Below are 72089 nucleotides of genomic sequence, written 5' to 3' on the forward strand. Positions count from 1 at the left end.
TGATTCCACTGCTTACACTATATATATTTGTATGCTGTATGGTGGGGGTCACATTTTATTCTTTTTCCATGTGCGTATCCCATTACTGCAACACCACTTGCTGAATATTTGTTTGTTTGTTTTTTCTTTCTTTCTTTATTTGGTTGTTTGTTTTGGGAAGTGCATGGTCTCTCACATGGCAAGCGAGAATTCTACCACTCAACTACCCTTGCACATCCCCTTGGACTATATTTTGAATAGCAAGTACCCAGGCAGGATATGCTGGTAGGAGAAGTCTGACCTGGGGTTGATTCAGTTGTTTATTGTTTGCTTGATTAAATTAAATAGCTTTCTTTGAGCAATAATTTTGAGACAATTAAAAAGTTTACCAAAATATTCCAACCCCTTGTCCCATATTATCAACAGACCCTTCCAACGTGAAAAAGTTAGAATGAGAATAGCCCAAATACAAATGCAATCAGCTATGGATGCAGCCAACATGATCGTAATTAAGTCCATGAAATGTCCTCATAGCAACAGACAGGCCAGTACGTGCCTATCTAGACCACCAGGCACCACCACCTGGCCAAGTTGATACATGAACCTGACCATGACAACCTCCAGTGTCTTGAGCAGCTAGAAGAAAAAATGAAAAATCATGGAACTGTAACCCATACCAAACTTTAAAATCTGTTCTATAACTTCTTATTAAAATGTACTTGGAAATTTATTGCTTTTTTATATGTGTGTTATATTTCACAATAAAAAAAGTTTACCAAAATATTTCAAAATGGCAGAAATTGAAAGTAGGAGTATAAGTTCTGCTTCCAGATACAGTAGAGTAACTTGCATTGGCCCACCTGTATCACAGATAACAATAAAAAATGCCAGATAAACTATATATTTTTTAAAACAGCTAAATGAAGTTACTAGAGAGTGACTAATAGAAAGCAGAAGTGGGAAGTCAAGAAATGGAAGGGAAAAACACTTGGTGAGTTAGTTATTTTTATGGTTTTTCATCTGGAATAAATTTTAGTTGGTACCTCATTGTTAGCTAAAGTCAAATAGAAACAGCAGTCATACTGGCTGAGAAATCAAAAGAGAGAATTTTGTCAGCCTCTACTTCTGACAGTAGGAGAGGGGACCTGGGGAGAATGTCAGAAAGGATGGGAACCAGGGAGGAATAACTTCAAATCCTGCACATAAACTCTGACCAAATATCTGGATGACTACTTAACTATGCATGCATGGGGCAGACTCTAAGCATCTCATTTAAGGCTAAAATAATGGTTAAGAATTTCAGCCCACAGTGGGCAGTCAGAATTTTGAGATTAAGTTCAGCCAAGTTAACTTCTTGCTAAAACAAACCCCCCAAAATCAATATTCTTCAAGGAAATATAACAGAATACAGAATCACTACAATGTGTCATTATAGATGTCAGGACATAATCCAAAATTCATTTGACATAACAAGAAACAGAAAAATATGAACTATATTAAAGATATAATGCAATCAATATAAGAAAACAATTTTAAAATAAAAAATACTTTTTAAAATGTAATTAATCAATCAATAACATTCTTATGCTGGACCATAAATCAAGTCTCAATACATTTCAAAAGATTGAAACCGTACATAGTGTGTTCTCTGACCACAGTACGTTTGCTTTATAATAATTCATTAAGTCATACATTTGATTCAAATGGTTCTCTTTATTTGTGTTTTATTTTAGAATAGAGTTTCTTAAAAATAAATTGTATAGGGTGGTGCAATGGTGGCTCAGTGGCAAGAATTCTCACCTGCCACGCTGAAGACCCAGGTTCAATTCCCAGAGCCTGCCCATGCAAAACTACTACTAATAATAAATTGTATAAGAAGAGTAAGCTTTCTATAAAAAATAAGGAAATATTTTAAAGAACTATTCATAAAATATATCACCATTGAGTTCTCATCCAGAAGGGAAATATTAGAATGTGGGTGGATTCAGAAATCCCAGTTTGACTAATCAAAGGGAATTGAAACATCAAAGTTTGAGTTCACGATTTCCCAAGAATCCTATTGGCATTTGATTTTTGGAGTGGATATTACCACTAGATGTTGAAGAAAAAAAGAGTATCACAGCCACCTACATGGCCACACACAGCCAGACATACAACATGTTCATGGATGTATAGTTAGAGCTATGCACATGGATAGACACAGAGAAGATCATTAAAACATGTTAGTCTCCAGAGTTAAGAACAAAACTAGACATCTCAGGAGACAAAACTTTTAAAGTTCAGAGGCAGGAGGATGTTGTGGGGAGGCATTGACAGGGAGGTGACCTTTTGCCAATCCAAGGGTGATCTCTAACCCATTGATGGGAATTTGTTTTTAAGAGCAGGCAGTAGTGGGAATGTTACGCATACTTCAGGGTTCACATCTGAAGGATTGATATATAAAAGAAGAAGCAACTGCGTCCTGCATGTCCCCCAAAGGCTAAGTTAGGGTGGAGCTACAGAGAGTCAAGCAGTCTTCAGTCCAGAATGAGGAAAAACTTTTTGACCACCATTGTCCTCAATAGGGAAGGCTTTGAGGGAAGTAGAGGGCTCCTCTTCACTGGACCATTTATTCTGGATATGCTATCCCTTCCTTTACTCGGCTTTTTCCTTATAGCTCATAGCCATGCATTGATTATCTATTGCTGAACAACAAATTACTCTAAAACTTAGTAACAGCATACATTTTTTATCTCACAATATCTGTGGGCCAAGAATCTCAGCACAGCTTAGCTGGGTCATCTATTTCAGGGTCTCTAAGAGGCTACAATCAAGATATTGGCTAGGGCTGAGATCTCATCTGAAAGTTTAACTAGGGACAGATTTATTTCCAAGCTCATTTATATGGCTGTTGCCAAGATTCAGTGCCCTGAGGATCGTTGAACTGGAGATCTCAGTTTTTCCATCTGCTGGCCAGAAACTTCCGTAAGTTTCTTGTGGCAACTTTTACAACTTGGTAACTTGCTTCAGAAAAGTCAAGAGAGGATGTTCTTTGGATTAGCAGAAACTCAAGAGGGAAACACACAAGGCCATGAATACCAGGAGGGATTTTTGGTCCTCATTTTCAGGAGGAAAGAGTCACTGGAGGCCATCACAGAGGCTGCCTACCACACTCCAGATTCCACCAACATAGAACATCTCTGGACTTTATGCCATACCACCTGTTCCATAATGCTTGTCAAGAAAATAAAGAGACTTCCGGAGAAGATGGCGGCTTAGTAAGACGCGCGGGTCTTAGTTCCTCCTCCAGAAAAGCAACTAAAGAAACAGAAACGAAACAGCTCCCGGAGTCACGACAGAGACCAAAAAGACAGCGTACCCCATTCTGGAACAGCTGAACGGGCAGGGAGAATCTGCTGCGGTGAGATACCCGAGGGGCGCGCGTTTTCCCGGCCGGGGCGGCTGGCGACTGGGGTCCCCTCCACGCACGTGGCTCCCCGGTCTGACTGGGAACGTTGGATAGCGGGGCCCTCCTGTCACGCTTGGCGTTTCGGGCCAGCTGGGTAATTAGGACCGGCACTCTCCCAAGCCGCAGCGGCCAGCGACCCCCGCCTCCACGCGCGGTTTCCCGGGCCGACTGCCGTGCAGACAGACGAGCGCCACGAGCGCCACCTACTGGGCAGGAAAAGAAAAACAGAGCCCAGAGATTTCACAGAAAAACCTTTCAAACAGCTGGGTCCCACACCCAGGGAAATCTGATCAAATGCCCAGACACCAGCAGAAAATAATGGATGACGCTCGGAAAATTGAAGATATGGCCCAGTCAAAGGAACAAACCAATAGTTCAAATGAGATACAGGAGCTGAGACAACTAATGCTGAATATACGAACAGAAATGGAAAAACTCTTCAAAAACCAAATCAATAAATTGAGGGAGGACATGAAGAAGACATGGGCTGAACAAAAAGAAGAAATAGAAAATCTGAAAAAACAAATCACAGAACTTATGGGAGTGAAGGACAAAGAAGAAAAAATGGAAAAAACAATGGATACCTACAATGGTAGATCTGAAGAGACAGAAGCTACAATTAGTGAACTGGAGGATGGAACATCTGAATTCCAAAAAGAAACAGAAACTATAGGGAAAAGAATGGAAAAACTTGAGCAGGGGATCAGGGAACTGAATGACAATATGAAGCGCACAAATATACGTGTTGTGGGTGTCCCAGAAGGAGAAGAGAAGGGAAAAGGAGGAGAAAAACTAATGGAAGAAATTATCACTGAAAATTTCCCAACTCTTATGAAAGACCTAAATTTGCAGATCCAAGAAGTGCAGCGCACCCCAAAGAGATTAGACCCAAATAGGCGTTCTCCAAGACACTTACTAGTTAGAATGTCAGAGGTCAAAGAGAAAGAGAGGATCTTGAAAGCAGCAAGAGAAAAACAATCTGTCACATACAAGGGAAACCCAATAAGACTATGTGTAGATTTCTCAGCAGAAACCATGGAAGCTAGAAGACAGTGGGATGATATATTTAAATTACTAAAAGAGAAAAACTGCCAACCAAGACTCCTATATCCAGCAAAATTGTCCTTCAAAAATGAAGGAGAAATTAAAACATTTATAGACAAAAAGTCACTGAGAGAATTTGTGACCAAGAGACCAGCTCTGCAAGAAATACTAAAGGGAGCACTAGAGTCAGATACAAAAAGACAGAAGAGAGAGGTATGGAGTAAAGTGTAGAAAGAAGGAAAATCAGATATGATATATATAATACAAAAGCCAAAATGGTAGAGGAAAATATTATCCAAACAGTAATAATACTAAAAGTTAATGGACTGAATTTCCCAATCAAAAGACATAGAATGGCAGAATGGATTACGACCCAGCAATACCACTGCTAGGTATCTACTCAAGGGACTTAAGGGCAAAGACACAGACGGACATTTGCACACCAGTGTTTATAGCAGCATTATCTACAATTGCAAAGAGATGGAAACAGCCAAAATGTTCATCAACAGACGAGTGGCTAAACAAATTCCGTGGCGTATACCTACGATGGAATATTATGCAGCTTTAAGACAGACTAAACTTATGATGCATGTAATAACATGGATGGACCTAGAGAACATTATACTGAGTGAGTCTAGCCCAAAACTAAAGGACAAATACTGTAAGGTCCCACTGATGTGAACCGACATTCGAGAATCAGCTTGGAATATATCATTGGTAACAGAGACCAGCAGGAGTTAGAAACAGGGTAAGATAATGGGTAATTGGAGCTGAAGGGATACAGACTGTGCAACAGGACTAGATACAAAAACTCAAAAATGGACAGCACAATAATACCTAAGTGTAATGTAACTATGTTGGAACACTGAATGAAGCTGCACCTGAAATATGGTTTTTGTTTGTTTGTTTGTGTGTTTGTATCGTTTGTTTTGTTTTTTTCTTTTTCCTTTTTATATATATATATATTATTAGTATTATTATTTTAATTCTCTTCTCTATATTAACATTCTATATCTTTTTCTGCTGTTTTGCTAGTTCTTTTCCTAAATCGATGCAAATATACTAAGAAATGATGATCATACATCTATGTGATGATACTAAGAATTACTGAGTGCATTTGTAGAATGGAATGATTTCTAAATGTCGTGTTAATTTCTTTTCTTTTTTTTTGAGTAATAAAAAAATTAAAAAAAAAAAAAAAAAAGAAAAGAAAGAAAAAAAAGTCGTGGAAGAAATACTTGTTTTGGTTTGCTAAAGTTGCTGAAATGCAATATACCAGAAAATGTATTGGCTTTTACGAAGGGGATTTATTAAGTAACAAGCTACAATTCTAAGGCCATGAAAATGTCCAAATTTAGATACCAAGAAGAGTACACCTTGGAGGAAAGGTGGCTGGCATCCGGAGTTCCTTTGTCACATGGGAAGGCACAGGGTAACACCTGTCAGTCCTTCTCTCAAAAATGTCTCTGTGGGTGTTTTCTTTCTCTCTTAACTCCTCTTGGCTCTGAGTTCTCTCCAACAATGTCTCTCGCTTAAAGGACCCCAGCAAGTGGATTGAGACCAACCTTGAATGAGCAGGGTCACATCCCCATGGAAACAACCTAATCAAAAGATCCCACCCAACAATAGGTCTGTCCCCACGAGACAGGATTAAAAGAGCACTGGCTTTTCTGGGGTACATTACAAATTCTTACCAGCAAAATACTCAGGCCCAAGAGTTGTACCAAGCTCTCTCCCCAAAAAAGAGCTTCTCCTTTCTCCCATCCCTTGCCTATCTCTTCATATGTTAATTCTCCCCATCGTTCAAGGTCTGGCCAGAGGCTGCCTCTTCCTTGAAAGTAGAAACACCCCAAACTGCCCACAGATATGTCCCTGCGTTTTAGGTTTAGAAAAATTTTGCTCACAACTACTGATTCTCTAATGCCACAGGTAGAAAATGTTCCCACGTGATTCTTATCTCCCCAGCTGCTCTTCAAGATTTTAAGCATTGTGAAGTTTGTAGAAACTCAAGAAGGAAATGGAAATGCTTCTCCTGATGTCTTTGAGTGGCCTAAGAGCAGAAAGTTGCAGCAGAAATAGAGGAAGGACGAAAGCAACTCCTGGAGTGCTTTCAGCATAATTAATCTTGGGGAAATCATCCCAGAAGTATAAAAAGTTTCCTGAATTTATACAATTCCATTCTGAAACACAGAATGGAAAGTGGGAAGAACTGGTTTTCACTCCTTTAAATCAGAGATGGACAACTCAGCCTGGGTTTTTCAGAGTAGTGTTGCTGTTTCTGGCCCAAGATGTAGGGGCCCTTTCTCAGTAGGTGCTTGAAAAAGGTAAGTGAGGTTCTTATTAGAGTAATCCTTAAACTTTTTGTTTTAGCCAAGTAACATTCCCAGCTTCTCACTTGATTGTTCAAAGGGATTGGGGCTTGAGAAGGGGGAGGATGAAGCAATTTCAGTAGTACTGCTGAGATTGAGGGCTGTGCAAGGACCCATTCTTCCTGGAATAGAAACATCTAAAAGCTCTGAAGCTTTTAATCTCAGGTCATGGACTCACCAAACTAAAGAGACACTCCGGAAATGATATAGATCCCATGGTTTTGGAGATTCTTATTGCATAACTCCAGGGTCACCATTCACATCATGGCCATGGAGATGGCTAAAGTCCTGGAGTTATTCTCCAGAGAGTACCATTTGTATTAGCTGCAGTGTAAATGGACTTGTGCATCACTGTGTCCTGACCTCATAGGGGCTCAACGTTTGAGCAACATACTTTCTGGGCTTTCCTTCCCCACTTCAGCAAAAGCATCTCTGATTTATATTTAGAGGTTCTGAATTTAAGAAAAAATATAATTCTCTTTCTTAAAGGGTTTGAATATCATTAACCTCTTACAATCACAGCACAGACTAGGGTAACCTGAGGCTCTGAAAGGGAAAAGGAGGTACTGAGTTTTACACCAAAGGTTTGAAGTTCAATCAGAATACAGCTCCTATCTCTGGGCTCACCTTTCCACAAACTCAATCATCATGTGAATGATATAAAATCAGAAGGCTGCATGCTTCACTCAGAAGAATTTTCATATTCCATGGTTCTACAAATAAATATGGAGTAGGCTGTTTGGGAATGTAATGAACCCTTCATCACTGGAAAACATCAAGCTGAAACTGAAAGGCTATGCATCAGAGTTGTGCAGAAGAATATCTAGAATGAAAGACAGGGTTAGACTACATTGTTTGCTGAACATAATCAGTGACAGGGTCTAAGTCTGGGGGACATACCTAGAAGTGAATCAAAAGGCTCAAGGACTGTTACTGTCCACTGATTCCAGAGTGGACACTCACCCAGAACTAAGGTCACCCAGTAAGAAAAAAAAGCACTGCTTTAATTACCTAGAGAACTAGATTTCTAGAACCCAGGATCCCTGCAGGTTTCTGGGGCCAGCCCACCTGCATATCTTCCTGGTGGGGCATCATAATTTAAACTATTAAGGGCAGCATCAGAATTTCCAGATGATGAAATTATCTTGGAAACCTCCCCTGATCTTTCTTGCATCTCTATATGTCAAAACACTTCTTGCCCTTAAAGGCCCAGCTGGATTCTATATTGCAAAGGAAACCTTCTGTGATATCTATTCCCACCAATACCCAGAGTGCCCTTTCTGAGCTCTGGCCTGCTTTGGAACATGCTGCTTCCCCTTTCTGCCAGCTGTGGGCCCCTCCTCAGTCTGAACCGTGAGTCATCCTTTGCCTGCATGGGAATTGTTAAACCCACAAACTGGATGACCAACAGGTGTTTTGGTGGATGGATGTTCAAATAGATGAATGGGTGGATGGATGCATGGTATACGCGTGGGGCTGGAGTCTCCCATGAGGAAGGAGACCTTAGGAACAACAGGGGTATATTTCCTGTGAAAATTATCTGGAAACAAGAAATAGTTAAAAGGTAAGTGTACTGGTTTGAAAGTATTACGTACCCCAGAAAAATTATGTTTTAATACTGATTCAGTTTTGTGGGGGGGCAGCCGTTCTTTTCTTTCTTTCTTTTTTTTTATTTATATTTCTCTGACTTTTTTGTTGAACTTTCTTTTTTGTATAATATAACATATATACAAAGCAAAGAAAGAAAAAAGCAGCAGTCTTCAAAGCACTCTTCAACAAATATTCACAGGACAGATCCTAGAGTTTGTCACAGGCTACCATGCCATCATTTTTTCCTTCCAGCTGCTCCAGAACATCGGAGGCTAGAAGGAATAAATATTTTTTTATCATCACAATTGACTTTTTTTTTCTTGTTTGTAAAAAATAGTATATGTACAAAAAAGCAATAAATTTCAAAGCAACAATTAGCTGTAAAACAGATTTCAGAGTTTGGTATGGGTTACAATTCTGCAATTTTAGGTTTTTACTTCTAGCTACTCCAAGACACTGTAGACTAAAAGAAATATCAATATAAAGATATAGCAATCATACTCATTTGTTAAACCCTACCCTCTCTGTATAACTCTACTATTACCTTTGATATTTTTGTCCCACTCTGTAGGGGTATTTGGGTTATGGCCATCATAACTTTTTCATGTTGGAAGAGGCTGTCAATAATATAGAGTAGAGAGATGGAACTAGCTGATGTTCTGGAGAGGCTGGCCCCTCTACGTTTCAGGACTTATCTGGTCCAGGGACCCATCTGGAGGTTGTAATTATCTGGGAAGTTACCCTAGTACAAGGAACCTTTGTAGAATCTTATATATCACCCTAGGTGTGCAACCATTTCTTTTAATCCTGATTCAATTAGATTTTCTCCACAGAGATGTGAAGCACCCAATTGTGGGTGCAACCTTTTGATTAGTTGGAGATGTGACTCCCATCCCAGGTGGTCTAGATTCGTTTACTAGAATTTTTAAAAGGGGAAACATTTTTGAGAAACCTCAGAAATGAGAGTCGACAGAGAGAGCAGATGTACATGCTTGGAGAATGGTTGCTTCAGAGAAAAGAGATATGGCTGTTTGGAGATGCTTGTTGCCCAGAAGATGTTTCCGTGTGCCTTCTTATGAAATGTTAAGCAAGCCAGAACCTGGAGACAGCCAAGGGAAGAAAGAGATGAAAGTGAGGAACCCCCACAGGAACAGAGGAGCAGTGGTAGTTAGATTCAGTTGTCAACTTGGTCAGGTGAAGGCACCTAGATCTATTGCTGTGGACATAAGCCAATGGTATGTGAACCTCATCTGTTGCTCATTACATCTGCAGTCGGTAGGGAGGCGTGCCTGCTGCAATGAATAATGTTTGACTTAATTGGCTGGTGCTTAAATGAGAGAGCTCAACATGGCACAGCCCAAGCAGCTCAGCCTACCTCATCTCAGCATTTGCAGCTCAGCCCAGGCCTTTGGAGATGGAGAAAGAAATCACCCCGGGGAAAGTTGTTGGAATCCAGAGGCCTGGAGAGAAGGCCGGCAGAGACCATCCTGTGGCTTCCCACATAAGAAAGAACCTCAATTGAAAGTTAGCTGCCTTTCCTTGAAGAACTAACAAAATAAATCCCCTTTTATTAAAAGCCAGTCTGTCTCTGGTGTGTTGCATTCCGGCAGCTAGCAAACTAGAACAGGAGCCCAGGAGCAAGGGACCAGGACATATCAGCCAAGTGACTTCCCAGCTGACAGAGGTGTTCCAGACCCATCAGCCTTTCTTGAATTAAGGTATCTTTTCCCGAGTGCTCTAGTTTGGACATTTTCATAGGCTCAAGACTGTAAACTTACAACTTATTAAATTTCCTTTTTAAAAGCATTCCATTTCTGCTATGTTGCATTCTGGAAGTTTACAAACTAAAACAGTGAGGGTTCACAGCTAATCATTTCACTAGTTCTTGGCACGAAGTAAGGAGAACATGGAGTAAAGTCACTTATCTGATCGAAGTTGAGATGAATTGCTGTATAGGATCTAGCACCACAAGAATGAATGTGTAAACGTCTTGTCTCTGATCAAATGCATTAAATCAACAGACACATCACTCTTTAAGTTTCATAAATTTGGCTTCCTGTAGCCCCGAGTAATTTCTGATTTTATTGCTCTTTTTTGTGTAATGAAATAGACTCCGTGGACGTATAGACCCTGTTTTTCAATCTGGCAGCCAAATTGGAACTCCAGACCATATACCCTGGCCCTAAGTGAGGCAAAAAATGTTGAGTTTGGACCTCTGAGTATTTTCTTCAGTTGGCAGAAGAGACTTAGCATGGAAAATTCCAATAAGACTTCCTCTGTGGCAGAGTTTATCTTGCTGAGGCTGTCAGACTACACAAGGTTGGAGAAAACATTCTTTGTGCTCATTCTGTTGATGTACCTGGTGTTCCTGCTGGACAACGGGGTCCTCATCCTGGTCACCATCCTTGACTCCCACCTGCACACACCCATGTACTTCTTCCTGGGGAACCTCTCCTTCCTGGACATCTGATTCACAACCTCCTCAGTCTCCCTCATTCTTGACAACTTCCTGACTCCCAGGAAAACCATCCCCTTCTCAGCCTGTGCTATGCAAATGTTCCTCTCTTTGGGCATGGGAGCCACAGAGTGTGTGCTCCTGAGCATGATGGCGTTTGATCACTACATGGCCATCTGCAACCTCCTTAGATACCCTGTGGTCATGAGCAAGGCTGCCTACGTGCCCATGGCAGCTGGCTCCTGGGTACTGGAAGTGCTGCCTCCATAGCTCAAACATTCTTGGCAATGAGGCTTCACTTCTGCGGGGACAATGTCATCAACCACTTCACCTGTGAGATCCTGGCTATCCTCAAAATGGCCTGTGCTGACATCTCCACCAATGTGATCAGCATGAGGGTGACAAATGTGATATTTCTGGCAGTCCCAGTTCTCTTCATCACTGTCTCATATGTCTTCATCATCACCACCATCCTGAGGATCCCTTCAGCTGAGGGCAGGAGAAAGGCCTTCTCCACCTGCTCTGCCCACCTCACTGTGGTGATTGTCTTCTACGGGACCTTATTCTTCATGTATGGGAAGCCCAAGTCGAAGGACCCATTAGGGGCAGACAAACAGGACCTGTCAGACAAGCTCATCTCGCTCTTCTATGGGGTGCTGACCCCCATGCTCAATCCCATCATCTACAGCCTGAGGAACAAGGACGTGAAGGCGGCTGTGAGGAACCTGGGAGCTCAGAAACGCTTCACGCCATGACGGCGGGAGGGTCCTGGTGTTCTGTGATCCCTGGCTGCTCTTTTCTAAGGGTCCCAGAAGAGGAGACCATCAGATGAGGGCCAACTTCATTAAAGGTCATGTGGGTCAATCTAATGAGACAGAAGAGCTCCGTGTAAACAGGGAGCTTTTTTTCTTTTGCATGGACAGGCTCCAGGACTCAAACCCAGGTCTCTGGCACAGCAGGCAAGAATTCTGCCACTGAGCCACCACCACACCACCCAACAGGAAACTTTTAATAGGAATTTTTCCACCTCATTCTATAGCAATACAGCAAAGGAAATTCTCATTTGTCTAGTCTTGTAGTCCTCATTGTGTTGGATTCTGAACAATCAAGTTGAAGGAAAGGTGATTCTTTGTATTTTTACTGTTTAGTTAATGAATCCAAAGGTTTTATGGCAACATGGGGAGAGAACAATCAGGAAACATTTCTAAAAACGCATATGAAAATAAACAATAAGGAGAAAGAAAATATATTATTGGACTGTATTTAATATGAAGTAGTACACAAATTGGGTGGTAATATAAAAGAAAGCAATCATTCAAATATGTTCAAAGAAAAAGTAAAAAAAAACTTGAATGAAAAAGGAAAAGACTAGAGATTTGTTAGCTTTTCTTCTGTGGAAAAAATCTATAGAAATATCCTACTACCTGAAGAAATCAAAACTTAAACAAGAATCTAGGCAATTTATGTCTTTTCTCACAGTTCTTCCATCGTAATTAGCAAACTATTTTTGACAAAAGCCCCTAAAACTACTCTTGTGTAGCAAAAATTTTCTTTTTTCTTTTTGCTCTTTATGGTCTCCCATCTGCTGTTTTCACTTTGTGAAATTCTATGACAGATCCATAGGTCTGTTTTCCTGCTTCTCACTTTCCTTGGCTACTTTTAATCTATCTCTCTTTTTTAATCTGAAACCAAGAAGAACAATTTAATTTGATTTTGAATTCGAAATTTATTTTTATATTGTTCCTAAGAAGGAATGAGAATCTTCCTGCCACTGGCCTTCTGCTCTGCAATATTAAATGGATAAGTCAGTAGAACAATCTCTACAGAGTTCAAAGTGAAATGGGTTGTGTATGGAATTCTACACACAGCTAAGCATTACATTGTATGAGAATTAAAAAGAACCTCTCTGTCATGTGAAAATACAGAAAGCACACACCTGCCACGTTATTTCTGAAAAAAATTGCTTTAAGGAGCTTTAGGAACAAAGACTTAAAAACAAATCATTGAAAATGTGATAGGAATGGCATTAAAGAGGCAAGAAAAGAACATTGAAATGCATAGGACCATAAAGCCTAATTAATTCTTGATACCAATTTTCAAAGATTCACATATGAAGGAATTATTAGAAAACACATAAAGGTAAACAATAACAACAAAGCAATTGTGCTAACTCCAGTTACAATTTCAGATGACTTCATAAGGTGGGAGGGAGAGAAAGAGAAGTTAAGTACAACCCAGAAGGCTGCATCTCATGAAGGATGTTGTGGGAAGGGCAGTTCTTAAAAGTATAATCTATGACATTGATAGAGAAATACAATAAAAGTTTTAATATGCTTGTTGAAATTTTAAGAGTAAGTACCAGTAGACCAATATTAGGATGACAACTTATGAAATAATTAGAGAATTATGGAAGTAACAAAGAAAGCTGATCAAATGAAAAAAAAGTCACTTATTGCCAGTATATATTAAACAAGAGCACATATTACCAAGTTTTTATTCTCTTTCATGTACGGCTTTCAGGTGTGGCTTTCTTTCTAATACTGCCCATCTTTATTTCATTTTGTTTTTTGGCTCACAAAAGCACTTTTTATTTGAGGCAAGGAGAAGTCTGGCTGAAAGAAATATAATTCCAAGCAATACAAACCCAACTGTTAGTGGCACTATTTTGACATTATACATTTTTTTCTCCTTGGTCAGAAAGGGGTTTTCAACTTCGATTTCCTAGTTAGGCATAAAAAAGAAAGGGGGGGGCGGCATGTAAAGAAAACTGAAAGAGCCTTCTAACCCCCAGATACTGCTCTTTATACTCCACCATCCAGCTGGGTTTGTCATCAGGCTGCTAATGCACTGCTGAGAAACTTGGGTCACACAATACTTGCAAGAAAAAAGGAGGCAGGAAAAACAGGGGAACCAGTCACTTGGGGGAAGAGCCAGCATCTACAACTTCAAAACTCAGTAGCAAAGGGGAAATCCTTGTGGGAGGAATATCTCACCAAGATACCAACCCTCCAGTTCCTGGTGTGGCTGAGTAAGGTAGTTATATCCACACTAATTTGTTCAATGTCAGAGACCTGAAAGTTCTCAGTGATGTGTTCAGGTGCCACAGACTTGGGGATCACCACTATATCCCTCTGCGTGGAGAACCGGATCAGCACCTAGGCTGTGGTTTTATTATGCTTGGTTGCAATTGCTTTGATCCTGGGATCTTCCAGAAGGGAAGGGTCCTCAGGCTTGGCCCAGGGCCTGTCAGGAGAACCAAGGGGGCTATAGGCAGTCACTAGGATGCCTTTGGACTGGCAGGACTGGAAAAACTTCTCCAGAGTTAGGTATGGGTGGCACTCAATCTGGTTAACCACAGGCTTATATTTTAAGCCTGGTTTATTTACGATCCTCTCTATTTGGAGATGGTTGAAGTTAGATACTTCAATAGCTTTTACTGGCCCTTCATCCACCACTTCTTCCATGGCCACCCACATGCCACAAAATTACTGTCACTGGGAATTGCATTACTGGCCTCATCCAATTGGAAAAACTCCTTCCCAGTCTGAAAGGAGTAGGCCAGTGAATGAGGTAGAGGTCCAGGTAATGCGCTTGAGGTCACTGTCTTCCGGCAGGGTCCTTTCACCAGGTTTTTCTCGTAGTATGTGCACCAAAGTTTGCTGATGATGAAGAAGACCTTGGGCTTCACCACCTCCTCCGTGCTTCTCCCAGATGGCCACCCCCACCTCGTTCTCATTCTGATACACATGGGTGCAGTCAATGTGGCATTCCCCACCATCAATGGCTACCTTCGCAGCCTCTGTCACTTTGCCTGGGGGGGACTTTCAGGTTCCTAGCCCATCTATTTTACTTCTAGGTACCCCATGATCTACTAGCCAGTGCCATAAGTCTCTGTGGGCAGATTATTTTGACTCTGCTTTGAAGCTGCTGTCCATTATGGTAGCCATGCCCACCTTGTCTCTGGTGATTAAGTGCTGCCATGTGGCTTCTGCCAACTCAGGATCCAATCATTCTCATTGTGTGGTGTTTTAGGATTCCAGCTCAGTGTCAGAAGTTCTCACAGTAATATCTGACCTTCAGAGAAGAAGAGCTCTTCAGGGATGATGGAGTTAGTCTCACAAATTTATTCCTCCCACTCCTGGTGAAAAAGTGTGTCCTCTGGATATTCCTAGGGTGGTGAGCAGGTGTTCCATGATAAATCCAGTATAACATTCCAATCTCTCTAAGCCTCTTGATTTCTTCATCTACATTATACCAGGGCAGTTCTGGCATTTCAACCTCAGGTAATATCAGCCACCTTTGAATCCATGTTTTAGCCAACCACCCAATCAAACTGTTAACGCCCTTTATAACCCCTCAACCTACAACACTGAATCCAGAATCTTTACCTAGTAGACCCACATCAATAAATTCAGCCTGATCCAACTTTATATTCCTTCCACCATTATCCCATACCCTTAATATCCACTCCCACACATATTCCCCTGATTTCTGTCTATAAATGGGAAAACTCAAGCAATTCTTTTGGAGTATAGCATACCTCTTCATGGGTCACACTTTTTACCTCATTTTTCAGGGCCTATTGGAACTTTAGTTTAGTTATAGGTCTGGAAGAAAAGAGAGGTAGTGGGGATGGCTCATAAAAGGAAATAGAAGCGTCTTTCAACCCAATTGCTCAGGGCATTTTCATCTGGTGAAACAGGATTAATCTCTTCAAACAGAAGAGTGGCTGTTTCCTTAGGGGAGGTAGTTTCAGGTTTAACTGACACTGAAGGGTTAATCTCTTCAGGTAGAGGTTGGATGGCAGACTCCTCAGGGCAGACTGGAGGTCCAGAAGCCATTTCCTCAAGGCAGGCAGGAGGTCAGGTAACTATATCCTCAGGGCCAGCTGGAGGTGGTGGCTGGTTCTTCAGGGCAGACCATTACAGGTTTATCCAGGAAAGTCTCAGCAGAATCTAGGATTTCAATGTCCCCACTGCCATCATTATCAACCCATATGTCCCCATCCCAATTTTCAGGGTCCCATTCATTTCCAATCAACATCCTCAGTTTAACAGCAGACACCGTGCATAGTTGAGATTTTAGTTTATATTGTAAATCTGCTACCCACACAATGAGACTGTGGGTCTGGTTGTCAGATATCTCACGTGTGCAGCCACAGGAAATATGATTTTCTTCCAGGGAACACAGAAATTTTACATTTTTCATATGACACTTATGTTGCAAATTTGAAGCCTTCTGCTCATCTCTGTCACTCATAACTGTCCAGCATATCTTAGAACAACCAGTCAACATCATTACTTTTTAACTCCACAAATTAAGGTGTCAAAAACGCTTTCACCTAGAGCCTTGCCTCATATAAACATATGAACAGCATAATAAAATGGTAATATTTTGCATATCTCTATAGCCAACTCACATGATGGACTGCTAATGAAATCTTGATTATTGGAAATAGAGGCATTAGTGCTTTTAAATCTAATCACAGTAGAAAACCAATTGCAAAAGCCTATTTTTAAGATTCTGTTTCTAAAGACTCACCATGTACAGTACCAAAGATGTATTAGTCAGGGTTTCCTAAGGAAACAGAACCAACAGGATATCTGTAAATATGAGATTTTATAAAACTGCTTCACACAACTGTGGAGATGCTTGAGTCCAAATTTCATAGCACAGGCCATAAGCTGGCAACTCTGATGGTTTTTGATGAATTCCCCAGGAGAGGCTGGCTGGTTAAAGTAAAGATGAAGATTCTCTCTTCACACTGCTGAATTCATCACTCGTCCTTTTAAAGGCTTCAACTGATTGGATTAAATGTCTCTTATTGCTGAAGACACTCTCCTTAGTTGATTATAGATGTAATCAGTCATAGATGCAATCAACTTAATGATGACTGAAGTCCATAAAATGTCTTTGCAGTAACAATTAGGCCAGTGCGCACTTGACCAGACAACTGGCCACTATTATGTGGCCAAGCTGACATGTAAACTTAAATATCACATCTCTGAAATTAAAAGACTAATCTGGGGAATTTGTATAAACATATACTCAAGATTGGTTGCAAACTAGTTCTTCTTTCCAGAAAAGTTTGGAGAGGACTTAACTTACCCAAACATAATAAAATGTCAGGAACTAACATGGATCAAACTTAGAAGAAAACAAGGGTAAGTCACAAATTCCTTTGTTAATTCATTCAGCAAATATTTAATGAGTGCCTAATGTGAGCTAGTCCCTGTTTTTATACTTAGAATACATCTGTAAACAGTACAGAAAAAAAACCTTACCTTTATGGAATTTATATACTAGCAGGAAGGTTAGAGATGATAAGCAATGACTACAATAAATAAGAAAATAAATAGGATGTTAGAAACTGCATGCAATCAATAGGATAGAAGCATACAGGATGACATACAAGATTGAACACGTGCATCAGATTTTGCTCCCTCTCGAAGCTCACAAAGACTATAGTAAAGGGCATATTTGCTTTTTTAATGGCAAATTTCTTAGGGTCAAGGAGAAGAAGAGAGATATCAACAGTGACAATGTTTTGAAAGCTAGAAAGCTGGTGGACCAGTGGTCATTGCTGCAGCAGACATGGTAGAGTCAAATCCCAAGTCAGAAACTAGGAAAGCTGACCAACAACCAGATATACAGACAGAGGAACTCACGAAACTAATTACCTCTATGACAAAGTGCAAAGGAAATGCTGCTAACCTCAGGAGGATGAGGTGAAACCCATATAAGAAGCAGAGTCCCTATACATCCTCCCTCCTTCCATGGCAAGGGTTAACTGCCTTTTTCTCAACCCTAACAAAAGCTTTATTCTTTGAAGAGGGTAAAACAGACTCTCTGGACTGAGAGACAACAGGAACAATTGAGAATATGTATACTATACCAAAAACAGGGAACTGACTGACAGCATGACCATCCATGCTGTATTCATGCTAAGTTACATGCTAAGACTACTACTCTACTGTAAGACTCAAAGTCAACTAGCCCTGCTCAGAGCTTCTAATCAGCTTTGTAGTCCCATAGTTCCACTGTTTTAATCATGAGTAGTTAGCCAAAGCTCATAGCATGAGCTCCATAGTGAGAGTCTAGAAGCAGAAAATATACAACAATCTATGCCCTCTGATGCTATTTCTGTCAGCTGTCTGGTACGTGGCCACCACCACATTCTTGCTTAACTTTTCCAGAAGGGGCTCTTAAAACCATCAGCTTACGTTTTAAGCACATTTCCCTCCATCCCCACAAAGAAAAAGTGGCAATTTTTCCCTTAAAAACCTAAGTTTGTCAAATGGACTGCTGAATCATTCTATCGATATTTCTTTGAGTCTTCAGTATTTTGCAGCAGCTAGAAGGAAAAACTTAAAACTGTAGAAATATAACATATAAAACTCTGAAATCTGTTCTATAATTACGTCTTACAATGTCCTTTGAAATTTATTGCTTTTTTGTATATGTCGTATTTCACAACAAAAATATTAAAGAACAAAAGCTAGGCTTGTGATTCTTACTCAGCTTTACAAAATGGAAAAATATATTGCACACTGATACACTGGTAGGTGGAGAAACTAGGAAGAAAATCAAAGAATATTTATCTGTTTCCTATTGTTGCATAGCAAACTACCACAAAATTAGTGGCTTAAAACAATACCCATTTATTAGTTCATCATTCTGTAGGTAAGAAAGCTCAGCTGGGCTCTGGGAAAGGATCTACTCCCAAACTTACTCAGATTGTTGGCTGAATTCAATCCCTTGTGCTTGTTGGACTCTTGTTCAAGCTTTTTTTGATGGCTGTTGACCAGGGTCTCAGCTTCTTGCCTACATCTTTAAATCCAGAAGTGGCATGTCATGCTTTGACTCTGACTTATTTTTCTGCTAGTCAGAGAATACTCTGTACCATAAACGGTTCACTTGATTGGGTCAAACTCACTCAGATAATTTCCTTATGTTAAGGCCAGCTGACTTGAACCTTTAACTGCATCAGCAAAATCCCTTCACAGTAGTACCTAGATTAGTGCTTGACTAAATCACCAGAGAATGGGAACTTTGCATGGGGATGGTAAAGGTGGGGCAACAATAGGGTTCTGTCTACCACAAGATGACTTCCACAAACTCAGCGTAGTGATCAGCTGTGGGAAAGAGGGAAGAAAGGGGAATACAATTGGGGAGGATAACATAAGGAAGTACAAAGGAAATGGATCATTCAATTCTTAACTTGGGCGGTGGACACATGGTGTGTATTTTATTCTTTTCCCTTAAACAATGCATATATGCTTTTTCACACTTCTGTAAGTATAACATAGGTCACAGAAAGAAAAAGTCAATGAAAGACTTATGACTATGATTGTGAAATAATTTGATTTTAAGATTTTTTAGAAACCAATGCAAAAACCAGGGATGTTTCATTTGTGGAAGAACTAGGAGAAATTGTTCAACTCTTTTATTTTTTCCTGATACTGGGCAGACTCCTTTTGCATACCAAGGACTTTTGTGGAACAAGAGCTGAAATGTACCACCTACTGGTGTGAGCATTAGAATGAAACCAGAGGAGGAAAAATATGATGTGGTTAGAGTGTGGTTGAGAAACTATAGTGTGTCAGAAAACAGTGGCCCAAGTTTAAGATGCTTCAGGCTGCCGCCTGGGTGGCCAAGTGTGTCAGGATTACATCTCAGAAGTCCCAATCCCAGATCCCAATGGTTAACCAGCCATACTCTCACAAATGCACAGATAAGGCATACTCATGCATGCATACACGGGCAAAGACATCCAACAACAGGATACTGCTTCTTCAAACAACTGGGCCTTTTTAAACCAACAGCTACTATGCCTGTGAAAACATTCAAAGGAGCCATGAACAGATTCATTTATTACTCTCAATACTCTTTAAAGGGCTAATATGTGGTAGGAGCTCAGAATCTATGTGGTTGGAAGGTCTATATTTCTAAATGGCTTGCTTCTTTCCAACCCTGGGATCCTGACATTGGAAATGGCCAAGGGTACTGAGCTACAATGAGTTTTCTTCTTCAATGGGTTTTCCATTCTCCCAAGTGTTTTATGGAATCTGAGTGAGCGTTTTCATTGATTAAGGGTTTATATTAATTCTGAAGTTCGGAATGATCATTTCTCTAGTGCTTTCCAATATCGCAATAGAATGGGAGAAAGAGATAGGAGGATGGAAGAAGTATTTCTGGAGGGACTTTAGAATAATTGGATCTTGGGGACAAAATCCCAGATGTACAAAAAGTTTCTGAACTTTATTACTTCAGGTTCTAAACTTTAAATCACTTCAGAGACTAGAGCAATCCCAATAGCAGAATAGGATTTAAATTGCTTTGTATATGCAGTGACGGACCTTTGTGGATTTTACCCAAACACAGAACAAACACAACTTTCAACCATTTCAGGAGCTAACTCTTCTGGTTGCTGCTTTAAGATCAGGTTAGTATTTTCTTTACTGGCCAATTTGTCATTAAGTAAAGGAGGAGCTTTTAAAGAATATGTACACTCTTGTTTTCTCTGCCCATTTGGAACTTCAAACATGGTGGTGGTTTAGTGGCACAGGGGGTTCATGAAGGAAAGGGAAAAAAGACATGTGTCAATGGTGTAGCAGAAAGTCCAAGAGTGATCATAACATCATTTAGTCCTTGAGATGGAAGAGATGGAATGTCCTTTAGAATCATCAGTTCCAAAGTGAGCAGTGGGGGCGCTGAGGTCCAGACATGAAAAGACACTTGAGGATTTCCATGCTTTGAGTGATTGGTGAATGCCAGTTCTCCTGATGAGTGCTCCAGAGGAGTTTGATGCTTGAATGAATGACAGAAGGAATGGATGACCCAGAATCCTGTGGACTGTGAAAGAAAACTAGGGAAGAGGAGATAAATAGTATCTCAAAGTGCTTGGGAAGGGGAATGGACAGGGTTTGAGGCCAAAGACAAGCAAACAAAAAAAAAATACATATTGGGGTCTCATATATCCTTTCACTGAATAAAAAAGGATCTGCCACACTCGGCATAAATTAAAGTAAATATAGACTGCCTGTCTTGAGTGAGATTAGGCATTTCAAACCTCACTAAGACTGGGCAGAAGTCAGAAAGTAAGATTTTGATCAAATTCCTATGTTTTGCTTAGGTTCACATACAGACATCTTGTTTGTCAGAGCTTTCTCCAATTGCTCAGCAAGGTGGGGATACCTCTTTGGTTAACTGGAAGTTTTATGCATCAGAGAATGCTGTAGTTGAACTTCTAAGTTCTTGCAAGGGACAAGAAGACACATGATCAAGTCCAATCAGACCTCACCTGTCATAGGGTTCATTCTCCTGGGGCTGTCAGCCCATCCAAAGCTGGAGAAAATATTCTTTGTGCTCATCCTGCTGATGTACCTGGTGGTCCTGCTGGGCAATGGGGTCCTCATCCTGGTCACCATCCATGACTCTCGCCTGCACACACCCATGTACTTCTTCCTGGGGAACCTGTCCTTCCTGGACATCTGCTACACAACCTCCTCAGTCCCCCTCATTCTTGACAACTTCCTGACTCCCAGGAAAACCATCCCCTTCTCAGCCTGTGCTGGGCAGATGTTCCTCTCCTTTGCCATGGGAGCCACAGAATGTGTGCTCCTGGGCATGATGGCGTTTGATCGCTACGTGGCTGTCTGCAACCCCCTTAGATACCCCATGGTCATGAGCAAGGCTACCTATGTGCCCATGGCGGCCAGCTCCTGGGCAGCTGGATGTGCTGTCTCCATAGTTCAAACATTCTTGGCAATGAGGCTTCCCTTCTGCGGGGACAAAGTCATCAACCACTTCACCTGTGAGATCCTGGCTATCCTCAAAATGGCCTGTGCTGACATCTCCATTAATGTGATCAGCATGGGGGTGACAAATGTGATATTTCTGGCAGTCCCAATTCTCTTCATCACTGTCTCCTATGTCTTCATCATCACCACCATCCTGAGGATCCCTTCAGCTGAGGGCAGGAGAAAGGCCTTCTCCACCTGCTCTGCCCACCTCACTGTGGTGATTGTCTTCTACGGGACCATCCTCTTCATGTATGGGAAGCCCAAGTCGAAGGACCCATTAGGGGCAGACAAACAGGACTTGTCAGACAAGCTCATCTCGCTCTTCTATGGGGTGCTGACCCCCATGCTCAATCCCATCATCTACAGCCTGAGGAACAAGGACGTGAAGGCGGCTGTGAGGAACCTGGGAGCTCAGAAACGCTTCACGCCTTGACGACGGGAGGGTCCTGGTGTTCTGTGATCCCTGGCTGCTCTTTTCTAAGGGTCCCAGAAGAGGAGACCATCAGATGAGGGCCAACTTCATTAAAGGTCATGTGGGTCAATCTAATGAGACAGAAGAGCTCCATGTGAACAGGGAGCTTGTAATAGGACTTTTCTCACCTCATTCTGGAAGCAATACAGCAAAGGAAATTCTCATTTGTCTAGTCTTGTAGTCTGCAGCCTTTGTGATGGATTATGAACAACTGAGTTCGAGGAAAAGTGATTCTTTGCATTTTTCTGTTTAGTTAATGAACCCTACAGGTTTTATGGCAACATGGGGAGAGAACAATCAGGAAATATTTCTAAAAATAAAACAATAAGGAAAAAGAAAAACACTGGATTGTATTTTAACATGAAGTAGTACGAATTGGATGGTAACATAAAAGAAAGGAACCATTCAAATATGTTCAAAGAAAAAGTAAAAAAAAAATATGGAAGAACAAACAAAAGGCTAAAGATTCATTAGCTTTTCTTCTGTGAAAAAGTCTATAGAAGTATCCTGCTACATGTAAAAATCAAAACTTAAACGGGGGCAGCTGGCAGGAGTTCCACAGCGCTGCCATCCCAGGGCTGTGTGGTGTGCGCGTGCGCATAGGGCAGGGAGGCGGCACCGCGGCGCGCGCGGAGGCGGACCGTACCTGGAGCAAGGCCCGGGCCGCTGGGCACCGGTGTCTGGCCCAACGGGTGTGAGACGAAGATACACTCCTTCCCTGCCGCCCTGATCATCACGAGTTGGGGCCCGACCTCCCGAGCGCACCCCGAGATAGTGCGGAGCCCGACAAAAAGCACAGGATAGGGCGCTGAAACGGATTCATAAGGAATTTAGTGATTTGCCCGTAACCCCCAGCACGATACTCTGCAGGTCCGTGTGGGATGATCTGTTTCAAATTATGGGGCCTAATACAGCCCATATCAAAGCGATGTCTTCTTTTTGACAATTCGTTTTCCTACAGACTACCCCTTCAAACCATCTAAGGTTGCATTTACAACAATAATTTATCATGCAAATATTGGCAGTGATGGCAGCTGTTGTCTTGATATTCTAAGATCACAGTGGTCTCCTGCTTTGACTGTTTCTAAAGTTCTTTTATCCCTTTGTTCACCGCTGTGTGATCTGAACCCAGATGACCCCGTAGTGCCAGAGATTGCGTGGATCCATAAAGCAGACAGAGGTTAAGTACAACAGACTATCTCGGGAATGGACTCAGAAGTACACCATGTGATGCTACCTTAAAGTCAGAATAACCTGCCTTATAGTCGGAACAAACTTTGAATTACTGTTCCTTTTTTTATTTTCTTGTCCAGCTGATCCCCTATCAGGCCTCATCTTTTTTTTATTTGATTTTTTGTTTACCTCCCTCCATTCATCTACATGCTCATCTTAAGAAGACTTAAGTTCTTCCAGCTTTGGACAATAACTGCTTTTAGAAACTGTAAAATAGTCACAAGAGAACAGTTGCCCAAGTTTCAGAATCTTTTAAAACATGGAGCATGTGTATTATGTGGCCAGTGTCTTCACTCTAACTTGGTTGTGAGACCAAACCCATTCCTCACTGCTCTAACATGCTAAAGAAATCATCTGAGGGGAAGGAAGATGGATGTTCAATTGTCACACCACAGAAAGCAGCATTACTGTATAGCAGCATCCGTTCTTGTTTAAGCCTTCCGCTGTTAGAATATTGAGGTTCCATGATATATTTGATATTCATAACTATTGTGGCTGGAGAATTGGTATTGAATTTATAGCATCAGCAGAACAGAAAATGTGATGTATTTTATACATGTCAATAAAGGAATGACCTGTTCTTGTTCTACTGAGAATGGAAATTGGAAGTCAAACACCCTTTATATGCCAAAATAGGGTCTCAAACATTTTTTGAGTTTCGTTTAAATTGTTAGGAAGCTGGAAGCTATTAGTCAATCTGTCTTCCAGTACACTGTTTAATATAGCACTGAATAAATGATACAAGTTGTCAATGGATGAGTGATCAACTAATTGCTCTGCTAGTAATTGATTTACTTTTCTTCCATAAAATTGCATAAACCAATGAGTTAGCTGCCTGGTTAATTACTATAGGAAACAAGCTTTTGTAAATGCAAAGCTGTATTTTTTTTTTTTTGTATGTCTTGTTGGGATTTGCTTCAATGTTTGGCATCAAATGATGATGTAAAGTTCAAAAGAGTGAATCTTTTGCCATGTTCAGTTAAAGCGCACAGTCTGGTACACATTGACACATTGATTGATCCAGTTTATGAAGAATTAATAAGCTAATTAGATAGTGTAGCTGTACTGTTCTGCACATGATATTGACAGCCCTCAAATTCAAAGAAGGACTTGGAACCCAGCAGTTCTGAGACCTGTATATGGAGTTTAAGAAATGTATTTTCCTGCGCCAACACCCCATTTAATTAAAACTTTCCTTTACCTTGTACACTTAACAAATGATACAGCCATAACATGGGAAAAATAATGGGTCAAAATTTACAAAATAAAGTACTGTTTTGGTGTGGGAGCAGTCATGTGGCTGTGCTGAAGTGACTTACAATGTAGTATATTGAGTATCTGTTGATTTGTTCAGCCATTTACATTAATGAGCATTTAAATCCACCAGATATCATTTCAGGTGACTTAACATTGAATAAAAGTCAGTGCTATTGGATTAAAAAAAATCTTAAACGGGAATCTAGGCAATTTATATCTTTTCTCAAAATTCTTCCATCTTAATTAGAAAGCTATGTTTAACAAAAGCCCCTAAAACTACCTCTGCATAGCAAAAATTTTATTGTTTACCTTTATTTGTCTTCCGTCTGCTCTGCTCTTTCTTCCCGAAATTCTGTTAGGGATCCGTGGGTCTATTTTCCCACTCTTCATCTTTCCTTAAGTGATTTTATTCTCTTTTTCTTAATCTGAAACCTAGGAGAACAATTTAAATTGATTTTGAAATCTAAATTTATTTTTAAATTGTTCCTAACAAGGAATGAAAATCTACCTGCCACTGGCCTTCTGCTCTACAATACTAAATGTAGAAGTCAGGGGAACAATCTTTACAGAGTTCTGAGTGAAATGGGCTATGTGTATGGAATTCTACAAATAGCCAAATTGCATTGTATGAGAAAGATTCTCTATGGCATATGAAAATACAGAAAGCACACACCTGTCATGTCATTTTCTGAATAAAATTGCTTTAAGAAGATTTCTGAACAAAGAATTAAAAACAAATAATTGAAAATGTCATGGGAATGGTATTAAAGAGGCAGTTAAAGAACAATGAAATGCATAAGACCATAAAATCTAATTGATTGTTTTTTTAAAAAAAATTTTATTGCAAACAACAAACATACAAACATTCTTTTCTTTCTTTTTTTTAAAAATATTTTTATTATGAACAATGAACAAACATACAAAACATTCTTGACATACAAACATTCCTGACATACAAACATTCTTGACATGGTTACAATCAATGGCTCACAATATCATCACATAGTTGTGTACTCATCACCATGATCATTTTTTTGAACATTTGCATCTCTCCAGCAAAAGAAAGAAAAAAGAAAACACTCATCCATGCCATACCCCATACCCTTCCCTCTCTTTGACCACTAGTATTTTAATCTACTCAATTTATTTTAACCTTTATTCCTCCTATAGTTTATTTTTTGCCCATAGTTTTTACTCAGCTGTCCATACCACAGATAATTGACTCTTGATACCAAGTTTTCAAAGATTCACATATGACGGAATTATTAGAAAACACATGATGATAAACAATAACAAAAAGCAATTTTGTTAATTCCAATTACAATTTCAGATGACTTCATCAGCTGGGAAGGGGAGAAAGAGAAATACAGTACAACCCATTGAAGGCTGCATCTCATGAAGGATTTTGTAGGAAGGACAGTTCTTGAATGTATAATTCATGACATTGTTAGAAATACAATAAAGGTTTTAATATGCTTGTTGAAAACTTAAGAGTAAATGCCAGTAGGCTAGTATTAAGATGACAACTTTTCAAAGAATTAGAGAATTATGGAAATAACAAAGAAAGCTGATCAAATGAAAAAAAGTCACCAATTGTGAATCTTAGAAGATTCATGTCAGCATATATTAAACAATAACACACATTACCAAGTTTTTGTTTTGTTTGAGAAATTCCAAGATTCTTAATAGTAGGGCCATTTGGAGATCTGTTACTACAATCTAATTCTTTAATACAGAAGGGAAAAAATAGTCACATTAACCAACATGGAGAATTTATTTGATAACACTAAAAACATCTATTTATTTTTGCTTTTTTAAAGTAATGGACTGTGACTAGAGGAAGGCTCCCTGATATGAATGAAATTACCAGGATAACAGCAAACACCACATGTGATGGTAAACATTGGCAGTGTGCCTAGGTCCTGGATTCAGGTATCTGCGTGAATGTCTGCACAGTCCTGGAAAGCCTACCTGACGCAACACGACCAAGAAAAGAAATAAGAAAGGTAAACATTGAAAAAGAAGGAAAGGAATAACAATATGTACAGACAACATGTGGTCTGCTGAGAAAACCATTTCAAGTGCAAAAGGATTAGAAAGTTCTATAGGGTGCCTGGATACCATTCACAAAGGTCACAAAAAGTTTAAACACCTAGGAAAAATAAGTAAAAAAAATATTTGAGGACAGGCCATGGTGGCTCAGCAGGTAGACTTCTTGTCTGCCATGCCGGAGACCCGGGTATCCTTCCCAGTGCCTGCCCATGCAAAAGCAAAAACAAACAAACAAACAAAATAGACCTATAAGAAAACCATGTATTTACAATGATCATGCACTACCAGGAGAAATAAGAAAGATATTTTCCTCTTAGGATAGGGGTGGAGCCCTGCGTGTCCACCTTACAGTAATCTTAGTGTTTCCTCTAATTTCCCTCATTCCATAGCCTATCTCCCACTCTATTCAGTTTGTGATGGCCTGTTGTTCATTCCCTTCTCATCAGGTCCATCCTGATAGTAAGGAACAAAAGTCCAGGCCCAGGGCTTGGAGTGAAGTAGGAAGGCTCATTGATCAAAGATTCTCAGAAACAAAGAAGACCAGCATTCACTCTAGCCCTTCTTTGGAGATAATCAAAAAGTTTAGACCAGGCAGAAGAGTCTGCCAGAGTTCTGCATATTTGGTGATTGGTTTTTAACCTCATTACTATTTGTGACTTTCTGTCTCAATTTAGGACAATCCCTTTAAAGAACTACAAGAGAAAGCAGTGAAGGGTATCATAAAACATGACCAAGTTATACATGCCAAATAATCACAGTCATGTCAAGAATGTAATCACCAAATAATTAAATAGGAACCTTTAGAGGCCTACAGAGGCCAGAGAGGAAATGTAGCTAAGGGAAGAGACACCATGAGGGAGTAGCAGCTAACTGCCTCTTAACAGGTAGCCGCTCCTCAGTTCATGCCAATTGCTGCCAGGCAGGAATGCAAGAGTAGGGGAATGTAGAGTGCTGCGCCCTGTGCTGCAGCACTGAAAATTGAAAAACTGCTAATTTTCTTGTCACTTGGTAAATGAGCTGGAGTAGTATGCCCAAATGAGGTAAATGACTCCAAAATCCAAAGAGGCCAACTAGGCACTTGTACCTCCTATTTGGTTGTAGGAAGGGTCAGTTGCAACAGCATATCTTTCATCTTAGAAGGGATATCTCAACATGCTCCACACCATTGGATGCCTAGAAATTTCACTGAGGTGGATGGATTCTATATTTTTGTTGGATTTACCTCCCATCCTCTGACACATGAATGCCTTACCAATAAGCTTTGAGTTATTGCTGCTTCTTGCTCACTGAATCCAGTCAACATGATAATACCAATATAATGGACCAATGTGGGGTATTGTAAGAGGGAGAAAAGATCAAGGTCCCTGAGGATGAGATTATGACATAAGGCTAGAGAGTTGATATATCCCTGAGGAAGAACAGTGAAGGTACACAGCTGCCCTTGCCAGCTGAAAGCAAATCCTTTCTGATAGTCCTTTCTAACAGCAATTGAGAAAACGTATTTGCCAGATCAATAGCTGCATAACAGGTGAGCTGGCTTGAAAGTGTTGTGTACCCTAGAAAAGCCATGTCCTTTAATCCTGATTCAATATCGTAGGGTGAAACCTTTGATTAAATTGTTTCTGTGGAGACTGGCCCACTCAGTGCTAACCTTTGATTAGACTACTTCCATAGAGATGTGGCACACCTAATTGTGGGATGGCCTTTTGATTCAATGGAGATGTGACTCTGTCCATTCAACGTGGGTCTTGATTAGTTTACCCGAGTCCTTTAAAAGCAGAGACATTTTGAAGAAAAGACAGTGGCTTGATAGCTAATAGAAATGCAGTTATTTGGAGATGCATGGGGTGCTGGTAGACAGAGCAGACACCTAGACAGGGACGATAGCAGATGCAGAGCCCAGCAGATGTCGCCACGTGTCTTCTCGCGAGATGCTAAGCAAACCAGAATCCAGGGTTGTGTCCCAGAGGAGCTAAATGAAGACCCACAGATGTGTAGAGAGAAAACCACTGGCATCAGGATCTGGAAGCAAAAGACCTGTGAACAAGGACCGACAGACACCGGTCACATTCCTTCCCATGTGACAGACATTGGCCTTTCTTGAGTCACGGGATCTTTCTCTGGATGCCTTATTTTGGACTTTTTTATGGCCTTAGAAATGTAAACTTGTAACTTCATAAATTCGCTTTTTAAAAGTCACTCCATTTCTGATATATTGCATTCCAGCCGCATTTAACAAACCAAAACACCAGGTACTAGGGTTGTGTTGATAGGCTCAAGCAATGATACCACATCTGGAACAGCAACTGCAATTGAAGCCACCAGCTAGTTAAATGTATGATAATCCACTGTCATCCTCCAAGACCCACCTGTTTTCTGCACATGCCAAATAGAGTGTTGAATGGAGATGTGGTGGGAATCACCACCCCTGCATCCCTCAAGTCCTTAATGGCGGCACTAATCTCTGAAATCCCTCCAGGAATCCTGTATTGCTTTTCTCTCTCTCTCTCTCTCTCTCTCTCTCTCTCTCTCTCTCTCTCTCTCTCTCTCTCTCTCTCTCTCTTTCTCTCAATCTCTCTCTCTCTCTCTCTCTCTCTCTCTCTCTCTCTCTCTCTCTCTCTATCTCTCTCTCTCTCTCTCTCTCTCTCTCTCTCTCTCTCTCTCTCTCTCTCTCTCTCTCTCTCTCTTTCTCTCAAATACAGTGCAATCAGGCCATCTGATAAGGAGAACAGATCAGGGTGGCCTTGAGCAGAGAGCTGAAGGTTAAGAGGGGATCAACCAGTAGGAGAAAGAAATGATGCGGTGGGAAGGGCAGTGGGGTGGATGGAAACTGAACTGGTATACGCATGCTCATGGTCTCCTCACAATAGCCCCAGGAGTATGACTGCTGAATCATTCTATTGATATTTCTTTCACTCTCCAGTATCTTGGAGCAGCTAGAAGGAAAAACTTAAAATTGTGGAACTACAGCATATACCAAACTCTGAAATCTGTTCTATAATTACTTGTTACAATGTACTTTGAAATTTATTGCTTTCTTGTATATATGTCGTATTTCACAATAAAAATATTAAAGAACAAAAGATAGGCCTGTGATTCTTACTCAGCTTTACAAAATGGAACAATATATTGCACACTGATACACTGGTAGGTGAAACTAGGAAACTAGGAAGAAAATGAAAGAATATGTATCTGTTTCCTATTGTTGCATAGCAAACTACCACAAAATCAGTGGCTTAAAACAATACCCATTTATTAGCTCGTAGTTCTGAAGGAAAGAAATCTGGGTGATTTCTCTCAAGCTCTCATGTGCTCTCAAGCTCTCTCAGGTTTTGGATGAATTCAATTCCTCATACTTGCTGGACTGTTATCCAAGTTTCCTTGATGACTGTTGACCAGGGTCTCAGCTTCTTGCCTACATCTTTAAATCCAGAAGTGGCTTGTCATGCTTTGAATCTGACTTGTTTTACTACTTGACAGAGAATACTCTGTGCCATAAAGGGTTCACTTGATTGGGTCAAACTCACTCAGATAATTTCCTTATGTTAAGGCCAGCTGACTTGAGCCTTTAATTGCATCAGCAAAATTCCTTCACAACAGTACCTAGATTAGTGCTTCACTAAATCACCAGAGAATGGGAACTTTGCGTGGGGATGGTAAAGGTGGGGCAACAATAGGGTTCTGTCTACCACAAGATGACTTCCACAAACTCAGCGTAGTGATCAGCTCTGGGAAAGAGGGAAGAAAGGGGAGTACAATTGGGGAGGATAATATAAGGAAGTACAAAGGAAATGGATCATTCAACTCTTAACTTGGGCGAAGGACACATGGTGTGTATTTTATTCTTTTCCCTTAAACAATGCATATATGCTTTTTCACTCTTCTGTAAGTATAACATAGGTCACAGAAAGAAAAAGTCAATGAAAGACTTATGACTATGATTGTGAAATAATTTGATTTTAAGATTTTTTAGAAACCAATGCAAAAACCGGGGATGTTTCATTTGTGGAAGAACTAGGAGAAATTGTTCAACTCTTCTATTTTTTCCTGATACTGGGCAGACTCCTTTTGCATTCCAAGGACTTTTGTGGAACAAGAGCTGAAAAGTACCACCTACTGGTGCGAGCATTAGAATGAAACCAGAGGAGGAAAAATATGATGTGGTTAGAGTGTGGTTGAGAAACTGTAGTGTGTCAGAAAACAGTGGCCCAAGTTTAAGACGCTTCAGGCTGCCGCCTGGGTGGCCAAGTGTGTCAGGATTACATCTCAGAAGTCCCAATCCCAGATCCCAATGGTTAACCAGCCATACTCTCACAAGTGCACAGATAAGGCATACTCATGCATGCATACACGGGCAAAGACATCCAACAACAAGATACCGCTTCTTCAAACAACTGGGCCTTTTTAAACCAACAGCTACTATGCCTGTGAAAACATTCAAAGGAGCCATGAACAGATTCATTTATTACTCTCAATACTCTTTAAAGGGCTAACATATGGTAGGAGCTCAGAATCTATGTGGTTGGAAGGTCTATATTTCTAAATGGCTTGCTTCTTTCCAACCCTGGGATCCTGACATTGGAAATGGCCAAGGGTACTGAGCTACAATGAGTTTTCTTCTTCAATGGGTTTTCCATTCTCCCAAGTGTTTTATGGAATCTGAGTGAGCGTTTTCATTGATTAAGGGTTTATATTAATTCTGAACTTCGGAATGATCATTTCTCTAGTGCTTTCCAATATCGCAATAGAATGGGAGAAAGAGATAGGAGGATGGAAGAAGTATTTCTGGAGGGACTTTAGAATAATTGGATCTTGGGGACAAAATCCCAGATGTACAAAAAGTTTCTGAACTTTATTACTTCAGGTTCTAAACTTTAAATCACTTCAGAGACTAGAGCAATCCCAATAGCAGAATAGGATTTAAATTGCTTTGTATATGCAGTGACGGACCTTTGTGGATTTTACCCAAACACAGAACAAACATAACTTTCAACCATTTCAGGAGCTAACTCTTCTGGTTGCTGCTTTAAGATCAGGTTGGTATTTTCTTTACTGGCCAATTTGTCATTAAGTAAAGGAGGAGCTTTTAAAGAATATGTACACTCTTGTTTTCTCTGCCCATTTGGAACTTCAAACATGGTGGTTTAGTGGCACAGGGGGTTCATGAAGGAAAGGGAAAAAAGACATGTGTCAATGGTGTAGCAGAAAGTCCAAGAGTGATCATAAGGTCATTTAGTCCTTGAGATGGAAGAGATGGAATGTCCTTTAGAATCATCAGTTCCAAAGTGAGCAGTGGGTGAGCTGAGGTCCAGACATGAAAAGACACTTGAGGATTTCCATGCTTTGAGTGATTGGTGAATGCCAGTTCTCCTGATGAGTGCTCCAGAGGAGTTTGATGCTTGAATGAATGACAGAAGGAATAGATGACCCAGAATCCTGTGGACTGTGAAAGAAAACCAGGGAAGAGGAGATAAATAGTATCTCAAAGTACTTGGGAAGGGGAATGGACAGGATTTGAGGAAAAAGAACAGCAGTCCTCGGCCCCAAGGCCAAAGACAAGCAAACAAACAAAAAAAAATACATATTGGGGTCTCACATATCTTTTCACTGAATAAAAAGGATCTGCCACACTCGGCATAAATTAAAGTAAATATGGACTGCCTGTCTTGAGTGAGATTAGGCATTTCAAACCTCACTAAGACTGGGCAGAAGTCAGAAAGTAAGATTTTGATCAAATTCCTATGTTTTGCTTAGGTTCACATACAGACATCTTGTTTGTCAGAGCTTTCTCCAATTGCTCAGCAAGGTGGGGATACCTCATTGGTTAACTGGAAGCTTTATGCATCAGAGAATGCTGTAGTTGAACTTCTAAGTTCTTGCAAGGGACAAGAAGACACATGATCAAGTCCAATCAGACCTCACCTGTCATAGGGTTCATTCTCCTGGGGTTGTCAGCCCATCCAAAGCTGGAGAAAATATTCTTTGTGCTCATCCTGCTGATGTACCTGGTGGTCCTGCTGGGCAATGGGGTCCTCATCCTGGTCACCATCCATGACTCTCGCCTGCACACGCCCATGTACTTCTTCCTGGGAAACCTCTCCTTCCTGGACATCTGCTACACAACCTCTTCAGTACCCCTCATTCTCAATAGCATCCTCAATACCAGGAAAGCCATCTTGTTCTCAGCCTGTGCTGGGCAGATGTTCCTCTCCTTTGCCATGGGAGCCACAGAATGTGTGCTCCTAGGCATGATGGCGTTTGATCGCTACGTGGCCATCTGCAACCCCCTTAGATACTCCACGGTCATGAGAAAAGCTGCCTATGTGCCCATGGCGGCCAGCTCGTGGGTAGCTGGGAGCATCACTGCCATGGTACAGACATTGCTAGCAATGCGCTTGCCTTTCTGTGGGGACAATGTCATCAACCACTTCACCTGTGAGATCCTGGCTGTCCTGAAGCTGGCCTGTGCTGACATCTCAATTAATGTGATCAGCATGGGGGTGGCCAATGTAATCATCCTGGGGGTCCCGATACTGTTCATCACTGTCTCATATGTCTTCATCCTCACCACCATCCTGAGAATCCCCTCAGCTGAGGGCAGGAGAAAGGCCTTCTCCACCTGCTCTGCCCACCTCACTGTGGTGATTGTCTTCTATGGGACCATCCTCTTCATGTATGGGAAGCCCAAGTCGAAGGACCCATTAGGGGCAGACAAACAGGACCTGTCAGACAAACTCATCTCGCTCTTCTATGGGGTGCTGACCCCCATGCTCAACCCCATCATCTACAGCCTGAGGAACAAGGACGTCAAGGCGGCTGTGAGGAAACTGGGAGCTCAGAAACGCTTCCCCCAGTGATGGTGGGAGGGGCCTGGTGTTCTGGAAGCTTTTAATCAGACTTTTTCCACTTCATTCTAGAAGCAATACAGCAAAGGAAATTCTCATTAGTCTAGGCTTCTAGTCTGCAGTCTTTGTGATGGATTATGAACAACAGAGTTCAAGGAAAAGTGAGTCTTTACATTTTTAGTGCTTAGCTAATGAACCCACAGGTTTTATGGCAACGTGGGGAGAGAACAATCAGGAAGCATTTCTAAAAATACATGAAAATAAAACAATAAGGAGTAAAAAGAAAACATATTATTGGATTGTATTTAATATGCTTCATATTAGTAGTAAAAATTGGAAGATAATATAAAAGAAAGTTATCATTCAAATATGTTCAAAGAAAAGTAAAAAGTTGGAAGAAAAACCCAAAAGACTAGAGGTTTGTTAGCTTTTCTTCTGTGTAAAATCCTTAGAAATATCCTGTTACACTTAGAAATCAAAATTAAACAGGAAGAGTTCAGGGTCAGGCCATTCTCTGCCTCCTTCAGCCTCAGCGGCCTCAGCTACTGCAAGTAGTGGCGGCCCCAGGGCGGCAAATCCAAACTCGGTGAGGGGAAACCATGGACCTTCTGCTTGAGATTTCAGGAATTGTGAATACTGGCTTAGATATGGAAGCTGGTTCTATTTGTGTACGACTTTGTGAACAAGGAATCTATCCAGAAGCTCTATCATCGGTTATTAAGGAACTTCGCAAGGCACGGAGGAACTAAAGGCTGCTGAAAATATGACAAGTTAACTTTCCGGAGAAATCCTGATGAGGATTCTGCCAGAGGATTTGAGGATTGCATTATAGTCAAGAATGCAGAATGAAATTACTGCATGCACCAGTGTAGAAACATGTTCCTTCTTTAAAGAATTATAAACCATAGCTTTATAAATCAGTGGAAAGTGGCCTAAGAGAGAATTATCAAATGTGTTTACTTCACATCTTACTCATTTTTTAAAAGACCCTAATGCTTTGGCATTGCTGTGTTCACATTTATATATTCCTTATTTATAGCTCTGATAGCTTTACTTTTCTAAGCATTCTGTCTATTAAATGTGCACATCTGCTGTGCTCCGTTGAAAGCTTAGTGGAACCCATCAGTAGCAATATAGTAGTTATGATTTGACATACCGATTATAAACCTCAGCTTTGAATCGCTTATGCAGAATAACTGTGAATTTAATTTGTACTGGGCTGAAAGTTGACAGAATTTCAGCCATCATTTGTGAATCTTTATTTAGATTCATTAGAATATCAGAATTTATTTTTTTATTAAGAACATGGAAAGCATTTCTTGTAAGCTCTTTAATGAAGAATATGTAGTTTTATAAACATAAAGTTTGTCTGGCAGTTAATGTGAACCTGATCATTTTTATACGGAAAAACAAAGTTTTTAGAAACTTACATTTTAAAAATAATAGCAGTGCTTAACTTAGTATTATTTGTAGTTTGATTCACTTAAATTTAATATTTCATTTTCTAAGTTGTATTCTCTATATATGAAGGCCTAAAAAAAAAAATTTATGACGTGAAACATAGCCAGCCATGCAAAATTCCTTTTTGATTTCTCATGTAAAAGTAATTTGAGTGTTTAACTTGTAAATCTTATTAGGCTAGTGTTGATTCTCTTCTTGTAACACTCTCCATAGGAGATTTTTCACAAGATTAATTTGAATTTAATCTGACTTTATTGTTTCTTAAATTTTAGACTTTTTAAGTTGAAATTTAAATGATAGTACAAGCATTCACTCTTTAGTAGCATTTTTTTGTTCGGACATGTTGAAGTGGTTTCAATAAAGCTTAGTAATATTTAAATAGTAACTTTCTCCACTGTTTTAAAAATCTAGTCTTGACTATTTTGGCTTCCAAGCATATTGGAAGTTCTTTTATTAGAAAAACTGATTTAAAGACTATAACTTGTGACAATAATATGTCATTTGATTGTCAATAAACACTGCAAGTTATTTATAAAATCATATAAAGAAAACACTTTTGTCAGGCTCTTAATTTGAGCAAAATTTCTATGGAGTTTTAGGCCTTAAGAATTGATAGTTTTATTTATGATTTTGTAGATTGTTATTCATGTACAAAACAAAGCAGGAAAATATATTGAAAAGGGGTTATGTTTACAGAGGGCTTCTTTAATGTGTTACATTTCTGAAATATAAACATATTTTTAATGTATATTTAAATAACATTTAAGGAAGTCAAAATAATGATGCAATTGCAGTGTGTGCATGTTGCTGATGACAAAAATAAAACCATTTTGGTGGTAAGAAAAGAATTTAAACAGGAATCTAGGCAATTTATGTCTTTTCTCAAAGTTCTTCCATTGTATTTAGCCAACTATTTTTTTCATGTTGGATTTTAGTTTATTAGTGATTCCATCAAGTAATTTTGTATCCCAAATGATGAAAAAATTTAAACTCACTTTTCTAAGTTTTACATGTTCACAGTGTATTTTATTGTAGCATAGTTGTATATCATAACAGTAGTTTCCTATATATTAACTCTAAATTTTTGTATTAATCATTATATTTATAACATTTTAAAAGTTAAGTTAAATGTCCAAAATAATGACTATATTTTAGAGTATCATAAAAATGACCATTATTGAAATTAATAAATTATATGTCTATTTTATGCTACTGTATATTTTTCCTGGAATATCTCTCATAATATTTTTAAAATTTGATTCCAACTTCACAGAAACTGTGAAAGATTAGCACAAGAAGTTCTTACATACCCTTTACACAAACTTGCCAATTGCTCATATTTTGTTCCATTTGCTTTATCATCATTTCTCCCCATCTCTCACCAAAATTGTATGCATGCTTATGTGTCATCATTTCTCCCCATCTCTCACCGAAATTGTATGCATGCCTATGTGTGTGCATCTGGGTGTGTGCATACGTGTGTGTGATAGTACAATGTTTTAACCATTTGAAAGTAGAATGAAGATATCATGACCTTTTGCCTCTAAGTACTTCAGTGTGCTCAGTCTAAATTAAGGTCATTCTCTAACATGAACATGATATAGTGATGAATAAATTAAAAGAATTTGTCCTAAGATGCCCCTTATTGCTAGTTTTGTCTCAGCCAGGATCCAAACATTTTTTTTTAACTTTTTTATTATATCATATAACATATATACAAAGCAAAAAAATTTAAAAAAGCAATAGTTTTCACAGCACTCTTCAACAAGCAGTTACAGGACAGATCCCAGAGTGTGTCATGGGCTACCATACGATCCTCTCAGATTTTTCCTTCTACCTGCTCCACAATATAGAAGGTTAGAAGACTTAAATATTTTTTCATCATCACAATCGATTTTTTTCCTTCTTTATTTGTGAAAAATAACATATATACAAAAAAGCAATAAGTTTCAAAGTACAGCACCACAATCAGTTGTAGAACATATTTCAGAGTTTGACATGGGTTAAAATTCCACCATTTTAGGTTTTTACTTCTAGCTGCTCTAAGATGCTAGAGACTAAAAGAGATATCAATTTAATGATTCAGCATTCATATTCATTTGTTAAATCCTATCTTCCCTGTATAACTCCACCATCACCTTTGATCTTTCCATGCCTCTCTTTAGGGGTGTTTGGGCTATGGCTGTTCTAAATTTTTCATATTTAGCCAACAATTTGTGACAAAAGCTCTTAAAACTACTTTTGTGTAGCAAAAATTTTCTTTTTTCTTTTTGGTTTTTGTTTGTATTCCATCTGCTCTGTTCTTACTTTGTGAAATTCTATGATGGATCCATGGGTCTATTTTCCAGTTTTTCATCTTTCCCCAAGTAATTTTAATCTACCTCTCTTTTTTAATCTGAAACCTAGAAAAACAATTTAAGTTGATTTTGAATTCAAAATTTATTTTTAGTATTGTTCCTAACAAAGAATGAGAATCTGCCTGCCACTGGCCTGCTCTGCAATATTAAATGGATGAGTCAGTGGAACAATCTTTACAGAGTTCTGAGTGAAATGGGTTATGTGTATGGAATTCTACACTTAGCAAAACATTGCATTGTATGAGAATTAAAAAGACCCTCTCTGTCATGTGAAAGTACAGAAAGCACACACCTGCCACGTTATTTTCTGAAAAAATTGCTTGAAGGAGCTTTATGAACAAAGAATTAAAACCAAATACTTGAAAATGTGATAGGGATGGCATAAAAGAGGCATACTTGAAAATGTGATAGGGATGGCATAAAAGAGGCAGGTAAAGAGTAATGAAATGCATAAGACCATAAAGTCTAATTAATTATTGACATCAAATTTTCAAAGATTCACATATGAAGGAATTATTAGAAAACACATAAAGGTGAATAATAACAACAAAGCAATCATGTTAACTCCAGTTACAATTTCAGATGACTTCATCAGCTAGGAGGGGAAGAAAGAAAAGTAAAGTATAACCCACTGGAAGGCTGCATCTCATGAAGGATGTTGTGGGAAGAGCAATTCTTAAAAGTATAATCCATGGTACTGATAGAGAAATACAATAAAGGTTTTAATTGTTAAAAATTTTAACAAAAAATTGCTAAAAAATAATTTTAACAAGGCTTTAACAACTTTAAAGGCTTGTTAAAATTTTAAGAGCAAATATCAGTAGACTAATATTAGGATGACAACTTTTCAAAGAACTAGAAAATTATGAAAGTAACAAGGAAAGCTGATCAAATGAAAAAAAGTCACTTATTACAAATCTTAGAAGATTCTTGCCAGTGTATACTAAACAATAACACACATTACCAAGTTTTTTGGTTTTGTGTTGTTTTTAGTAATTCCAAGATTCTTAATATTAGGACCATTTCAAGATCTGCTATGGCAATCTATTTCATTAATAAAGGACAAAAAAATGGTCACATCAACCAACATGGAGAATTCATTTGATAACATTAAACATCTATTTTTTACCTTTTTAAAGTAATGGACATGACTGGAGGAAGGCATCCCTGACATGAATGAAAGCACCAGGAGACCAGCAAACACCACACTTGATGGTAAAACATTGGCAGTGTGCCTAGGACCCGGATTCAGATATCTGCTTCAAATGTTTACACCAGCCTGGAAAGCCTACCTAATGCAACAGAACCAAAAAAAGAAATGAGAAATACAAATATTTTCTGCTTAGAAAACCATTGCAAGTGCAAAAGAATTAGAAAGTTTCTACAGAAAGTAACCTAGATACTATTCACAAAGGTCACAAAATTTTTAAACATCTAGGAAAAATATATTTAAAAAAAATCAAGACCTATAAGCAAGTCATTTATTTACAATGATCATAAACTACCAGGAGAAATAAGAAAGATATTTTCCTCTTAGGGTGGGGGTGGAGCCCTGCGTGTCCACCTTACAGCAGTCTTAGGGTTTCCTCTACGTTCCCTCATTCCAAAGCCCATCTCCCACTCTGTTAGGTTTGTGATGGCCTGTTGTTCATTCACTTCTCTTCAGGTCCATCCTGATAATAAGGAACAAAAGTCCAAGCCCAGGGCTTGGAGTGAAGTAGGAAGGCTCATTGATCAAAGCTTTTCAGAAGCAAAGAAGACCAACATTCACTCTAGCCCTTCTTTGGAGGTAACCAAAAAGTTAAGACCAGACAGAAGAGTCTACCAGAGTTCTGCATATTTGGTGATTAGTTTCTAACCTCATTACTATCTATGACCTTCTGTCTCAATTTAGGACAATCCTTTTTAAGGACTGCAAGAGAAAAGGTATCACAAAACGTGACCAAATCAAACAATCAAAATTTGTCAGGCAAATAATCGCTGACAACAGGCCAAGAATGTAATTACCAAGTAGCTCAAATAAGAGCCTTTCAGATGCCTACAGAGGCCAGACAGGAAATGTAGCTAAGGGAAGGGGCACCGTGAAGGAGCAGCAGCTAAACTACTTCTTACAGGTAGCCCCTCCTCTGTTCCTGCCAACTGCTGCCAGGCAGGAATGCAAGAGTAGGAGAATGCAGAGTGCTGCGCCCCTGCTGCAGGTTCCATGTTTACCCTTCGGTGGTTGCAGTGTTGACTTGAGTGTCCCACAAAATTCTTTGATAGTATAAGGACCAGAATTATGAGGGCCAAACACAAGTTGCTGTTGCACAAAATGTGAGCAGTCAGATTCAGCTATTGGTTGCCAATTTGCAACCTCTACTGTAAGTACACAGGTACCATAGCACTGCCAGAGCTCCAAATGTCATTTCACAGGTGGGTTCCGTCTTGCATTGTGCATCTATTGTTTTGGGGGGAAGCACCTCTCTGTCTCACTCTTCCCATGTGATTCTCATGGAGCAGCCAGTCTTAGTACTCCAGCCTTTTAGTAGAGCAATCAGTCCAGTGGAAAGCATGAGGCCTAAGTCAAAACAATCAGAACAATTCCTCAGGATTTTTCTAATTGGAGAAAGTTAAAAAGGGGGGTTGCATTAGCTTTCCATGCCACATTGTAAATCACCACAAACCTAGCAGCTTAAAACTGCATACATTTATTATCCCACAGTCTGTGGATCAGAGGTCCAGGTGAGGCTTCGTTGTGTGCTCTGCAAGGTTACAATCAAAGTGTCACCTAGATCTCAGTTCTCATCTAGAGGCTCAAAAGGAAGAAGGTGATTTACAATTTAAAATGAATCCAGGAAAAGGCAACGAGAGATAAGAAAGTGATGAAGGCACAGAGTCCTAAGGCATGTTCAGTCCTAATCCCAGCTAGTGCCTAAGAATGGATCTACTCTTAACTTCTCTGTTATATGTGCTTTGGTTCTTTGGTTTGTTTGTTGTTTTTGCATGGGCAGGCACCAGAAATCAAACCTGGGTCTCCAGCATGGCAGGCAAGAACTTTGCCTGCTGAACCACCATAGCCACCCTTCTCTGTTATATGAACAGTAAAGTTCATTTAGGTATTAAGCTTGATGGAGTAAGTTTCCTATCTAGCAACCTAAAACTTCCTGCAAATTAGAAGCCCAAAGTACAAACATTTTAACATGGCACCTTCTTTTGCTGACCACAGTATTTGCCATATGCAATTCCTTATTTATATTATATATGGTACATAATTCCCGATTTTGATACAAAAAACTGCAAACCTGTCTCAGTTAAATCCCAAGATTTTAGACAAATAAGACAAAGGGAATAAATTGTTTTCAGGCCTACAATGTCCATTAACTTTGATGCCAATGTCCTAAATTTTTAAATAATCAGCAAAACAAATATGGTAATACTCACAGAAGATAATAAATTGTGAGCTAGCTCCAATAATGCCAAAAACACATGGATGGGTTCAACATTAGAAATCAATTAGCATAGTTCACCACATTAACAGTTAAAGAAGGAAGATCACATCATCATCTCAATAGATAGAGAAAAGGTGACAAAATTCAAGGTGAGGACAATAATCACTCCACTCCAACCAAACAGCCCCACCTCTGCAACCAAAGTCTGAATGAGTAACCAGGCTTCCACTCTCAGCAGGTTACATGCGACAAGATGACCCACGCCCCTGCCAGCATGATGTCAGAACAGGCTGGCTAAGGAGGTGGGACTTTCATTCCCACCAGATGGTGACAAGTCCCTGCCACCTGAAATCAGTGAAGACCACGTGGAAAACATGGTCTTTCAGCCCCACCCAGCAGTAATGAGGTTCCCCTTCGTGTCCCCATTTGGGTGATGTCAGGGTTGGTCAATGGGACACCCAGGGCTTTTATTAGCACCCTGTTAACAAGACCTCTCCCCCCTACAGCGTCAGCGGCAGTCAAGCGAGTCACATTTTTGTGCCTAGCACTTCTGCCTTTGCCACCAAGGTGGGGTCAGCAGAGGCATAGGGGAATAGTTCTGTACCTAGATATCAGAGGTGCTTACATAAATCTACACATGTGATAAAATCAAAGATGGATATATATTATACGAAGGAAATTTCTTGGGTTTAAAACGGAGTATAGTTAGGTAAGCTAACCGGGAAAATCGGAAGACGGATACAGAGGACCTCTCTGTGCTATCTTTACAACTTGCTGTAAATCTATAATTATTTCAAAGTAAGCAGTTAAGAAAAAAACAGCAAAACTAATTCACACATTGTCACGATAACTATTTTTACCAAACCAGGGTAAAAAGGAAGCTTTCTTAACACAATAATGTTATCCATAAGGAACTTACAGCAAATATCATGGCAAGTGGTGTATGGTGAGGTATTCTCTCTGAGATCCACATGGCCTGCCTCAACCCCTGCCTCTACTGGGGAGGAGGGGATGTGGTCCCTGGAGCCCCCAGGCATGTGCAGATGTGCACATTGTACGCACTTGACTTTCCAAACTTTAAATTGCTTCTGGGATTAGCGAGGTCCCTGACTAGGGACTCAGAGCCCAGTGGAGTCCATGGTCGCTGCTGGAGGACTTCCCCCAGCTGCCAGGGAAAGTGGACCCTGGGGATTTGGGGGCCTCACCAGGATGACATGTCCTCTACACGAAGACTGTGTGGATGGGGCATCTGGGTTCACCCAGCACAACCGAGAGGAAAGGAGAGAAACGCCTGCCAGAGGCTAACGTTGCACAAGGGTTTAGGGAGAAAAAGAAGAAAGAACATCTCAGGTAAATGAAGTCAGGCAGAGGAGGGATGGAACTTTCTCTGGAGTCCAGGCTCTGACAAGGAACGAGGGGAGGAGTTGAGAATGTGTCTGGAATCAGGATTTCAGTGAAGTGGCCATAAGGAGTTGATGCAGGGAGGGCTGGACCGCAGCTGTGCGGATGAGGTGTGGAGATGCCCTCTGCAGGGTGCGTCCCTGCGTCAGCCCTGCCCCTCAGCCTGCCTCTCCTCCAAGGAGCCTTCCAGCGGCAACCGGCTCTGAGCAGCTGAGCGTCAGCCTCAAACAGTCCTTCACGTGCTCCTGGGCTCACCACTGACCAGGCCCCTGGCTGCTGCTGCTGTTCCACGCCACGTGCTGCCAAGAGGAAGGCGGGCCAGGACTCCCCGCCCCCACTCCTCAGGGAGGAAGGCCGGGCTCCCAGAGACCCAGGGCCTCCTCGGACCACAGCTGTGAGCAGACAGGCCAGCCCGGGCCCACACCCGTCCGTGTGATTCTTAGTCTGCGGATAGTCTTTCCATTTTTCTTATTTTCCTTTATAATTGCTGGAATGTTTTACTGAATACAAAGTGATGAGTGCCCATTGCATTAAAGGATATCTTGGGAAAAACTCAGGACGTAAAAAAGGAATCCTATGGGCAATTGATTTTAAAATAATTACTTTCAGTCACAGTTATAAAAACATTTATCGCTTTCCTAATTATGAGCATAACAGCATGAACAATTTTGTATTCTTTTTTTTTTTTACTGAACACTAGAGATATTTAGGGTCTCACGTTCTGGAGTCCCGATATCTGAATCCATCTGCAGAAGGGCCACGCTTCCTCTGCAGCCCGTAGGGAAGACTGTCCCACGCCTGTCTCCTGGCCCCTGGCTGTGGCTGCCATCCTTGGCGTCCCGTGGCTGGTAGAGATGACGCTCTGCCTCCCCATCTGTGCATGGCCTTCTCCGCAGGGTCTCCGTCTGTGCCCCTCCTCCACTTCCTGAGAGGACCCGGAGCAGGTACTGCGGGCTCAGTCTGTCTGGGTGTGTGTGAGGGAGTCGCTGTCCCAGAACTTGCCTTGCATGGAGAAGGGGCGGCACCGAGCTCCCCTACACAGCGCTGGGGGAGAGTCAACTCGGGGCTTCCTGGGACAAAGGGTGTCTGGGTGTCTGTATTCTTATTTCATGTAACAGTAACATATTACAGTGTAAAAATACCAAAATGTAATTTTAATCTCCGTTATTATTAATCATCTAATCCCAGCATATGAAATGCCATAATTTACTTAGTCAATTATTGGTGGGAAATTATTTCATTTTTTCGATCACAAATATTACCATGATGAATAGCTTTATTGACAGATACTGGCCTCCTTTTTCATTGTTCCCTGCAGGTGGAATGCAGAGGTGTTGGGTATGGTGGTTTTCCTAATAGTTCCTTCTCTTAGGTATTTGCTCTCCAGAAAGGTCACATGACAGTATATGGGGCTCCTTTTACTACACAGTATATTAGGGACAAGACAACAGGCAAAGTCAGGTCTCTGGGACAAGTCAAGACTTCACACCGGTAGGATTCACTCACCAAGGTAAAAGCCTCCATTATTCTCTCACTTCCAGTGGCAGTCCCCCACCTCCCTCCATCATACCTTTCCTCAGACTGCTGGTGTCAGACCTCTTTATTTTTCCATTCAGAGTCCCCTCCAAAGACTGACACAGCCTTATTTCATTCTGAATGATCTTTCAGGGAATGTAAGAATTCAGATCTCCACATACTATACACTTAGTCTACAGAATAGGAGGCTGGTTTCACCAAGCACTACTGGGAAGTCCAAGACAAACTAGAGTTGAAAACACCACGGAGATTACCTGCTTCAGCCTTCTCACGGTGGGCATGGTGAAACTGAGGCCCGGCCTGGAAAAGTGATTTCCCCAGGCCACAAAGAATATCCATGTCACAAGCAGAGCAGGTCTCAGCACTCTGATCTCAATGGAGCATCTTTCCATCGTCCAGTTCAACTGAATTGAACAAACTTTCATCTGACATATTTTAAGTGCCAGGCACTGAGACATCCTCAGATGCAGCACCCCTGTGGGTCAAATCCTGTGCATCACTGATGCACACACACCCTGTTGTCCATGGGTAGAAGTTCTGTTTGCACAGACTGGTCATGCAGAAAGGCCAAGCATGGTGGCCCCAACAGTGTCACTGCAGTTCACCTTAGCAACCTACTCCTTGTCATTATTAAGTCTTGCTTCGAAGCTGACTATAGTGTTTACTTTTGCATAGTCTGAAAGGGAAAGAGCCACTGGGGGGAACATGGGATAAATTGGGGCAGATATTCCGGGTGGGGCGTACAGAATGGGCCTGGAAAGAGTAATGGCAGGGGCAGGGGGCGGTGAAGGGAGTGTAATAGGATTCCATACATAGTACAATGACGTCCATGGTTGAATAAGGGGAGATTTTCGTTGGGTTGGATAAGTAGTTCTCTAGAGAGGACAACTTGTATCCTGTTCCCTGGGCCTTTAGGAAATGTTCAGAAACAAATGAGGTTGTCACAACTCTGGAGGGAGGGAAGTGCTATTGACAGCTAGTGGGTAGAGGCCAGGGAAGCTGCAAAACATTCTACAATGCACAGGAAAACCCCTCACCACAAAGCATTATCTAGCCCAAAATGTCACCAGTGCTGAGGTTGAAAACTCCTGGGTTCGATTCATGGTGGTGAGTTGCGCTACCTGACGATATCTCTGCACACAGCTCCATCGCCGCAGACAGAGAGGGCTGAGCGATGACCCACAGAGCATAGAGTGCACAGAGCTGGTATTGCAGAGAGAGGACCTTTGTAAAATCAGTGCATCAACTAAGTTAGATAATTCTTTAGTGAGAAGGAGACAATATTGGGGCCTGGGATCCAACCCCTGCTCTGCCATTCACCCCCAAGCAGGAAATTCTTTCACTTTTCTGAGCTTCAGCGGTGTCATTGATAACCCTTCAGTGATGAGATCTTCTCGATGGAATATTTCAAAGAGTATAGAGGAGAGTAGATGTTTGGCAATATCAGCAGTGGACCTTCCAACACACGCTACTAAGTCTCACCCCACTGCATTAAGAAAGAGCTGAGGAAATATTTTCAGAGAGGGCTCTGAATTTAGAGCCTCTTCAACTGCAGGTAAAAGAGTAGGAATCCTCCACACAAGGCATATAGCTTTTCAGATAAGCCAGGGACTTGTGTGGGAGAGTCAAAGAATAGCCTACACAACCAAAACATCTCACAGCAAGAAAATACAAACATGTAAGGACAAAGAAAGAACATTTATTACTCAGCCCTGGCCAGGAATTTTTCCAATGCTTCAGGGAAATGGCTTTCAGATGTCAACGTCACATATTCTGCATTCTGATAACTGTTATTAAAGTGTGGTTATTAATAATTGAAGTAAGATTGTTACTTGATCAGTTACTCACACTAATCCTTTTGTTAATTTCATGACATTTCAAGCCATAGGCCTTCTCCATATGCTGTTATAAACCAGTATCTAAAATAGCACATGCCAATGCTAAACAACACAATCAGGTTTGTAGTGCTAATAGTGGGCAGGCTAAAGAAGTAAACCCCATTATGGTTCAGCCTTTAGCTAGGCTTGTTCCTGTCAGGATGTAGATTAGCACTTTATAAATTCCTAACAACTGTAATAAAAGCTTAAAGAAGTTTTAAAACTTGCAAGTTCTAAGACCTGTATCACCTTGGGGACTTTCCTCTTGGGATATCTCAAAAAGCTCAGAATAAATGAAGAATTTGTAAATTTCATTTTAAAAAATTCATAGCATTTTCCACCTATTAATCATAATTCAGAGAAAAAAAATCCTTCTTTGGGCTGGAGATTAGGACACCTGGGTTCAAGTCCGGGCTCCATCCCTGGCATGCACACAGACTCAGAGAAGTCACTTCAGCTCTGTAGGCCTCCACATCCCTTTAGATACAACGAGGGGATGCAGCAACCTCAGAACAACCCGTCACACACACCTGGAACATGGGAGGCCTTCACCTCACATGCTGGTCCATTTTAAACTTTGTTTCAGATCTTACTTTATCTCATCTAAGAACTAAGGAACACTCCTTACCGCATCATTTAACCTTTATTCTTTTGCGCAGGTATGTTCTCATACTGGGCAACAGGGACCTGACCACATACTGCATGCCTAGGACTCTTCCAAGGAATGCTGAAGAGCTGCTTTGTACTTTGTGAAGACAGAGGGAGCATAACATGGAAAAAGCAAATTGGAACTCCACCATGGTGGGGTTCATTCTGCTGGGACTCTCAGACCACCCAACGCTGGAGAAAACGTTCTTTGTGCTCATCCTGCTGATGTACCTGGTGGTCCTGCTGGGCAACGGGGTCCTCATCCTGGTCACCATCCTTGACTCCCACCTGCACACGCCCATGTACTTCTTCCTGGGGAACCTCTCCTTCTTGGACATCTGCTTCACAACCTCCTCTGTTCCTCTGTTCCTGCACAGCTTCCTGATACCACGGGAAACCATCTCTTTCTCAGCCTGTGCACTGCAGATGGCACTCTCTTTTGCCTTGGCGGGAACAGAGTGCCTGCTCCTGGGCATGATGGCATTTGATCGCTATGTGGCCATCTGCAACCCCCTGAGATACCCCATGGTCATGAGAAAAGCTGCCTACGTGCCCATGGCTGCCGGTTCCTGGGCCATTGGTGGTGCTGCTTCTGTGGTGCACACATCCTTGGCAATTCGGCTGCCATTTTGTGGGGACAACGTCATCAACCACTTCACCTGTGAGATCCTGGCTGTCCTGAAGTTGGCCTGTGCTGACATCTCTATCAATGTGATCAGCATGGGGGTGACAAATGTGATATTTCTGGTAGTCCCAGTTCTCTTCATCACTGTCTCATATGTCTTCATCATCACCACCATCCTGAGGATCCCCTCAGCCGAGGGCAGGAGAAAGGCCTTCTCTACCTGCTCTGCCCACCTCACTGTGGTGATTGTCTTCTACGGGACCTTATTTTTCATGTATGGGAAGCCCAAGTCAAAGGACCCGCTGGGCAAAGACAAAGTGGACCTTTCAGACAAGCTCATCTCACTCTTCTATGGGGTGCTGACCCCCATGCTCAACCCCATCATCTACAGCCTGAGGAACAAGGACGTGAAGGCGGCTGTGAGGAACCTGGGAGCTCAGAAACGCTTCACCCCGTGATGGTGGGAGGGTCCTGGTGTTCTATGATCTCTGGTTGCTCTTCCATAAGGGTCTCAGAAGAGAAGAAAGACCACCAAAGGAAGGCTTACTTCATCAAAAGTTATCATAGGTCGGTCGTATTACACAGAAGGGCTCTGTATAAGCAAGAAGTTCTTTACACTTTCCCACCTCGTTAGATAAGCAGACCAGCCAAGGTCATTCTAATTGCCTAGTCTTGTAGACCTCAGTCTCTGCGAGGGTGCTGAGCATTTGAATCAGGGAAAGGTGATTTTTGGTATTTTTACTGTTTAGTTAATGAACCTACAGGTTTTATGTCAACACTGGCAGAGAAAAATCAGGCAACATTTCTTAAATGCACATATGAAAATAAAACAATGCGGAAATTAAAAAGAAAAAAGCAATAAATAGGAAGATGAAAATATTAGTAGATGGAGTTCAACATAAGGTTGAACTGAATGGTAACATGAAAGAAAGTAACCATTCAAATATATTCAAAGACAAAGTTAAAGATATTGTAGAAAAGACAAAAGACTAGAGATTTGTTAGCTTTTCTTCTCTGGAAAAGTCTATAAAAATATTCTGCTATGTTTGGAAAGCAAAACTTAAACTTTTATTGGGCAATTTATATCTTTTGTCAAAAGCCTTACCAGGTAATTAGCGAGCGCTTTTTGACCACAGCCACCAAAACGGCTTCTGTATAGCAAAATCTTACTTTTACTCTTTTTTATAATTGTTATTTGTCTTCGACCTGCTATATTCTCACTTTGTGAAATTCTGTGATGGATCCTTAGTCCCTTATCCAGTTCCTCATCTTTCCCCCCAGATTTTAATCTCTCCCTTTTTTAAATCTGAAATCTAGGAGAGCAATTTAGGTTGTTATTTACTTTTAGTATTGTTCCTTACAAGGAATGAGAATCTGCCTGCCACTGGCCTTCTGCTCTCCAATACTAAATCTAGATGTCAGTGGAACAATCTAACAGAGTTTGGGTGAAGTGGGTTATGTGTATGGAATTCTACACACACCTAAACGTTGCATTGCATGAGAATTAAAAAGACTCTCTCTGTCATGTGAAAATACAGAAAGCACAACACCTGCCATGTTCTATTTTTGAATAAAAATTGCTTTAAGAAGCTTTCAGAACAAAGAATTTTAAAAAGTAATTGAATCATGGAATGGAGAAAGACTTCTTGACCAAAAGGGGGAAGAGAGAAATGAGACAAAATAAAGTTCCAATGGCTGAGAGATTTCAAACAGAGTCAAGAAATTATCCCGGAGGTGTTTTTTATGCGTTGTATAGATGAATCTCTTTTTAGTTTATGGTGTATTGGAGAGGCTGGAGGGAAGTACTTGAATTTGTTGAGCTGTATTCCAGTAAACTTGATTCTTGAAGACAACTGTATAATTATATAACTTTGCAATGCAACCATGTGATTGTGAAAACCTTCTGTTGATGATACTTTTATCCAGGGAGTGGACAGATGAGTAAAATACGAGGAAAAATAAATGAATAAATGAATACACAAATAAACGGATGGGGGATAAGCAGTAAAAAAAAAAATGGGTAGATTAAAATCCCAGGGGTCAATGAGAGGGAGAAGTGAGAGGTATGGGATCTATGAGGTTTTTCTTTTTGTTTAATATTTCTTTTTTCTGGAGTGACGCAAACGTTCTACAAATGATCATGGTGATTAATACACAACTACATGATTATATTGTAAGCTATTGGTTGCATACTGTGGATGGACTGTATATGTGAGAAGATTTCTCAGTACAAATTTTTAAACTAAACAACAAATAATTGAAAATGTGATCGGCATGACATGTAAGAGAAATAAAGAATAATGAATTGCATAAGACCATAAGGTCTAATTAATTCTTTTTTTTTCTTTTCTTTTTTTTTTTTTTTTTTTTTGCATGGGCAGGCACCAGGAATTGAAACCAGGTCTCCAGCTTGACAGGTGAGAACTCTGCCTGCTGAACCAGCATGGCTCACTCTATTCTTTTTTTTCTTTAATACATGGGCAAGAACCGGGAAATGAACCCAGGTCCCCGGCATGGCAGGCGAGAATGCTGCCACTGAGCCACTGTGGTCCGCCTTCGCCCGCCCTGTTCTTGATACCAAATTTTCAGATTCACATATGAAGGAATTATGAGAAAATACATAAAGGTAAAAAAATAAGAAGAAAACAATGATGTTAACTGCAGTTACAATTCCAAATGACACCATCAGGAGGGAGGGGAAGGAAGAGAAATAAAATTCAACCCAGTGAAGGCTGTGTCTCAAGAAGAGTGTGGTGGGAAGAGCAGTTCTTGAATGTATATGTCATGACATTGATAGGGAAATACAATAAAGTGTGAATATGCTTGTTGAAATTTTAAGAGTAACCACTAGAAGTCTATCATTAGGATGTAATTTTTCAAAAATAAGAGAATTATGAAAGTAACAAAGAGAAGCTGATCAAATGAATAACTCACTTAGCAAGAATCTTAGAAGATTAACACCAGTATATATGAAACAATAACACATTGCAAGTTCGTTTGTTTGCTTTGTAATTCCAAGATTCTTAATGTTAGGACCACTTGGAGATCTGTTACTGCAGTCCATTTCACTAATAAATGAAACTAAAGGTCGCATCGGTCAATGTGGAAAATTAATTTGATAACTTTTAAACATTTCTAACTTTTTAAAGTAATGGACTTGAATAGAGGAAACCTTCCTTGACGTCTATCAGGAGACCAGGAAACGCCTCACTTGATGGTGAATCGCTGGCCGTGTGCCTAGGACCTGGATTCAGGTATCTGCTTCAAGTGTCTGCACCATGCTGACAGCCTACCTAATGCAACAAGACCAAGAAAAGAAATGAGAAACGTTAAGTATCAAAAAGAAGGAAAACAATAAAACTATACAGATGACATGTTGTCTGCCTGGAAAATAATTTCAAGTGCAAAAGTATTAGAAAGTACTGTTGGGTGCCTGAATACAATCACCAAAGTTTCCAAAAAATTAAAACATCTAGGAAAAACATATTAAAAATATTCAAGACCTACAAGAAAGTCATATATTTACAATGATCATGCACTACCAGCAGAAGTAAGAAAGAGATTTTCCTCTTAGAGTGGGGCTAGAGCCCTGCGTGTCCACCTGAGAGCAGTCTTAGGGTTGCCTCTAAATTCCCTCATTCCAAAGCATATCTCCCATTCTATTAGGTTTGTGATGGCCTGTTGTCCATTCCCTTCTCATCAGGTCCATCCTGATAGTAAGGAACAAGAGTCCAGGCCCAGGGCTAGGAGTGAAGCAGGAAGACTCATTGATCAAAGAATCTCAGAAGCAATGAAAACCAACCCTCATTTCAGCACTTGCTTCAGAAATAACCAAGGAATTTGGACCAGACTACTGACAGGAGGAGTCTGTCAGAGCTCTGGATATATGCTGATTTGTTTCTAACCTGATTACTATCTGTAACCTTTTATTTTCATTTTGGACAACCCCTTTTAAATCTGCAAGAGAACAGAGAAGCCAATGAAGGTTATCTCAAAACGTGACCAAACCAACAGGGCAAATAATCACAGAAAACATGCCAAGAATGCAATCACAAATAGCTCAAATAAGAGTCTTTCAGATGTCTACAGAGGTGAGAGAAAATGTAGGTAAGGGAAATGTAGCTGAGGGAGCAGGAACTAAGGATCTTTTAACAGGTAGCCCCACCTCAGTTCCAGCCAACTGCTTCCAAGCAAGAATGCCAGAATAGGGAAATGCAGACTGCTGTGCCCCCTGCTGCAGATTCCATGTTTACCCCTTGGTGGCTGCAGTGTTGACTTGAGTGTCCCACAAAATTCTTTGGTAGTATAAGGACCAGAATTATGAGGACCAAATACAAGTTGCTGTATGCAAAATATGAGCATCCAGATTCAGCTATTGGTTGCCAATTTGCAACCTCTACTGTAAGTACACAGGTGCCATCGTACTGCCAGAGTGCCTAGTGACAGTTGCTCTAGTTTGCTAGCTGCTGGAATGCAACACACCAGAGATGATTGGCTTTCAATGAAAGGGGGTTTATTTTGTTAATACATAGTTCTTCAGAGGAAAAGCAGCTAACTTTCATCTGAGGTTCTTTCTTATGTGGGAAGGGTAAGGGTGATCTCTGCTGGCCTTCTCTCCAGGCCTCTGGGTTCCAGCAGCTTTCCCTGGGGTGATTCCTTTCTGCATCTCCAAAGGCCTGGGCTGAGCTGCGAGTGCTGAGATGAGGTATGCTGAGCTGCTTGGGCTGTGCTATGTTGAGCTCTCTCATTTAAACACTAGCCAGTTAAATCAAACATCATTCATTCCAGCAGGCATGCCTTCTACTCGACTGCACATGTAATCAGCAACAGATGAGGTTCACATGCCGTTGGCTCATATCCACAGCAATAGAATTAGGCACCTTCGCCTGGCCAAGTTGACACCTGAATCCAACTATCACAACATTACACAGGTGGGTTCCATCTTGCATTGTGCATCTACTGTTCTGGTGGGAAACACCTCTCTGTCTCACTCTTCCCATGTGATTCTCATGGGGTAGCCAGTCATAGGGCAGGCTTTGGCTAGAGCAATCAGTCCAGTGGAAGGCATGAGGTCTAAATCAAACCAATCAGAACAGTTCCTCAGGATTTTTCTAATTAGAGCAAGAAGAAAAGGGGTCTTGCATTCGCCTTCCATGCCACATTGTAAATCACCACAAACTTAGCAGCTTAAAACTGAACACATGGCCATTAGAGAAATGCAAATCAAAACCACAATGAGATATCATCTCACACCCACCAGAATGGCCATTATCAACAAAACAGAAAATGACAAGTGCTGGAGAGGGTGCGGAGAAAGAGGCACACTTATCCACTGTTGGTGGGAATGTCAAATGGTGCAACCACTGTGGAAGGCAGTTTGGCGGTTCCTCAAAAAGCTGAATATAGAATTGCCATACGACCCAGCAATACCAGTGCTGGGAATCTACTCAAAGGACTTAAGGGCAAAGACACAAACGGACATTTGCACACCAATGTTTATAGCAGCGTTATTTACAATGGCAAAGAGATGGAAACAGCCAAAATGTCCATCAACAGAAGAGTGGCTAAACAAACTGTGGTATATACATACGATGGAATATTATGCAGCTTTAAGACAGGATAAACTTATGAAGCATGTAATAACATGGATGGACCTAGAGAACATTATGCTGAGTGAGTCTAGCCAAAAACTAAAGGACAAATACTGTATGGTCCCACTGATGTGAACCGACAGTCGAGAATAAACTTGGAATATGTCATTGGTAACAGAGTCCAGCAGGAGTTAGAAACAGGGTAAGATAATGGGCAATTGGAGCTGAAGGGATACAGACTGTGCAACAGGACTAGATACAAAAACTCAAAAATGGACAGCACAATAATACCTAATTGTAAAGTAATCATGTTAAAACACTGAATGAAGCTGCATCTGAGCTATAGGTTTTTTGTTTGTTTGTTTGTTTGTTTTTTGTTTTTTTGTCTGGTTGTTTGTCTTTTTTTTTTTACTATTGCTATTACTTTTATTTTTTTTCTCTATATTAACATTCTCTATCTTTTTCTGTTGTGTTGCTAGTTCTTCTAAACCGATGCAAATGTACTAAGAAACGATGATCATGCATCTATGTGATGATGTTAAGAATTACTGATTGCATATGTAGAATGGTATGATTTCTAAATGTTGGGTTAATTTCTTTTTTTTCTTTTTTTCCGTTAATTAATAAAAAAAAAATGAAAAAAAAAATGAACACATTTACTATCGCACAGTCTGTGGATCAGAGGTCCAGGTGAGGCTTCGCTGTGTGCTCTACAATGTTACAATCGAGGTGTCACCTCAATCTCAGCTCTCATCTAGAGGCTCAAATGTAGAAGGTGAATGACATGGTTGACAGTAATTTAAAATGAATCCAAGAAATGGCAATGAGAGATAAGAAAGAGACGAAGGCACTAGTCCTAAGACGTGTTCAGTCCTGATCCCAGCTAGTGCCTGAGTGTGGCTCTGCTCTTAATTTCTCTGTTATATGATTAGTAAAGTTCATCTATAGACTAAGATTGGTGGAGTAAGTTTTCTATCTAGAAACCTGAAAATTAGAAGCCTAGAGTAAAGGCATTTTTACATGGGCACCTTCTTTCATTGTCCATAGTATATTCAAACTGGAAATCCATATATATGTTATATGAAAGATAATTTCCCAATTGTAATACAAGAATCTGCACCCTGTCTTGGTTAAATCTCAGGATTTTGTTCAAGTAAAGCAAAGGGAATAAATTCTTTTCAGGCCCACATTGTCCATGACCATTGATGTCAAAATAGTAAATTTAAAAAAAAAATTCACCTATGGGGAACACGACAACAAGGAGTGAAAGTTTCCCTGGCAACGTGGGACGTAACTCCCAGACTTGAGCCCAGCCCTAGCACATTGTAATTGACCATAATAACTTCCTGACCAAAAAGGAAAAATAGAAATGTAACAAAATAAGGTACCAGTGGCTAAGAGAGTTCAGATGGAGTTGAGAGGCTATTCTGGAGGCTACACTTATGCAAGCTTCAGCTAGACATTGCTAATTACCACGGCTTGCCAACCCCCAACTAATATCATTCCTGATAATCCTAAAGAATACCTACATTTCTATCTGAAATTCTGAAAAAGTCTCTCACACTAAGAATACTTTCCAGACAACTACAACCTCCAGATAAGTTCCTAGCCAGATAAGTCCTGAAACTCAGAGGGACCAGCCTTTCGAAGAATATCAACTATTTCTAAAATTAAGTGTCAATGGCTGAGAGATGCCAAACAGAGTCGAGAGGTTACCCTGGAGGTTATTCTTATGCATTAAATAGATATCACCTTGTTAGTCAAGATGTAATGGAGAGGCTGGAGGGAACTGCCTGAAAATGTGGAGCTGTGTTCCAGCCATGTTTCTTGAAGATGACTATATAACGATATAGCTTTGACAATGTGACTGTGTGGTTGTGAAAACCTTGTGTCTGATGCTCCTTTTATCTACCTTATCAACAGACGAGTAAAACATATGGAATAAAGATGAACAGTAAGGGAACCAATGTTAAAATAAATTTAGAGTAAAATGCTGGTGATCGATGAGGGGGAATGGTGGGGGTGTGTTATGTATGAATTTTTTTCTGTTTTCTTTTTCTGAGTAGATGCAAATGTTCCAAGAAATGATCATGATGATGAATATGCAACTATGTGATGATATTGTGAATTACTGATTATATATGTAGAACGGAATGATCAAACGTTACGAATGTTTGCATTTGTTTGGTGTTTTTTTGGTATTTTTAAAAAAATTTTTTAATTAATCAAAAAAAGCAAACAAAAAAACGAATATCACCTAGTTCTAGCCCTCTATCCCAATCTATGGACACACCTTACCAACATGAAAAAGTTAGAATGGTCATAGCTCAAATATACCCAAAGATTGGGAGAAAGGTCAAAGCAGAAGGAGGAGTTATAACAGAGAAGATAGGATTTAACAAATGAGCATGACTGCTAAAACATTATACTGATATTTCTTTTAGTCTCCAGTGTCTTTGAGCAGCTAGAAGCAAAAACTGAAATTGTGGAAATGTCACCCATACCAAACTCTGAAATTTGTTCTGTAACTACTTGTTACAAGGTACTTTGAAATTTATTGCTTTTTTATTGAATTATTCACTTTTAAAACTTATTGGAATTTTACAGTATAAAATGTAAAAAAAAAAGTAATTGGCAAAACAAATATAGCAACACCAAGAGAATAATAGACTGGGGGTGGGCTGACTTCATGGCAAAAACATATTTATGGTTTGAACATTAGAAATCAATTAACATAGCTAAACTGAATTAACAGATTAAAGAAGAATGATCATATTATCATCTCAATAGATATAGAAAAAAGTGATAAAATTCAATGTCCTGAGAATAATCATTCCATCCAAACAGCCCCACCTCTGCAGCCAAAGGCTGAGTGAGTAGCCAGGCTTCCATCTCACCAGGCTACATGTGCCAAGATGATCCACACCCCCTGCCAGCGTGGTCTCAGAGCAGGCAGTGCAGGGAGATGGGACTTTCATTCCCACCAGGTGGTGACAAGTCCCTGCCACCTGGGATCAGTGGAGACCACCTGGAAAGCTTGGTCTTTCAGCCCCACCCAGCCCCACCCAGAATGGGTTCTCCTTCCTTACCCCATTTGGGTGGTGTCAGAGCAGGTCTATGGGACACCCAGGGCTTTTACCAGCACCTTCAGTAGCAAGGCCATCCCCACATGAGGACATCATGGGATGGTCAACCAAAGAGGGTCAGATGCTTAGAGATCTGAGATATTTTGAAATCCCAGATCTGGCACTCACAAGATGCGTGGTCTTTGGTATCTTGCTTACTTTTCTAAAGTCTGGTCTCACAACTACAAAAATAGGTGAATTTAAAAACTAATTTCCCAGGGCATACACATTTTATTAAATTACCAGAGGGAATATATGAAAAGTGTTTATTTCAAGGGACTAGCACATCCGACCAGCTCAATAATGTCAGATTTTTAACAGTTGCCAATTGAGAAATCAGAGAAACTGCGTCCGAGTTTAAAAATTTTATTGTCCCGGGGCAAGGTTCCCGGGTCTGGGCACTTAGGGTGCGGGCCGGGGAATTCGCACTTCCCCAGGGGCAGCGGGGTTAGATATAGGCTGGCTGGCGATGCCTACGGGGCTTCTTGTGATAGGTCAGGAGTTTTGCTCACTTTAGGGCCAGGTGCATATCTGTGCGCCGTGTGCAGTGGGGGTTTTTCAGGGGTTTGTCAGGGCAGGTGCTGATTGGCTGAGTTTAAACAGCTGCATAACAAGATGTTCGCGGTTTCACCTCAGGTGGGGGCCTTCCAGCCAGGGGCTGCCTGGCAAGACCTTACATTCCAGCCTTTTTGATATAATAGGGCATCGTAGTCTTTCTGGCTACTTCCTGCTGAGTGGGGGCATCATTGGGTAGGGGGTTTTAGCTGGCCAGTGCTTTGACTGGAAGGGGGGCATAAGGGTGTAGCAGCACTTGACTGACCGTCACCCGGGAGAGTTCCTTGAAGCGTTCTTGCAGGAACCTTAAAATAAATGGAGCAAGCATTAGGAGCAGACAGAAAACCAGAAATGGGGTGAGTATTGGAGTTAGCCATGCCAGGACAGGGGAGCGCCACCAGGAGGATGATTGGAAAACAGCCTGTTTTTCTCTAAGGTCTTTTTGCAGTTTTTTCAGGATGTTGAGGTTTTCTTCTACCAAGCCACTTTCGTTGATGTAGTAGCAGCATTGTTCCTGCAGGAATAAACAAGTGCCACCCTTCTCGGCAGTTAAGAGGTCAAGTGCCCTTCGGTTTTGTAGGGTTACCTGCACCAAGGAGGTGATTTGCCTTTGGAAGTAGGCAAGGGATGCGGTCGAAGCATTGATGGCTGCACTTAGTTTGTCCTCAAGGTCTGCAATGGCTGTCAAGTTGTGGCCTAATGCACCCCCCCCCCCCATGCATGCGGCAGTGGCTGCAGAGGCAAGAGACAGTCCTATGAGTATAGGTAGAAAAACCACTCATCTGCCTCGAGGATCAGGGAGGAGGGGCAACAGCTCAGCTTCTCCATAGAGGTTTAGCTGAGGGACTATAGTTGCTGGGATGCAGGGTAGGGGAGAGGAGGAGTTTATGGCCTTTGTAGGGGTACCGTTGCACCAGAAGAAGTGTGTTTCAGCATGGAGTGTGCCGTTTATTGTGATGGTTGTGTTACATGTGAAGTTTGAATGTGCTGCCACGTAGCAAATGTTGAGGTTAGTAGAGTGGCCTTTGAGCAGAGGGGCTTGGAAGGAATGAAACTGCTGGTTGTGCCCAACCTTCATGATATTAAGGGTTTCTGGTAATGGGGTGGCTGTCCAGAGGGGCTTATTAAGGGAGGCACAAATGAAGCAGGTGGAAGCATTGAAAATGTGAGTGGTATTGAGCGCTCTTGTAACCAGGCATAGGAAGCTTGGCCAGGTGAAGGGGCTTCGGGGCTTTGCAGGTTGCAAGATTTGCTGGACTTGGATTTTGCCCTGCTGGATTATGTCCTTAACTCCTAGCAGGGTGTCTATTGGCTCGGTGGTTATAGGGCAATAGCTTCGGGTTATGAACCGTTTTTCCTGCGGGTGGGATGACGTGTATGATTTAGAGACTGCTGCCGCTTCGCCCTTTTCTGATCTGGCATCCCATGAGTCTGCTATTTTTAATTCCAGGGATTGGTTTGGGTGGTGGTTTAGTGAGTCATCCAGGTTTGGCACCAGGTAATATCCGTTATCTCCCTTTGGCATGCTGATACTGAAGGAATAGTAAAGACACCCACCATATGTATCTGGCCACCAGTGGCAATAGTCATGTTTTTGCTTGTATTACAAGCACAGCGCTGGTCCTGATTCCGTTCCCGGATCGGGGCGGCTTTTTCCCTGAGTGGTGATGATGGAGATAGGCTTTTGACACCCTTCTACTGGGCAAGTGGCCTGGACAATGATTTGAGAGTGTTCTGCAGAAACTGCGACCCAAATCTTTTTTATGGTGAATTTCCAGACATATACCTGCATGTTGGGTCGGTGGGGCTTAGGGGTGGTGAAGAGGAGAAGGGTGAGGAAAAGGATTGTGTGGGGGCCCATGCTGGCAGGTGAGGTGAATTCGGGTGGGGAATAGCATGGTGGCTTTCCACCAGTCTGCTGAGGTCGGTGGGCAAAGTTTAAGACGAGACAGATGGATCCAGACGCTATGTCCCAAGAGTTTTGCTGCTGTAGAGGTAGTCGGTAGGACTATATATGGGCCTGACCACCTAGGTTGTAAAGATTGTGGCTTTAATTCACACAATAGCATGCTGTCCCCTGGCCGTAAGGTTTTGCTGGGCAGGCGTGTTGAATTGCCTGTTATAACTGGTAGGGCCTGGTCTGCATGCTCCTGGAGCAGTTCCCTTAGTAGGGAGAGATAAGGTAGGTATGTTGCTAGGGGAGGTGTGTTGGTAGGAAGGTTGGGGAGGAGAAATGGCCTACCATACAGGGGTTCAAATGGGCTGAGGCCTGTGGGCTCCCACGCAGCAGCATGAATGCGGATTAGTGCCAAGGGAAGAAGCTCGGGGCCAGGAAAGCTTTACCTCAACTGCTAGCTTGGTTAGGTGGGTTTTGATGATTTCGTGTGCCCACTCTACCTTTCCCGATGATTGTGGATGGTGTGGGATGTGGAGCCTCCACACAATTCCCAGCGACCGCATTACATGCTGAACGATGTGAGAGATGAAGGCCGGTCCATTGTCGTATTGCATGGTGTTAGGTAGGCCAACCGCGGAATGATTTCTTGGAGTAAACACTGCAGCTGTTTCTGCAGTCTCCTTGGCCATGGGGAAGGCTTCGATCCAACCTGAGAAGGTATCCACAAAGGTTAAGAGGTAGCGAAACTTTTTGTGAGTGGGCATGTGAGTGAAGTCTAGTTGCCAGTCCTGTCCAGGGAGATGGTCCAGTAGTTGGTGGATCAGTGGTCCTCATCGAAGGGCACCTTGGGACATAGTTTTAGAACAGGTAAGACAGGTTTGGTGTGCTCTCATAATAGCCTGTAGTAAAAAGGGGGAGGAAAAAAGGGGATAGAGAAAGCGGTGGAGTGCCTTTGGCCCGATGTGCAGAGACTGTTGGATTTCAGCAATGAGAAGCGGTAGCTGGAGCTGGGGGATAACAATTTTTCCCTGGAGGAGGATCCATCCTTCCTGTGATATAGTGCCTCCTTTCTTTAGTAGGTTTTCTTTCTCGGACTTAGTGTACTGCAGTTGTGTTTTTGTTTGTAGGAAGAGTATGGTAGAGGGTTGGGAGGGTGTGACAGTTAGAGATCTGGCTATTGCATCCGCTTTAGCATTACCCTTTGATACCGGGGAGGTTTGTGCCTGATGTCCTCGGCAGTGAATAATTGCCGCTGTTGCTGGGAGCTGCAGCACTTTAAGCAAGTCCGAGATTCGGCTAGCATTTATTATGGGAGATCCTTTCGTGGTGAGAAAGCCTCGTTCTTTCCAGATAGCTGAATGACAGTGTGCAATAAGGAAAGCATATTTTGTAAATGTGCTAAACATTTGTGTAAATGTTTACCTTCTTCCCTTTTGAGAGGGTAAGGGCACAGGTGAGTGTGGTTAGTTCTGCTTTCTGTGAGGTATATCCTATGGGGAGTGTTTTTTGGCTTCTATTATTGCGGAGTCCGTAACAATAGCGTAGGTGGCTATGCATTGTCCCTTAGCTGTAATGTTAGCACTGCCATCTATATATAAGGTAAGGTCTGGATGGGGCAGAGGCTGATCTGAAATTTGTGTGTATGGTTTGGCCAGGCTGTCTAACACCTCTACACAGGAGTGGGTAGGAGAAGATGACATAGGCAGATCTGGGAAGAGGGTAGCTGGGTTAAGTCATGGTGAGGTCAAAAGGTTGATGGCAGGGTGTTCTATGAAGAGGAGGTGGAATGTTTGGATGCGTGAAGGTCCTAGGTATTCTAAGGACTTATATGTAAATAGATCGGCTAGCCAGTGGGGTGAGAAAACAGAGATGGGTTGGCCAAGGATGAGTTTAAGTGCCTCTTTGGTTAGGTCTGCGGCTGCCTCAAGTGCGCACAGACACGGTTGCCATCCCCTGACTGTGCGTCTAGTTGCTTGGACAAGTAGGCCACAGGTTGGTGTTTAGGCCCTAAGAGCTGCACTAAGACCCCAATCGCCATTCCCTGTCTTTCCATAGTAAAGAGGTGAAACGGGCATTGGGGGTTTGGTAGAGATAGTGGTGGTGCTGCCGTTAATGCTGCTACCAGGGCGCTAAATGCTTTTTGGATAATAGTTGGGTGGGAGAGTGGCCCGGTTGGTGTTTCCTTTGCTGCGGTGTAAAGGGGCTTGACTAGGAGCGCAAAATTAGGGACCCATTGATGGAAGAATCCCACAGATCCGAGGAAGGATAGGATTTCATTAGCCGTGATGGGTGGTTGCAAAGCCATAATGGCTTTGCGGCGGTTGACAGTGATTTGCTTGGTGGTAGGAGTTATTGTCAGCCCTAAGTAGGAGACTTGAGGCCTGGCTTATTTGGGCTTTGGCGGGAGAGACCTGATACCCTTTCTTGCCTAAAAAGTTTAGGAAGGTAGTCATTTGTTGCTGAGAGTGGGATAGGGAGGGGCTACAAAGGAGGAGGTCATCTACATATTGCAAGAGAATGCTCGGTAGAAATTGGCAGCTAAGCAAATCAGATGCAAGAGCCTGCCCAAAAATATGGGGGCTGTCTCGGAATCCCTGTGGGAGAACCATCCAAGTGAGTTGCTGGGACATATTGGTGTGGGAATCTGTCCAGGTAAATGCAAATAGAAAAAATGGGTCCGGGTGTAATGGAATGGTGAAGAAGGCATCCTTGAGGTCTAGGACCGTAAAGTGAGTAGTTTGGGGAGGGATTTGTGACAGTATGGTGTAGGGATTAGGAATGATGGGATGATGAGGGACTACAGCCTCGTTAATGAGGCGGAGGTCTTGGACCAAATGGTAGTCCCCATTAGGTTTTTTTACCGGCAAAATGAGGGTGTTACACGGAGAGCTGAATGGGATAAGAAGCTTGCACTCTTACAGGCAGTCAATGATAGGTTTCAGTCCTAATCGGTGGATTTTGGAGATTGGGAATTGGGGCCATGATGGAAAACAGGAAGGCTGTTTGAGTTTAACAATAACCGGAGCACGATTCGTGGCCACTATAGGTTTTGATGTGTCCCAGACTTCAGGGTTAACTAGGTCTGGTGGGAGCGGCAGAGACAGACCCTCTTCCGGGTTGAGGGCTACTAGGAAGAGTGCCGCCCCCGAGGAAGGGGAGAGGCTGCCGAATTGGACCGAAGCTCCCAATTTTTGGAGAATGTCCCGACCTAGTAGTGGAAGTGGGCATGAAGGCAAGATGAGGAAGGAATGAGAGAAGAGGGTTTGGTCGTGGCTGCATGACAGTGGTGGAGTTTGCATGGTTGGCAGGGTTTGCCATCAATACCAACCACCGAGACCTGGGAGGGATTGCTAAGACCGGGATGAGAAGGCAGAACTGAATAGGTAGCACCCGTGTCCACCAAAAAGCAAATGGACTTACCTGCCACCTGTAGCATTACCCTGGGCTCGGCGAGGGTGATAGGGGTCACTGAGTCTGGACTGCATCAGTCATCCATCAGGCCAAGAAGTTCCAGCGCCGGTGCTTCATCCGGCTGTCCAGCTGGTGCGCCGTATCAAGGTGCCAAGGGCAAGCCAGTTTGCCAGTTTGGGCAGTTGCTGCACCATTGCCCATGCCACTTGCATTCCGAGCACAGCTTGGTGGGTGGCCTGGGGTGCAGATACTGGTAGGACCAGTGTCCCCTCTGGCCGCACTTGAAGTATGCTCCTGGTGGAGTGTCTCTAGCCACATTTGGTGGACCCCCTTTCCCTGGTTGCTGAAGCTTTGCTGGCCTCAGGGCTGCTACTAAGGCCTAGGTTTGCAGATTTACCTTTTGGTGGAGGTGGGCCTGCCGGTTGGCCTCTGCTGTGTCCTCCCAGCTATTAAAGACTTTAAATGCCATGTTCACTGGGTCGCGGATGGGGGTTTGAGGGCCATCCTCAGCCTTCTTTAATTTCTTTTTAATGTCGGGGCAGACTGAGATATAAAGTGTATGGCTAGGACCGTGGCTCCGGCTGGGGATTTGGGGTCTAGACTAGTGTGCTGAACTAGAACCTCAGTAAGATGATTTTAAAAAACTGTGGGGTTTTCTGAAGCTTCTTGGGTAATTTCCCAAAGTTTATCATAATTAACGACCTTTCGGGCTGCCTTTTCTAATCTTGCTAAGATGCACGCGACCATTGGGTCCCAGCGTCTATGGTTGACTCCTCCTACCTTGTAGTCCCAATTTGGTTCTTCCGCAGGAACTGTGGTTGCACCGGCCAGCATGTTAGGATTGGTCAGGTGCAATTGATCCGCATGCGTACGGGAGGCAGTTAAGATGCGATCATGCTCATCAGGGGTGAGAGTGGAGGACAAGATTATATAGACATCATGCCAGGTAAGGTCGTAAGCCTGAGTTAGATGATGGAACTCTCTGATATAAGCTGTAGGATTTGCGGAGTAGGACCCCAGGCATTTTTCGATAGCAGACAGATCAGAGAGAGAGAGAAAGGAACATGAACGTGGACCACGCCCTCGGTTCCTGCGACTTCATGAAGGGTACAAAGGAGCGTGGCAGATGGCGCTGGGGCAGAAGATGGTGCCAGTGGGTCATGTGACCGGGTGTGCGAGCTGACTGGAGAAGCAAGAGGTTCCATGGCATAGGGAGGGGGTCAGGGGTTAGTATGAGGGATTGGTCGGGAGGCAAGCTCTTCTGGCTCGTCGGAGAAAGCAGAAGCCAGTGATGAGGGAGGAGTAAGGGAAGGAGGGGGTGAGGGTTTCTTTGCTACAAGGAGGACTTGAGCGGTATTGCAGGTAGAGCATAATTCGGGCCAGGATCTCAGATACCAGAAAGCCTGGATATATGGGACCTACAACAGTTTGCCAGTCTGTTGGCAGAAAGTGTCCAGATTAGAAAGGATCTCGAAATCTAAAGTGCCTTCAGGTGGCCAGGCTGACCCATTTGGGAGAGGATATTGAGGCCAGGCTATGGTAGACAGGAAGATAAGCTTTTCTGTTTTTATGGATATGCCCAATTTAGCCACATTGTGGATTAAACATCTGAGTGGGGTTTTTGGGGCCGCGTGAGCCTCCTGATTGCCCATAATTTAGGTCAAGTCTGGAAATAGACCAAGTCGCGGCATCCCAAGGCATGGTCGGACTATTGGAATGGGGTCCCCCTGGGGGACTGTCAGGGAAGAGTGAGAGTGAGGACGTCTCCACACCCCACGTCCCTGGAAATGGCAGGAGAATGAGAAGCCCTCCAGGCGTCCCCAGAGAACAACTCAGTTGAACAGGGGATCCTGACGTGGCTGTGATTACGGACAGGTCCCTCCAGCAGGAACAAGACCGAGGTATGGACAAGGGATGACTCACTGACTCAGAAGGCACAGGTCACTAAAACTCCATTGGAAGAACAAGCTGGCCAAGGGTGGTGAAGGGGTCCCAGGTCTGTCCTGTAAGGAGGAGTCAGTTCCCCTGGGAGGGGTCGTGGAACTCCTCCCAGGTTTCGGCACCAAAATGTCAGGTTTTTAATGGTTGCCAATTGAGAAATCAGAGAAACTGAGTCCGAGTTTAAAAATTTTATTGTCCCGGGGCAAGGTTCCCGGGTCCGGGCACTAAGGGTGCAGGCCAGGGAAGTCGCGCTTCCCCAGGGGTGGCTGGCTTAGATATAGGCTGGCGATGCCTACGGGGCTTCTCGTGATAGGTCAGGAGTTTCGTGCACTTTAGACCAGGTGCATATCTGTGTGCCGTGTGCAATGGGGGTCTTTCAGATGTTTGTCAGGGCAGGCACTGATTGGCAGAGTTTAAACAGCTGCATAACAAGACGTTTGCATTTTCAGCTCAGGTGGGGGCCTTACAGCCAGGGGCTGTGGGGCCAGACCTTACAAATAATATAGCCAATTCTGCTGCCACAACCAATTGGTGTTGCTGTTGTTAGACTTCCATCATGTCTCCCGGTCCAGGATGGTTAGACCTTGGACTTGGAGACAAGGTACCCTTCTATGAGGTGAGCTCTGGGTCAGCTCAGGAGGAAGCTGGCACCTGCCGTGTGCTCTGAGAGGCCCGGCCTGTCCCAGCCCCTGCCTCTAGTTGGGAGGAGGCAATGTGGTCCCTGGAACCCCCAGGCATGTGCAGATGTGCACATTGTACACACTTGACTTTCCAAACTTTAAATTGCTTCTGGGATTAGCGAGGTCCCTGACTAGGGACTCAGAGCCCAGTGGAGTCCATGGTTGCTGCTGGAGAACCTCCCCCAGCTGCCAGGGAAAGTGGACCCTGGGGATTTGGGGGCCTCACCAGGATGACATGTCCTCTACACGAAGACTCTGTGGATGGGGCACCTGGGTTCACCCAGCACAACTGAGAGGAAAGGAGAGCAATGCCTGCCAGAGGCTAACGTTGCACAAGAGTTTAGGGGGAAAAAGAAGAAAGAACATCTCAGGTAAATGAAGTCAGGCAGAGGAAGGATGGAACTTTCTCTGGAGTCCAGGCTCTGACAAGGAACGAGGGGAGGAGTTGAGAATGTGTCTGGAATCAAGATTTCAGTGAAGTGGCCATAAGGAGTTGATGCGGGGAGGGCTGGACTGTGGCTGTGTGGACGAGGTGTGGAGATGCCCTCTGCAGGGTGCGTCCCTGCGTCAGCCCTGCCCCTCAGCCTGTCTCTCCTCCAAGGAGCCTTCCAGCGGCAACCGGCTCTGAGCAGCTGAGCGTCAGCCTCAAACAGTCCTTCACGTGCTCCTGGGCTCACCACTGACCAGGCCCCTGGCTGCTGCTGCTGTTCCACGCCACGTGCTGCCAAGAGGAAGGCGGGCCAGGACTCCCCGCTCCACTCCTCAGGGAGGAAGGCCGGGCTCCCAGAGACCCAGGGCCTCCTCGGACCACAGCTGTGAGCAGACAGGCCAGCCCGGGCCCACACCCGTCCGTGTGATTCTTAGTCTGCGGATAGTCTTTCCATTTTTCTTATTTTCCTTTATAATTGCTGGAATGTTTTACTGAATACAAAGTGATGAGTGCCCATTGCATTAAAGGATATCTTGGGGAAAACTCAGGAGGTAAAAGAGGAATCCTATGGACAATTGAGTTTAGCATAATTACTTTCAGTCACAGTCATAAAAACATTTCTTGTTTTCCTAATTATGAGCATAACAGCGTGAACAATTTTGAATTCTTTTTTTTTTTTTTATTTAACACTAAAGACATTTATGGCCTCACGTTCTGGAGTCCCGATATCTGAATCCATCTGCAGAAGGGCCACGCTTCCTCTGCAGCCCGTAGGGAAGACTGTCCCACGCCTGTCTCCTGGCCCGTGGCTGTGGCTGCCATCCTTGGCGTCCCGTGGCTGGTAGAGATGACGCTCTGCCTCCCCATCTGTGCATGGCCTTCTCCGCAGTGTCTCCGTCTGTGCCCCTCCTCCACTTCCTGAGAGGACCCGGAGCAGGTACGGCGGGCTCAGTCTGTCTGGGTGTGTGTGAGGGAGTCGCTGTCCCAGAACTTGCCTTGCATGGAGAAGGGGCGGCACCGAGCTCCCCTACACAGCGCTGGGGGAGAATCAACTCGGAGCTGCCTGGGACAAGGAGTGTCCGGATGTCTGTATTCTTCTTATTTCATATAACCATAACATATTACAGTGTAAAAATATCAAAACATAATTTTAATCTCCATTATAATTAATCCTCTAATCCCAGCATATGAAATGTCATAATTTACTTAGTCAATTATTGGTGGGAAATTATTGCTTTTTTTCAATGACAAATATTGCCATGATGAGTAGCTTTATTGACAGATACTGGCCTCCTTTTTCACTGTTTCCTGTAGGTAGAATGCAGAGGTGTCGGGTATGGTGGTTTTCCTAATAGTTCCTTCTCTTAGGTATGTTGCTCTCCAGAAAGGTCACATGACAGTATATGGGGCTCCTTTTACTACACAGCATATTAGGAACAAGACAACAGGCAAAGTCAGGTCTCTGGGACAAGCCACGACTCCACGCCGGTAGGATTCACTCACCAAGGTAAAAGCCTCCATTATTCTCTCGCTTTCAGTGGCAGTCCCCCACCTCCCTCCGACTTACCATTCCTCAGACTGCTGGTGTCAGAGCTCTTTATTTTTCCATTCGGAGTCCCCTCCAAAGACTGTCACAGCCCTATTTCCTTCTGAATGATCTTTCAGGGAAAGTAAAAATTCAGATCTCCACATAATACACACTTAGTCTATACCGCAGAGTAGGAAGCTGGCTTTACCACACACTGCTCCCTTCCTGCTGAGAACAGCACTGGGCAGTCCAACACAAACTGGAGTTGGGGATGCCCTTTGAGATCACCTGCTTCAGCCTTCACTTGGTGCACATGGGTAAACTGAGGCCCAGCGTAGGGAAGTGACTTCCCCAGGCCACACAGAATATCCATGTCACAAGCAGGGTAGGTCTCGGGACTTTAGACTCAGGTACAGTATTTACCCAACATTCAGTTCCATTCAAATGAACAGATTTTTTTCAAACAAATTTTAAGTGCCAGGCTCTGAGACATCTTCAGCTCAGCTCCCCTGTGAATCAAATCCCGTGCATCACCAATGCTCCACCATGTTCTCCATGGATAGAAGTTCTGTTTGCATAGATTGTCCACACAGAGGTGCTCAGTGTGGCACCAGCACAGAGCCCTCTGCCCTTCATCTCAGCAACCTGGGCCACTACTGGTAACTATTAAGTCTTCTTCTGAAGCTGACTACAGGGTTTACTTTTTCATATTCTGAAAGGGAGACGTAATACGGCTAAATTGAGGCAGAAATACCTGGTGGGGACCCAGAATGGGCCAGGATTGACCAGTGGGGGGTGGAGGAAAGGTAATCGGATTATGGTGAAAAAGAACGAATTCCGTGGTTGCAGAATGGGGAGAGTTTGCTGGGTTAGTCAAGCGGCTCTTTACTGAGAACAGTTTGTACCGAAGCCCTAGGATATTTGGAAATGTCTGCAAACATATTTAGTTGTCACACAACTGGAAGAGGGAAGTGCTACCAAGAACTAGTGGGCAGAGAACAGAGATGCTGCAAACCATCCCACGATACACAGGACAACCTCAAGATAAAGAACTAAATGAGACGGGTTTCACAAGTTAATATCACATACCCTGCGTTCTGACAACTAGTTTATGTGTGGTTATTAGCAACTGAAGTAAAGTAGTTGCCATCCAATAGTATGGGAATAATCACCCAAATTAATTCTTTTTTTTGATTTCATGAAGTTCCAAGCTACAGGTCTTCTCCATAGATTGCCATAAATCCATGTCTAAAGCAGGCACATGTCAATGCTAAATAACACAGTCAGGTTTGTGGTTTCAATAGTGGGCAGACTGAAAAAATAAAACTTATTATGAGTGAGCCTTCAGATAAGCTTATTCTTGTCAGCATGTGGACTAACACTTTACAGATTGCTCCCATATGTAATAAAAGTCTAAAGAAGGTTGACAACTTGCTAGTTCCAAGATATGTATCAGCTTGGAAATTTTCCTTTTCGTGTATCTTAGCTCAGAAAAAAATGAAGCATTTGTAAATTTCAGTTTAAAAATTCATAGTATTTTCCATCTATTAATCATAATTCAGAGGAAAATCTTTCTTTGGGCTGGAGATTAAGACACCTGGGTTCAAGTCCTGGCTCCATCCCTGGCATGCACACAGACTCAGAGAAGTCACTTCAGCTCTGTAGGCCTCCACATCCCTTTAGGTACAACGAGGGGATGCAGCAACCTCAGAACAACCCGTCAGGCACACCTGGAACATGGGAGGCCTTCACCTCACATGCTGGTCCATTTTAAACTTTTGTTCTAGATCTTACTTTATCTCATCTAAGAAATAAGAATTCCCCCTACCATGTCTTTTAATCATTATTCTTTTGCACAGCTATGTTGTCGTACTGGGCAACAGGGACCTGACCACATACTGCATGCCTAGGACTCTTCCAAGGAATGCTGAAGAGCTGCTTTGTACTTTGTGAAGACAGAGGGAGCATAACATGGAAAAAGCAAATTGGAACTCCACCATGGTGGGGTTCATTCTGCTGGGACTCTCAGACCACCCAACGCTGGAGAAAACGTTCTTTGTGCTCATCCTGCTGATGTACCTGGTGGTCCTGCTGGGCAATGGGGTCCTCATCCTGGTCACCATCCTTGACTCCCACCTGCACACGCCCATGTACTTCTTCCTGGGGAACCTCTCCTTCCTGGATGTGTGCTTCACAACCTCCTCTGTTCCTCTGATCCTGCGCAGCCTCTTGACACCATGGGAAACCATCTCTTTCTCAGCCTGTGCACTGCAGATGGCACTCTCTTTTGCCTTGGCGGGAACAGAGTGCCTGCTCCTGGGCATGATGGCATTTGATCGCTATGTGGCCATCTGCAACCCCCTGAGATACCCCATGGTCATGAGAAAAGCTGCCTACGTGCCCATGGCTGCCGGTTCCTGGGCCATTGGTGGTGCTGCTTCTGTGGTGCACACATCCTTGGCAATTCGGCTGCCATTTTGTGGGGACAACGTCATCAACCACTTCACCTGTGAGATCCTGGCTGTCCTGAAGTTGGCCTGTGCTGACATCTCTATCAATGTGATCAGCATGGGGGTGACAAATGTGATATTTCTGGTAGTCCCCGTTCTCTTCATCACTGTCTCGTATGTCTTCATCCTCACCACCATCCTGAGGATCCCCTCAGCCGAGGGCAGGAGAAAGGCCTTCTCCACCTGCTCTGCCCACCTCACTGTGGTGATCATCTTCTACGGGACCTTATTCTTCATGTATGGGAAGCCCAAGTCGAAGGACCCGCTGGGCAAAGACAAAGTGGACCTTTCAGACAAGCTCATCTCGCTCTTCTATGGGGTGCTGACCCCCATGCTCAACCCCATCATCTACAGCCTGAGGAACAAGGACGTGAAGGCGGCTGTGAGGAACCTGGGAGCTCAGAAATGCTTCACCCCGTGAAGGTGGGAGCGTCCTTGTAGTTCTTCCTCACATGGAAGACAGGATTTCCAATCATTAGAGCTTCATTCATAAGCCAAGTCAAGTGAACTGGACTTATTTACAGGAAATGTTTAACTTTTCTGAGTACATCTTCTGTGTTTTGACCATATGCCTGATAGCTTCAAAATGCCAGCATTTAAATACTGAAATTGAATAGAATGAAGACATTTTGAATCCTTGCTAAAAGATGATCAAATAGTCCTTTTCATGTGTAAGCTGTAGATTTAGAGAGGGAAGTAAGATGATTTTCACGGCAACTTTGCTGCTTCTGTTGTGTTTCATCAGGAAAGTCTGAGGAACAAAGAAACATGAAAACTTTCATTTTGTGGTTTTGTTGATTAGAATCGTTTTAACTCAAGTACTGAAAAGAAACAGATCAAGTCCTACACAATACTTTTGGGTAGGAATAACATACTTGGTTAAGATAAATATCTTTTAAATTAAGAGAAAATTGAGACTATTTTCTTTGATACTCTGAAAATTATGAAACACTTCTAGCTAGTTAAATGAAATTCAGAAAGGTGTATGGAGTTTTACTTTGGCATTCATCACTTATAGAACTCCTAAGCAGAAAACATGTGTTCTGTGAGATATTAACTTGTCTCTTGAAAGTGGTGGCTAAATAAGTTTGAGAACTTCTGGGAAATTCTCAGAGTCTTATCTATACATATGTGCAGTGTGAGTGGCCAGGGCATTTTCTGAGCCTTCTGGATCAAGCACAATAAAAATTTGGAATAATTTTCTTATCTGTGACCTAGACAGTTTGCTTAACCTCGCTCAGTCTATTTCTTCACATTTTAAAACCTAATCATTGGACTCCATGTAGATTATGCAAGAAATTATAAGTGTTCTGTAAATGGCAAGCACAATGTAAATGTAAGATATTAATCGTGATATTGTTTGGAATACAGCACAGTGCTATGTGCTTTGTAAAAAATTTAAAAAAGAGAGAGAAGACACAATTCCTGTCTAGAACAGAAAACACAGTAGTCAAGTGAGGGGTTCACAGATCAAAGCAGCTATATGACAAGCCGTACGAAACTCCGAGACTATCAGAAAACATTTTATTTTTATAAAGTTCATCTGACTTGGATAATAGATCTATGAAAATCAAGTGATAATTAAGGGCTCATATTTATAAAGAATGAATGGCATAAGTACGAATGTATATTTTGTTAATAAATTTTCACTTAGGATAATCAGTCATGTTCTTGCTTTCCACTTCCCAGAACTAGACAATCTTGCTACTGCAGAAGTACAAGTTTATCATCTAGTGGCCAGTCGAGCAAACTTCAGGCACTCGCTGAGCCATGCAATGTCGTTACACACTTCCGAGGTCTTCTATTCTATCCTATCTATGGAACACGAGTTCCTCTCCAATATCCCGGTCCCTGATGATCAGCATCTGCTGAAACCTCCAGGGATGGAGAATGCAGTACTTGCAGATTCTAGCTGTTTAATTCAGATCCGATAGAAAATTCTTCCATGCGTTGTGCTAAACTGTACACTCCAGGAGCTTCACACCAGCTAGTCCTAATTTAGCTTTGGTCCCTTATATGAAATGCGGATAATCTCCTTCCTTATGACATATGAAGATACTTCTCCTGGTCTGATTCTATTCTCAACAGTCCCATTCCTTCCACCTGTGTCAAAATCACCCAGCATTACCCAACTGGCAGATATAGAGAGAGAGAAAGAGATTAGAATCCAGTAACACATTAAAAGAATAATAAATCATGTCCAAGTGATATAAAAGCATTTCAAAGATGTAAGGGTGGAATAAATTAAGAGTATCTTAAAGTCAAGAGAGGAAAAGAGTGGTTATCTCAATAGATGCCCTCAAGTTATTTCAAAATGTTAAAAATCAATTTCTGAGGTTTAAGAAAATTCTAATAAAACACGAATGGGTATATACTTCTTTATCAAAACTAAACTTACGTCTCTAACATAAAGTCTACATCATGCCTAGTGTTTCAGCAGAACAAACCCAGTAGAGTTTAACAGTTTTGAAAATGCCAGCTATTAAATTAGAAAAGAGAAAGAGATATATATAAAGCAAAAATAGGAGAAGGTAGGGAATAATTGTATTATTATTGACAATTGAGAAGCTAGTAATTATATACATGGACAAAACAGGAAAACCAATCAAAAAATAATTTTTAAAAACTACAGAAGAATTCAATAAGGAGACTAATTACTAAATTCATAGGCAAAAATCAAATTTTTCATAGAAGAAGTAACCAAGAGGAGGGAAATATAATAGGAAAAAAGAGTACCTAAGATCTAAAGTTAAGAATGCACAAAACTAAACATGGGACTGTACAACACGAACAGTGAACCCTATTCTAAATAATGGACTGTAGTAAATAGTGCAATTATAAAAACCTTCTTTCATGAATTGTTACAAACGTGCCATGCAGGGTATTGGTAATAGGGTGGTATATGGAATCTGCGTTTTATGCATGATTTTTCTATAAACCTACAGCATCTCTAATAAAATTTTTGAATTAAAGAAAGAATACACAAAGCTACATAAATAAAACCAAAATGCTTTATTTAGAGAACCCAAATGAATATTTTGATAAATGAAAGGATATAATTTGAATAAGGAGTCTCCATATTACACACTTCTCAAGTCCCCTGTACATAAATTCAGTGCAGTCCCAATCCCTGTCAAGCAAATTCTAAAGTTCATATAGAAAAATGTGTTAGAACAGCCAGAAACTTTGTGGAACAGACCAACAAGGTATGACTAGCCCTACCAGATATCAAGGTATATGAAAGGTACAGTAATAAAACACTTTTACATTGGTAGAGAAATTGATCCATCACTGGAACAGAATAGAGTGCAAAAATAGACCCAAATACATATAGTCTTTTAATATGTGATAGATGCGTGTGGTCGTTACTAAGCTATTGTCTCTCAGCTTCAAAGCTCTCCTCCTATCCTCTGCATTTGATGCTGAGCTGGGACTCAGTAAACCACACTTCTCCCTTGCCAGCCATCTCCCTATAGGCTCTGCCAGTAGGGACACTAGAGGGAGAGTGGAGAAGGCTAAAGAAGGGGAAAAAAGACTCC

General features: G+C 41.9%; 4 protein-coding genes and 2 pseudogenes across 4 annotated transcripts; 5 read left to right on the forward strand and 1 right to left on the reverse strand.

Annotated features, from left to right (window-relative positions):
• Positions 1–10681: 10681 nt before the first annotated feature.
• LOC143656292 (olfactory receptor 13C7-like) lies at positions 10682–11640 on the forward strand (annotated as a pseudogene).
• Positions 11641–13830: 2190 nt separating this feature from the next.
• Positions 13831–14349, reverse strand: LOC143660400 (aldo-keto reductase family 1 member B1 pseudogene; annotated as a pseudogene).
• A 6814-nt stretch (positions 14350–21163) lies between these two features.
• On the forward strand, positions 21164–22123 carry LOC143656300 (olfactory receptor 13C7-like). Its single transcript, XM_077128298.1, has one exon. The coding sequence runs from the start codon at positions 21164–21166 to the stop codon at positions 22121–22123; it is 960 nt and encodes a 319-aa protein (XP_076984413.1).
• Positions 22124–32601: 10478 nt separating this feature from the next.
• Positions 32602–33561, forward strand: LOC143660414 (olfactory receptor 13C7-like). The gene has a single exon (XM_077133674.1). The coding sequence runs from the start codon at positions 32602–32604 to the stop codon at positions 33559–33561; it is 960 nt and encodes a 319-aa protein (XP_076989789.1).
• Positions 33562–46380: 12819 nt separating this feature from the next.
• Positions 46381–47340, forward strand: LOC143656301 (olfactory receptor 2S2). Its single transcript, XM_077128313.1, has one exon. It carries the CDS (start codon positions 46381–46383, stop codon positions 47338–47340), a length of 960 nt encoding a protein of 319 aa, XP_076984428.1.
• A 20600-nt stretch (positions 47341–67940) lies between these two features.
• Positions 67941–68971, forward strand: LOC143656306 (olfactory receptor 2S2-like). The gene has a single exon (XM_077128326.1). The coding sequence runs from the start codon at positions 68012–68014 to the stop codon at positions 68969–68971; it is 960 nt and encodes a 319-aa protein (XP_076984441.1). The 5' UTR covers positions 67941–68011.
• The last annotated feature ends 3118 nt before the right edge of the window (positions 68972–72089 follow it).

This window comes from Tamandua tetradactyla, chromosome 2, assembly GCF_023851605.1.
Source record: "Tamandua tetradactyla isolate mTamTet1 chromosome 2, mTamTet1.pri, whole genome shotgun sequence".
Classification (NCBI taxonomy): Eukaryota; Metazoa; Chordata; class Mammalia; order Pilosa; family Myrmecophagidae; genus Tamandua; species Tamandua tetradactyla.

Excerpts from the sequence above, each read along its gene's own strand:
- LOC143656306 (XM_077128326.1), top strand. The coding sequence starts at position 68,012 with ATGGAAAAAGCAAATTGGAACTCCACCATGGTGGGGTTCATTCTGCTG.
- LOC143656301 (XM_077128313.1), top strand. The coding sequence starts at position 46,381 with ATGGAAAAAGCAAATTGGAACTCCACCATGGTGGGGTTCATTCTGCTG.
- LOC143660414 (XM_077133674.1), top strand. The coding sequence starts at position 32,602 with ATGATCAAGTCCAATCAGACCTCACCTGTCATAGGGTTCATTCTCCTG.
- LOC143656300 (XM_077128298.1), top strand. The coding sequence starts at position 21,164 with ATGATCAAGTCCAATCAGACCTCACCTGTCATAGGGTTCATTCTCCTG.